General features: G+C 37.8%; 5 protein-coding genes across 6 annotated transcripts; 3 read left to right on the forward strand and 2 right to left on the reverse strand.

The window, feature by feature from the left end:
• Positions 1-9710: 9710 nt before the first annotated feature.
• Positions 9711-16803, reverse strand: LOC108607257 (transmembrane protein 120 homolog). Of its 2 annotated transcripts, XM_017997942.1 has the most exons (8): positions 16013-16803; positions 15797-15915; positions 11943-12054; positions 11728-11867; positions 11455-11672; positions 11011-11390; positions 9969-10154; positions 9711-9856 (listed from the first exon to the last, which is right to left on the reverse strand). In XM_017997942.1, the coding sequence occupies exons 1-7, from the start codon at positions 16073-16075 to the stop codon at positions 9981-9983; spliced, it is 1206 nt and encodes a 401-aa protein (XP_017853431.1). In that variant the 5' UTR covers positions 16076-16803; the 3' UTR covers positions 9711-9856; positions 9969-9980. The 2 variants fall into 2 exon arrangements, with proteins under 2 accessions (XP_017853431.1, XP_017853430.1); XM_017997941.1 differs by having other exon boundaries at positions 9711-10154; positions 16013-16754.
• A 541-nt stretch (positions 16804-17344) lies between these two features.
• LOC108605559 (protein white) lies at positions 17345-26376 on the reverse strand. The gene is made up of 6 exons (XM_017995324.1): positions 26188-26376; positions 20968-21232; positions 19340-19994; positions 18229-18544; positions 18029-18160; positions 17345-17965 (listed from the first exon to the last, which is right to left on the reverse strand). The coding sequence occupies exons 1-6, from the start codon at positions 26257-26259 to the stop codon at positions 17351-17353; spliced, it is 2055 nt and encodes a 684-aa protein (XP_017850813.1). The 5' UTR covers positions 26260-26376; the 3' UTR covers positions 17345-17350.
• A 21945-nt stretch (positions 26377-48321) lies between these two features.
• On the forward strand, positions 48322-49528 carry LOC108605962 (RNA polymerase-associated protein RTF1 homolog). Its single transcript, XM_017995781.1, has one exon. The coding sequence runs from the start codon at positions 48415-48417 to the stop codon at positions 49372-49374; it is 960 nt and encodes a 319-aa protein (XP_017851270.1). The 5' UTR covers positions 48322-48414; the 3' UTR covers positions 49375-49528.
• Positions 49529-50040: 512 nt separating this feature from the next.
• LOC108606005 (phosphorylated adapter RNA export protein) lies at positions 50041-51426 on the forward strand. Its single transcript, XM_017995828.2, is given in 3 exon segments — positions 50041-50138; positions 50210-51288; positions 51290-51426. Coding segments are annotated over 2 exon segments (1146 nt in total). The 5' UTR covers positions 50041-50138; positions 50210-50212; the 3' UTR covers positions 51360-51426.
• Positions 51427-52147: 721 nt separating this feature from the next.
• Positions 52148-56322, forward strand: LOC108607178 (maker265). The gene is made up of 2 exons (XM_017997834.1): positions 52148-53938; positions 54642-56322. Exons 1-2 carry the CDS (start codon positions 52241-52243, stop codon positions 56235-56237), a joined length of 3294 nt encoding a protein of 1097 aa, XP_017853323.1. The 5' UTR covers positions 52148-52240; the 3' UTR covers positions 56238-56322.
• Positions 56323-71703: the final 15381 nt, after the last annotated feature.

Genomic DNA, 71703 nt, shown 5'->3' on the forward strand with positions numbered 1-71703 from the left:
TCAGTTTCAGCACTTGATGGGATCTGTGTGCGCTTAAATAAATGTTGATATGCTCAATATCCTGTAAATTCGAATGCCGCAGCGCAGTCAATGCGGCGTATGCGTGATAAAGCTCAACAGTTTGCAATCAAAGCAAAATAAGTAATAATAAATATAAAACAGTAAGAAAATATGAATAATTAAAAAATAATAATACATTATAAAAACAGTAGCTAATAGTTAATAGAAATAAAACATAAATAATAGTAAATGAAATAAATTGAAAATAGTAACTAATAATAAGAAAATAAAATAAATTGTTTTTATGCATTTTAAACTTAAATAAATTATAAAAACATTAGCTAATAGTTAAATAAGTAATAATATCAATAGCTACATAGAAATAAAATATAAACATAATAGTAAATAAAATAAATTAAAAATAATGACTAATAATAAGAAAACAAAATAAATTGTTTTATGCATTTTAATGAAAATCAAAATAAACTTAAATAAATTATAAATAATAATATCAATAACTACATATAAATAAAATATAAAAATAAAAGTAAATAAAATAAATATAAAATAGTAACTCATAATGAGCAAACAAAATAAATAAATTAGAATATTTGCATTTAAGCGCAAGTTTGAATTTGCATGCAGTCTATGCGGCGTATGAGTGATATGAAATGTATTGCGTGAATTAAAATTTAATTGCATTGAAATGCATTATATTTGCTTATAATTTGATCATTTTAATTGCACTCACTTGTAATTTTTTTTATTTAATTACTTGCGCTTGAGCTGAATGCTGAAATTTAAATGCAAGTTGATCAAAATAATTATAGCTACAGTTAATGCCAATCAACAGCCGATGTGCGAAGCATATCTATAGCCATGGCGGCTTACTACAGCATATAAAGTCTCTTTGTCTCTGCCGCCGCCTGCGCTGCTTGTTTTTGTTTTTAATTAATTGACACATGTGCAGTGCGGACCGAGGCGCAGCCCTTGGAGCTTCCTCCCGCTCGTCGGCCATCAACACTTGGCGCATCGCATTAACTGTTATTATTATTTATTATTTTGCTACCTACCCCACCCCCCACCCAGTTGCTGTATATTTTTATTTTATTTTTGGAAAGCCTGCGCAAATAATTAAACTAAAGCGAGCGAGCGCGCACTACTGGGAATGGCCGCCAATTCATTTTGCCGCATTTTAAATGCTGAAAGTCATTTACAACAACAACGAGCGAGCGAGCGAGCGAACGAAAAGGGATCAAAAGGATATCAACAACGCTGGAACAAGGATGCATCAGCTGGCCACTGTGCGTGTGCGTGTGCGTTGACTGAAAATTTATTGTTTTTGCCATTAGCGTGGCAAATGCGTCGAGGATGCTACGCTCGCTGGTTAAGCTACAGGCGTCGTTAATGTGCGAATATTCATTAAGAGTATTGTGGGCATGGCCATGGACGAGGCTGAGGCTGCGGCTGCGGCTACAACTGGGACTTGGGGCGCTGGTAAACAAACGTCAAAGTGAAAACGACAGTTTAAGCAGCTTGAAATGAAAGTTTTTAAATAAATAATATTGTGAGCTGGCCGAATTAAAGCGACAGCGACAACATATACTATATAGAGTCTATATATATATATGCTGCTCTATTAATTATTTGCAAAATTTGCTGCTTAATTGAAAGAACAAGAGAGAGAGAGCGAAAACTCTTTAGCATCAATAAATAAAATGAAAATCGCACATGTGTAATTTACGTTTTAACCTTTAAGCTGCCCACTGAGCTGACTGCTCATTAGTCGCCGCCGGCGCCGCCGCCTGTCCAGCCTGACTCATTTGTCCAGCCATTAAACCGATGCAGTCTTCAGTTTTCCACTCTCTCAGCCTTGCCGCTTGACCCAAAACTTTTTGCCACTTGCTGGCGCATTGTTTGGCGTTTTTATCCAAAAGAAAAAGCAGCTCCAACTCCAACGCCAACGCCAACGCCAACGCGCGCTCCATGGCAATTAAACAATGGGCGGTCTGGGAGCGCGACAAAGTGACCGAGAGCAGCCATTGAAGTTCGTTTCGCTGGCGGTGGTGACAATCAATTTACCTGACGGCGTCGGTTCGGGGGGCTGCTCGCTGATAAATGAGAAAAGTTTTAATGCTAGGCGCTCAGGTTGGCTCATTGGCATTTTTACGATGCGCCCGCAGTCATGGGACAATGGAACAAAGGACTAACGGCTAGGCTCTAGGACAAATAGGCAACAAATGAGACGAGCTTGGGTTGCTTAATAGAAAAGCGCAGCGTATGCGTGATGAGTGTGGCTCGAGGGCAGCAGCAGCAGCAGCGACAGCAGCAGCAGCAGCAGCAGCAGCAGCAGCAGCAACAGCTTTGTTTGCCAACGTGTCCAGCCCACCCCCCGCTGCTGTTGGCCAACAAATGAGGCAAGCGTTTGGCTGGCTGGCCCCGAGTCGTGGGGCACTTAAAACTTTTAAGCATGCAACCGCGAACGTTGCAGCTGCAGCAAACTTTTTCGGTAGCCGCAAAACAGAACCTCGCAACAACAGCAAACCCCCAACCCTAAGCCCCTCGCTACACACAGTGCCACATGTAAGTACGTGCACAATATGAAAACGCAGCGACGCCAGCAATTAAATGCACATCCACATCAAACTAGAGCAACAAGCTGAAATTTTGTGGTGCAGCGAGCAAAACTGCAGCGATATGCCAGCTTTATATCGATACTATCGATAGGCATGCAGCAGCAATTACAAGCGTAATACAATTAATATATTTAATTATTTTCAATATTTAGTAAAACAAAATTATAAAAAGTTTCAAACGAATTTGAACTTAAATTATAAATTATGCAGCAGTTTTTTATGCTAAGTCTTAAGTATTTTGAAATACTTTAAATTAAAATTAGTTTACATTTAAATTTGCTTGTAAAATTGTAGTTTATTTTAATTATTAGCTTACAAATGCATAATATTATTAATTTATAATATGCAATTATATATTTTTTGTATAATTATTATACAAATTTGCTTACAAGCAATTAAGTCATAATTTATATTTAAAAATTTGTTGTATAAAATTGAAGTCAGCAATTAATTGTCAATTTAAACTATAATAAAATATTTAAATAAATTATCTAATATCTAAAATACATTAACTAACTATCTAATGCTTAAACTAATTGAACTGCCGCTTTTTGTTTACCAATTCAAATTCAAATCGCAACTATTTGCAATGTGCTTAGGCTTAATAATAAAAAAAAAAATAATACTTATGTATAAATTTAAATATTATTATTGCAATAATTTCAACATCAATGGAAAGTTTTTTCAGCACTAATGCGGATGCTGATCCACTCCAAAATACGCACTAAACTTAATATTTGGTTCTGTGCTTCAATTTTGGCCATGGCCAGCCAAATGCAGCAAGCCCTTTTTCCGCTTGAGGACACGCAGCCCGCATGTGAGTCCAAAAAAAAAAAAAAAACAACAACAAAACAGATGAACAAACAAAAAAACTAAAACACTGACAATGGGGTTTGGCATCAAGCACCGCAGGCACCGCTGAGTGAGTGGCGCGTGCGGCGGCTAGAAGCTCTGACTATAAAAAAGGTCAAGGGAGCGTCAGAGAGGGAGAGAGAGAGAGAGAGCGGGAGAGGGAGATAGCGTCTGACTGTTGACCGCCGGTGCAATTTTTGGTGACCAGCAGCAAAAGCGTGACAAAAAACGTGACCAAAACTTTTTGTCGGTGAGTTTTTTGTGCTGCCGCCCCCAACGCCCCAGCGCCCACGCTTTGTGGTCGGCTTGTGTGTGTCTGTGTGTGTGTGTGTGTGTGTGCTGCTGGCGGCGGCGCTAACAAATTTCAATAAATTACAGTTACATTTGCCAAAGTCAGCAGGGCAGCAAGTCGAGCTGCAAGCTCCGCACTTGCCCCACACAGAGCTTCGTGTCTCTGTCTCTGTCTCTGTCTCTGTCTCTGTCTCTGTCTGGGTGCGAGTGCTTGCTTAATGGCTGCTCTGTCGCTCTCACTCTCTGTCTCTTTCGCTCACTCTTATGCCCATGTCGACTGCATAATTCAATTTGTGCTAAAGTTTTGCAAGTGCGTCGCCGTCGGCTCTGCTAATGCGGCACATAATTCAAATGAAATTCCAGCGCAGCTGCCCTGGTCCAGGCCCCCCCCCCACCACCCACCCCCTGCTGCTGCTTCAAAGCTGCTGGCTGGCTCTTTAGTGAGCAGGTCTAAGCTGTGATTACTCAATTATTTTTAGCTGCTACTCATTTCAAGCCATAAAGATCTTTAGCAATTTTTATAAAATTTTAGCTATTTTCTATTTTTAAAATCAAGCAGAACTGCAAGCTGCATGCAATTAAAAATACTAAAATATAAAGATTCATATTTATTTTCAATCAAGAGTTAGCTGTTTATATTTTAAGTTAAATTAGTAAACATTCAAAGCTCAAAATAATTATTGATCGCTGTTCATTTTTAATGATATGTTGCTATTATTTACTTTTTGTATCGATTGCTTTCGTTTCGATTTCGATATTTAGTTGCTGCTCGAAACTGCAAATTAAATTGCTTCAAAAATGTTAATTCCTTGCTAAGTGTCGCTTTATTTTGAAGCGCGTTTGGTCTGTCTGCAGTTTGAAGTTTGTAGCGAGTGCTTTTGGCCAAGTGAATAACTGTAACTGCGCCAGCGATACGCGTGTGTAGGCCATAAATCAGCTGGCCCAGCAGCCCAGTCCCAGCTCCAGCCAGGCATTGGACTATGGAGTCAATTGGATGTTTGGGCGCTTCTAATTCGATTATTTTTATGTTAAGCTACAATTACTTTTAGTTTTAATTACGAAGTGAAAATGATTAAAAATAAACTGAATTTAATTTAAAAAATTATGGCTACGCACTTCTTTATAAATAATAACTGAAGCAAGTCATAATTAATAATATATTATTATGCTCAATTGTTAAAAATAAAATAAAAACAAAAATTGTATAATTTTGAATTATTATTCGGTGTTTGTGTTTACTAAAAATTCAAAATATTTCATTGACGCATTTCAAATCAATGCGATAATTTAATTGATTATTAATTATAATTGATATATAGACAGATTTTTGTTTTTATTATACACTTAATGCTTAAACTGCTTGAACAGTTGGACATAAACATATATGAATTATATATGAACAATCGAGCAAACTTAGGCAAGGATTCTACAAAGCCCAAGGCCAATACGCAGAGCGATAAAAGTGCTAGCTAGGCCCATAGTGCGTTGGGCAACTGATTACGTTGCCAGGGCGGCAGCGAAAAGACAAAGCTAGACACACACACACACACACACATACACGATGAAGAAGCAGCAGCGGCGACGGCGGCAGCAACTAACAATTTTGTGGGCTGACTGTGACGATGTTGCCGATTTTCCGCTACATTTGCCGCACGATTGTCGCTGCTGCTGCTGCTGCTGGTGCTGGTTAAAAAAGGGACTTGAGTGTGGAATTCTGGGCAGGAATGGGTGGTAGTGTCTATGTCTATCTCTAACGCTAGCAGTGTAAAGTGAAAAACTGAAGCTGCAGATATTGTCTGACCAGGGTCCGTTGGCTGTTGCCCATATTACATACTTGAGTGCACTTATTTATTTGCTACCACGAGTGTGTCAACCTGCAACACACACACACGCAAATATATGTGTGTGCATGTGTGTGTGCCATTTTTCTATTTGGCGATTTCAATTTGTCTATTGTGCAGCCCCCGAAAGGCGAACAAATGACTAAAGTTGAAGTAAGTGACACAGACACAGACAAAGCGCAAAAGAGAGTGTATGTGTGTGTGTGTGTGTGTGTGTGTGTGTGTGTGAGGGCAATGGCTGTCGGCTATAACGACGCCCAGTTCCTGTTCTTGATTAACCTATTATGATCATTTGATTGCTCGATTTAATTTGCCATCGTTCTTCTTCTTCTTGTTTTTTTCTTGCTTTACTTTTGCCTTCACTACTTTGTTGCTTTCTTTGCTGCTGCTTTTGGCTTTACAACGCCCCAAGTAAGCCAAAAGCCAGCAAAAGTTTGATTTTTTCTTTACCAAATTGAATTTCTTTGATGACTTTTTGCCCACCCCCTTCCCCATTCAGTTGACAAGCAACAATCGTAATAATAATAACAATAATAATAGCAACAACAACAACAACAGCAACAGCATTGTTAATAACTGGGCTATAATTGACCCTAAATTCATTTCGAATTTGCGTGCCCTTGGGCCCTTTTCGGTTAACCAATTTACTGTGGATTTGCATTTGTGGCGCAGCTTGATTTATTTTAATTTATGAATTAATATCTTCATCTATTTTTTTTGCCACTTGCATTTTAGTAATTGTTGTTGCCATTTCGAACTAACAAATTGGGTTGTATGAAATATTAAAAATTAAAAATGTTTATAGTAAAAATTAAAGTCAATTAAAATTGATTTGATTTGCATAAACTTTAGTTCAGCAAAAAATAATTAAAATATCAAATTATAAAATAATAAGCAAAAATCAAAACACAAATTAAAATACTTGAGCTTAGCTAATTTCAAATATTTGAAATAAATAAATAAAATATGTAGCGATATTTTTCGATATGTTACGAAAGCAATATATCGATAGTTTTAATACAAAAAATACAAAATAAAATAAATTAAAGAAATTGCATGCTTATAATAAATGAATTTCAAATAATTTGTACTATGTTCATATGTTTTATCGATACTATCGATATTTTACGCTCGAATCGCAAATGCCCTTTGTTGCTTTGAAAAGTAAAACACGCAGCATTAAATAAATCAAATGGAGATTAAGTGTTGCTTTTCACACATGCTCGTAAATTAAAATCGAATTATTGAACAGGCCACGTCAACAGCGCTCTGCCCTGTTGCCTGTTGGCCTGGCCCGCAGCAGCGCCACTGCATTTGGGCCATCTGGCAATCGATGACCACACAGTGGGTTAGACTAGGCCAAATTGGAATTTACATGAGCAGCCTGCTTAGTGGCTAAACACATTTTAATTGTGCGCAAAAAGCAGCAGCAGCGACAAAAAATTATATAGAACGATAAGATAAATACAAAATGCATATAATAATAGGCATAGATTAAATGCTTCGAGTGCTTATCGCACGGGGGCTGAAGTTGAAACGTGAAAACGTTTAGTGCATTTAGTTTATCTAATCGGGCGTTGGGGGTTATGCAATAGATAACTGTATTTAGTTTGTAATTATGGCTGCTAGGCGGTGGGCGGGGCACATTGTCAATTTGGTATTCAATTGGCAGGCGCCAGGCGTTTTAAATATTAAGCGCGCGTCCAACATGGCGTATGCTTATCAAATTAACGAATTACGCGCTGGCTGAAAACATTTTCCGTTCTGTGGTTGCAATAAATGATAATCGCAGAGACAGGCGGAGGCATGAGGCATAGCGTTGACCAAAAGTCGTAAATTCCATTGCTGCCGCAGGCAACATTGGCGGCTGCTGCTGCTGCTGCATGCAACACAACAATGCCACAAATGCACAAAATACTCATGCGACTCTGCCCCACCTGCCGTGGCAACAAACTCGCAGTAACTGTCGCCGTCGCCGTCGCTGCCCGTTCGACATAATTAAAAGCGCGCGCCGTTTACGCAATTAATGAACTCTCGCCAAATTAGGCTGCGGCAGCGCGACAAGCAAATGGCCAGGAACGAGCCCAAAGCACGAACGAGTGCCATGGAACGCGCTCCATGCTCTATATGTATGCAATGACCGCCTGCGTTGCGGTTGCGGTTAACCACTCGCTGCTGCTGCCCCCCACGAAAAAACAAAATAAAAAATCTGTAGCATGCCAATGGCAATGGCAATGGCGCGGGAGCATTACGCTGATGATGCTGCTGCTGCTGCTGCTGCTGCTGCCGCTGCTGCTGCTGATGATGGCAATGGCCATTGGCATGGCAATGCAGCCGCCAAAAACTGCCGCTTTTGCCGCATTGCAGTGCCTTTTGTTGTTGCCCCAGACACAAGCGTCGTCGCATTAATGGCTGCATGGGATGGGATGGACTGGGATGGAAGTGTGTGGCCCAAACAGTTGGCAAGCTTGGCAGACGCGTTTATATTGCGTCTAAGCTTTGATGCATTCAGGCTCAGGCTGCTGCAACTGCAGACGCAGCTTTGAACGCCAAGCAGCAACACGCGACACTTCGAACGCTTAAGCTGCCTCCAATTGCTGCACAGTAAATTGTCAGTGCTGCTCAATTATAACAAACAGACTCTAATTAAAATATAAAAGCTGTAAAATCTAATGCCGCAACACTAAAACGTTAAAGCGTCGTTTAATTTTTGGCCAAACAAAACAAAAAACTAACAGCTTGAGTTCTGTTGCATTTGACTTTGACTAACTGTAACTTAGCTAAAAATTTTTGTACAAAGCGCTGTTATACATTATACAGCTCACAATACGCTATATAAATAATGCATTTTTTATTTTGCAGCTAAATATTTTTTTACACAAAGTTATGCGCACAAAACCAAAGCAGCAAACTTAATATTTGCTTAGTACAGCACAAAAAAATGCAAATTAATTAATTAATAATTAATTAATTATTAAATAAGTGCGTGGTAAATACAATTCAAATGAGCATACACATATGCTTAAAAAAATTATTTGAGTAAAAGTTATAAACAAAAGCGTAAGCAAAGCAAAACATTTTTTTACACTTTACTAAAGGCTGTGCGATTTAATGTTATAACATTTTATGTGGGCGTGGCAAATATTATATAAATAAATGCAGAAATGTATTGTTTTAAAATGTATGTGGCAAAAGTTATAAACAAAAGCGTAAGCAAACCAATAATCAGTAATAAACTTTGATAAGCTCTAAGCTCCATTATAAAAGTTGAATGTAAAACAAAGATTTTGTATAATTTAAAAAAATTAAAATTTATAAAATGTAAATCATTCAAAAAAACATTTGAACAACAAAGTCAAATATTGAGATAACTTAACCAGCCGCATATAAAATATTTGCTCTATAACGCCAAATGCTAAAGTTTGGGGCGTTAAATTAAAAAACAATTGGCTTGGGCCAAGTTTTTGCTTGATGTTTGGCTTAAGCAAGACAAAGCCAAAGTGAAAGTTCACAAATAGTTGAGGACAAACAAACATCGACACGCTTAAAATTCTTTAAAAGCCAACAAATATTTTACAGCTACAGCAAACAAGAAAGAGAGAGAGAGAGCGAGCGAGAGAGCGATGGCAATCAGAATTCCTGTGCATATGCAAAAGCTTAAACCACAAAATGCCACCCACCCAGCCCCCCCCTCGTTGCTGACTCTTGACAATTGGTTAAACCATAATGGACAAGTTTAAATGTTTGTTGCCTTTACACGCAATTCAATAATTTGTGGTCAAACGGCATCAATGTAATTACACTGCCTGCAATTATAATACGCCCCACATTGTACACGCTGCTGTTGGTTTTTTTTTTTTTATTATTATTTATATATTTTATTGTTGCCTTTTTGCCTCTGTTTATTTGCTTACTGTTTCTTTTATTATTACAAAGTTTGCAATGTCTTTTCAATTTCATTCAATATCAATGCGCGCTTCTCTCTTTACAATTCACATTTTTCTTTTCTTTCACTTTTTTACTTACAAGCAAGTACAAAATTTATTTGTATATACTACAAAAAAAAAAAAAGAAATAAAATAAAATATATAAGTTGTATATAGATAATGAAAAAAATAAATGTACATAGTTGTTTTAAATGTAAACAGCTCTCTGTTCACTTTCGACTGTCCTGGCAGCAAAGAAAACATTTTAAAAAAAATCCTTGTGTGCTTGAAGTTGTCGCAACTTCTCCAACTTAAAACGTAGACAGAATTAATAAATAAGGGGAAAAGTAGTAGCCAGAAAGAAAGAAAAACCAGTTTAAATGTATAAGAAAATATATGACAATGCTTTTGGCCACATATACTTGGTTGGTTGCTTAGTTTGCCTTCTTCTCCGCTTCCGTTGCCGTTGGCACTTCGCTTGGCGTGGCATTGGGCATGGGATTGGGATTGGGATTGGGATTCGCAGTCGCATCCACGCGCGGGGAGTTGCTCAGACTTGGTGCGGCGGCCTGTGTGCTGCTCGATAGATCCAAGTCACTGGCACTGTTCTGTTGTTTGCCCCAAGAGCAAAAGAGAGACACAGAGAGATAGAGAGAGAAATAGATATTATAAATTATTCAAATTTAGAGTACGCTCAGGCTCAAATTAAGTTTGCCTTGAACTAAAAAGCAAATCGATGCTAAATAATAAATATATAAATATTCGTATAAGCAACTGAATCTCTTGCAATTGTTTTCCAAAATGCGTCTAAAAGTCATTTGTGAAATTTATGTTTATTAAATATATGAATAAAATATTAGAATATTATAGAATCTATAAATTGCTTCGCTTTAATCGAATATTACTTGTATATATTTATTAATTTTATTTATTTTTATTGTAACTTAGTATAAATTATATTAATTCTATATATAGAATTAATTTTATTCGGTTCTGTCTATTCTACTAGTTTTCTTATATTTAAAAATTCAGCCTAAAGGACTTAGAATTTAGTTCTGGGCTACAATTAAAAAATAAAATAAATAAATAAATTATATTTAATTTTGTGCTGAGCTCTTATATAGAAATAGTTTTCATAACTATATGAAAACGGACTGACTGATTGACTTTAGAACAAGTTTTTAGCTCAATGCTGAAATTTCAATTTCGATAAGAAGTGGCAACGCTTACGACTACATATATGAGCGCTAAAATTCTAAAGTTTGTAGTTCCAGCTAAGCAATTTAATTTTAGTATAATAGAGTTTACAATGAAAAATCCACTCTAAGCGCAAATCAATTAAAATCCCAAGTCTTCGATGTTTGCATTTCGAACTTGCAGCAATAAATAATTGATATTAATAATATCAAAACTGCAGCTAATTTGTTTACATTAACTTAACTAAAGTTTTTGTTGTTTGCTCACCTTCATTTCCTTGCGCAGCTTCATGGACTTGCCCATGCTCTGGAGGCGATAGCGCTCCTTGGCGCGCTCGCGAATCTTCTCGGGCACCACCCACAGAGTGGTGGCCATGTTGCCGCAGAAGAGCAGCAGGAAGAGCCCGCTCATCACAGAGACGTGCCAGGGCGCATCGGGCGGGGTGAAGGCGAGCTTGTAAAGCGTCCAGGCGTTGTAGGCCTGAAAGGCGTAGCCGATGAACAGAAATGGGAGCAGAAAGCTCAGGCCGCGCCACATCCACGAGTGAAAGCCCTCAATGGTGATGTCCATGTTGTGACGCTCGCCGAGCGCTTTGAGGCGATAGAGCAAACCCTTTTGATAGCCAAACTGCAAGTATTGAACGATGCCTGGAGCAGCCAAAAGCAATGAACTTGAGTATAGCAAAGTGTATGGTGCCCAACTAAAACTTACTAATGTAGACATTGAAGTACATGAACTGCATGCGAAAGAGCTGCCAATGCTCGCCCTGGGGCCAGACGAGCAGCACGCCAGCGGCGACGGTGGATATGAAATGATGGGCACGCCACCAGCCTTTGATTCTGGAGCCATTCACCTTGAGTATGGATTCGCGTATGGTCAGCGTGCAGTAGTACCAAACCAGCAGGAATATGAACGCCAGCTCCAGAGCTCTAATAAAAATGTGTTAGTGTGTGTGTGTGTGTGTGTGTCAGTGTGCATACTAACCTGTAGTTGAATATCAAATTGAAGAAAGCCATTATCAAGCCAATAACGTTGAGTATTAATTTAAACTTTTCATAGTCATCTTTATAGCGAACTTTGTCGTTTCTGTTTAAAATTGAAACATTCACATCGCCCAGTATTATCTAGAGAGGTAAAAGCGACGACAACAAGTTACTTTTAAATGCAATTTGCTTGCATATATATATTCCATTATATACCTGCAGATAGCGACCCGATTTTGCAGGCAGCGATTGTTCAATTTCATGCAACTGCGCCTTACGCTTCAGCAGCATCTTTTGCAAATCCTCCTTCTCCTCCGGCGACTTGCATCTGCGAAAATTCCAATAAAAATATTTAACAAGCTGCAACTTTAAACAGTTTTGTGTATTTAAGTTAAGCTAACATTACAACTTAAATTGTTTGCTCTATTCACTTTAAATTGCGCCCTATTTTGTTTTTTTTTTTCTATGTCATTGTTGATTTGCAATTAGCATGAGCAACTCATAGCCATAGCCATATCTATAGCCTCGCATATATAGCGTATGTCAGCATTTATATTGGCATTAAGCTGCAAAAATCAATTTGCCACACGGCACAAATTTTCAAATTGTATTTTTTTTTGTATTTGCTGCTGTCAAAGTTCAATTTTGTTATAATTGATAGTTGTCAGCACACACACACAAATATCACGTATACGCACATTTAAACATTGATATGTTTTGCTCTTTGTTTGTTCTATTTAGTGCTTTTATCAATTGCCAATGGCTCATGTTTTATTTTCGAGCAACTAATAAATGATAAGCTCGCCAACTTGAAAGTGAAAAAAAAACAAAACGAAAAGTATTAAGTTATACGACTGCGCATTATATCTAATAAATTTGCTAATGATGCCATAAATTTAATTTTTTTTTTTTCAATTATAGTGTCTAAAAATAACATTTCGTTTGCTTGTCTAAATTTTCGCTGTTGTTTTTGTGCATTTGCATGCGCGGCTGTTAAAAAGTCACGGAAAACGCAAAGTTCGCTTGGGAAGTCATTAAGCTCGCCACTTAGGGCCGAGAGTCGAGAGACTTTGGCAAATGCAAACCAAATGCGAACCGAACCCAACCGAACCCAACCGAACCGCATTGCATATTGTTGCTCCGCTGATTGTTTATTATGCACATTGTACACCTATCGAACAAACAAAAACAAATGCCGCACAGTGGTGCGCAGCTGTCAATAGAAATATTATATATAAAAAAATGTGAATAATTCCTTATATATGTATTCAATCATTAGCATCACTCTAGAACATGTTGTACTTGGGATTTTTTTTCAGAATTAATGTTTTTTTTTTTGCGATTTGGTTTAGAGACGTGCAGCAATTTGATTTGCATATAAATACAAAATTTGCTGGCTATAGCTTTTCTAGTTGCTGAGAAACTGTTGCTCATACATTCAGTCCTACGTCGTTTTGTCCTATTGCTATCTCACCAACTATGTATAAAACTCATCAGCAAATGTAGTTAATTACCATTAAAAATTAAGCAGAAATATCAAGGTTAATTACTTTTTTTATTTTAAAACCTTGTGTTCATATTATTTGCCATTTTTTATATTTATTTGCAATCAATCAATGTTTTGCTACCCTTTTTAGAGATCTGTCTAGGTTTTGCTGGACTTTTGGCTTAAATTTGTTTTGGGAGGGTTCATTCCTCGCAAAGCTGCTTAGGAAAATGTCTAGGTTATAGGTCATAGGGTCATTCGAGGTCGTCTAAGACCATAGGTTACTCCACTGTTAAGCTGCTGAGGAAGTTTAAGAATAAATCAATCATATTAGATTTGAATTAGATTTAAAGAATGAATTCATTTACACAGCTCAGAATTAAAATATTACGTTCTGATATTTTTCTGATAAGTTTAGTTCTGATTTGAATATAAATGCATTTGCGAAAAATCTGTAAGTTCAAGAATTGAATTCATTCTTTTATAACTCTAAATAATACAAAGTTTGAAAAATTGGTGCATAGCTAAAAGGTTTACTTTAATATAATTAGTATAAATATTTATTGAAAATAGTTTTTTAGCCAAATGTAGGGAATATTAATAACTTTTGGTTTTAAAGAATTCAGATTTCTTTTTTAGCACAAAGCTTGTAAATTTAACATATTTAATTAATAAATTTGCTTGGCCAATTTTTTCAATATTTTGCTGCTAATTTTTAAATCTACTGCCAGTAGTTACGCGTAGTTAGTTAGTCCCACTGCACTTTTGATTAATGCGAACCACTGTGTGGCGTTTTCAACAGCGTCAATAAACGGTTTCTCTCTATTTCTCTCTCTCTAACTTGCTATTTGCATAGCTCAATTAAAATTCATTTGCGAAAAAACCTAAAGCGTTTTGGGGGCCGGCCAGCAAGCTCATTTCATATTTTCAACTTGCTTTGGTGTGTGTGTGTGTGTGTGCGTGTGTGTGTGTGAGAACGTGTGTTTGTTTATGTTTTGAGCGCACATTAGTCGCGTAGAGTAAATCTGACAGACAGACAGCTGAGCGCAAGGCCACTAAATAAATCAAGATGTAGCGTCGATTTACAGAGAGAGAGAGAGAGGCAAGCGCAAGCGGAGAGAGGCAGAGCGGCCAAAGCCGCGCAGTCAGCCAAAGCAGCGCAAAAAACGTTTTCACAACAACAGCAGCCGCAGAAAAAACTCCATAAAGACAACAACAACAACAAGAACAACTGTAATCTGTGTCTGCTTGGCCTTGCCTTCGCTGACTGGCACACTGGTTCAAGGTGGCGCAAAAAGTTTGCATAAATAATTTCGAGGTAATTGAACTCGGCTTACAGTTTATTGTGAATGCCAATAATAAAAAAGTCAAAGTTCACACATATGTAACTAAAACATAAAAACTGTTAAGCTTTAATTACGGCTAATAAATAAAGTTGTTAAAAATAATAGAAAAGTTTACAGTTAAACTGATTTGCATTTAAAGTTTTTCAATTAGACTTTGCATTTTTAATTAACGAACGCACGTAGCAGCAGCCAGCTGCTCATTTAGCAAATATTATTTTCATTTATTTATATAAATATATTTTAGCAACAAACGCGACAACAAGCTATGGTATATATATATATATATATATAGCATGACGTAGTTTTAGCTTGTAGAAAATATAAATAAATGTTTTGCATATTAAATATTTTCCAAACATATGTTTGCTTGTTTTTGCACCACGGTGTGTGGGCTGGGCAGCGGCGGCGGCGGCGCCGCTATCATAAGGTCAAGGGCGGCTAGTTGAAAATTATTGTGGACACAGGTTTAATCAAGTGCCGCTCGCTGCGCTTGTGGATCAAAGGTGTGTACATGTTTTTTAATGACAGCAAAATATATAATTATAAACTATTTATGGCGATATAAAAACCAAACGCGTACAAAGTCTAACTGTGAATGGTAAATGCGTTTATCTTTTATCAGAAGTAAATACAGTTGTAAAATCAAATGGGAAAACAGTTGTAGCAACTAAGCAGCAAAAGATAAAAGACACAGGCAAGTGTGTGTGTGTGTGTGTGTGTGGTCAAGTATCCAGCTAAAGATAACAGTGGCTCAATAATTGCCGCAAGACATGTGTTCCGTAGTCTACTGATAACAATATTTTGTGTGTGTGTGTGTGTGTGTGTGTGTGTGTGAAACGCGTTGCTGATTAGAATTGCTATACAAATCGGTAATTGATTGCGTTCAAATTCCAATTGAAGCAATTGCAAGCAAAAAGACTGAGCAGCGGGCTGGGTGGTGGGTAGTGGGTTGTTTACAACAGCGCTGGGAAGCGTTTCGCGTGTGTGGGAATTCATTGGAAGCTAAACGGAGCGGAGCGAGCGTACAGCGGTATTATGATATATGTTCGATTAGCAAAGTAATGGGAAAAAACAATAAACAAAACGTATCTCTTTGATTGATTTCAATGCAGTTGCAGCGCTGCCCCCAATCCCCTAACTGACTGCAGCTAAGCAAATTATAGGGGTTGATTTTATGCACATGTCTGTGTCTGTGTCTGTGTGTGTGTGTTTGAACTTTTTGTAGGTAGTGTACTTACTGGCGTAACGAGGCCGTTATTTGATTCATGCGATAACGCTGATGCTTGATCTCGTTGAAGCATTTCTGTTGATGACTGTACAGCTGTTCCAGCAGCTCAATGTAGCGTCTGTTGCATGTCTGCAAAACAAAAACGAGCAAACAATCGAGCGAGAGGTCAATAACTTGCTGTAACAAGCAGCGCACAAACATAAACAACAAACAAATCTATGCTCACCTCCAGTTCGTTATATTCACGATTCAGCTCATCCCATTCATTGTGCAGCGTTGAAATATCCATTGCAGCTATTTTGATTTGATTGTTATTGTTTATTGCTTATTGCTTATCGCTTAACGTCTTGTTCAATTAACGCTTAACACGTTGTCGTTGTCGTTGTCTCTTTTGTATTGCAGCAACAGCTGTTTTGAGGTTATGGCGCAGCCGAACCCGCGCTGTTGTATATGGAAGCGGGCGGCGGCAAGGGGCGGGGAGGGTTTGCCGGTTGTGTGTTGTACGCAGCTTATTGTAATATTCTTATTCGTTGAAAAATCAATGTGCCGCTTGCTTTTTGAGCCTACGCTTCTCTTCTTCGCCTGCGCTTTACCTCTCGCACTTCACCTAGACTCTTTACACACACAAACACACGATTGCATATGTATGTATGTTTGGCTGGCTGGCTGGCTGTCTGTCTGACTGCTCTCTTTGTTTTGGAAACGACGTCAAGCCGCCCTCAGCTGCAGCAGCACTTTACTTCACCAAACCGAAACAAAAAAAAAAAGAAGGCACTGCGAATTGCAAAATTATTTTGTTGCTCCGCACACACAATTTTGTTTAGTTTTAGGTTTTAAAAATAAATTGCTGGCGGACGCGAAAAACGACGCATATGTTTGTACGACGCTACGTTAACTAAAACTAAAACTGAGCGCGCTGCAAATTGCCGGCAGCGGCGGCGGCGGCGCGAAAGAGAGTGTTGGAGCGGCGACGGCGACGCCGGCAGCGGGCAACAGTTAAACTTAAAGCACTTAAGACTAACTTTTGCAGAGGACAAGCAGCGATTAGATTAAATTTAAACAGTCAATGCACACACAAAACACAAAGAGCATAAGAACTTGCACGCGCTCTCGCTCGCAGCTCACAAGCAAACAATTTGTATGTGTGCATGTGTGTTCACATGTAGCGTATATACTTTTTTTTTTTGTTGTTGTTACACACAGAGAACGAAAAGAAAAGAAAAAAACAAAAACAATGCTGCTGCTGGCCGCTTGTTGCGTTGTCAGTTTCTCGTTACTGTTGTTGCGCTACTCTCGCTCACATGCAGGCATTTGCAAGCGTATGTTATCGTTGCTGTCTCGCTTGCGCATTGACGACTGTGGTGAACTTGACACGTTGCGGTGAGTTTGCTTAGCGCGCGCAATTCAAATCAAATTCGTTGTGTTGTGTATTTATTTTCAGCTGCCAAGCTATGTAACATTTATTTTTTTTTTAGCTTTGTGGGCTACATACTAAACAGTTAACACATTAAAAAAAAAAAAAATATATATATATATAATAATAATAAGCAAAACAAATCTTTAGTTATTCCTTGCGTCTGGCACGCAGTCGTAGCGCCAGGTAAGCAAAACTACGAAAACCCACAATAAGCAGGGCCAGGCCTATGTAGTCCAGCGGCAAATCTGCAGCCGAAAAGTTAAGCGTTTCGAGTATAACTTTGCCGGAACTGGGGCAAGTGGTGTTGGAGCTGGTGCAGCTGATTTCACCAGCCTCCACATCCGCCCACTGATTGATGAGCAGACCCTCGTTGGCGTAACGGAACCAGGATAAATACGATAACCACTTCAAGTAAATGGGCACCGAGCCCGAGTTCAAAAAGAAGCCGCCAAAGAGCAAGAATGGAATAATAACCGGCGGACCCACCGACAAGGCCATGGAGGTAGACGAGCTGGCGCAGGATATTAAATAGCCAAACGAGGTGGACACATTGGCCACCAGTGTAACCAAAGCGAGGCAATTGAAGAAATGCAAAAAGCCCGCACGCAGTCCAATCATCGGATAAGCGATTGCCGTAAAAACAAAGGGCACGGTGAGGAAGAGCGGCAGCTCCGCTATAGTCTTGCCCAGAAAGTAAGTGTCACAGCGATAGAGTCGACTGCGCGCCTCTCGCATAAACACCGGCAGCTCCGAGGTGAAGACCTAGAGAGGCAGAACAGATTGCTGTACAGCTTGGAGGATGCAGTGGAGCGAGGTGCAACTCACATTGATGGTGGCGAACACATTCTGGAACGTCATGTTGGTCAGAAACAAAAAGATGGCGCCATTGATGTTCATCACGCCCACTTGCGTCAACTGCTGGCCCAGAAAGATGAGCCCAATGAGCACGGCCACCATCTGCAAGAGAATGAAGCTTGGGAGGATGAAATTGCCGCTCGAGCTTTTTGCTGGCATCGTTGGCCTACCGTTGTCTGTATGAGTCGCACTTTCACCAGCAGCGGCTCCTTCAGCACCGACAACCAGGAGCGCCAGAGCACAGCTCGGAATTGCATAAACCAGGTCGCCTTGTAGGTATAACCGTTCTCCGGCTGCTCCAGCGGCTGTGTCTGTGTCTTTTGCGCCAGCAGCTGCTCCATGTCGTGCGCCACTTTGCTGATCGCAAAATTGTCACAGATCTTGGCAATGCGATCCCGCGACTCCACCTCGCGGCCCGGCACAATCGCCAGCACCTGCACATAAAAGTCCGCCGGATTGTAATTGGTCGGACACTGGGCGCCCACGCTGTTCAAAATTTAAAGTAAAGCAATTAATTATTAGAAATTGAAATTCTTTAATTTTAGTAAAAATTTCAAAGCCTCTATATTAATATTAAATCTTGTGTGCAAGCATTTAATTTGAAAAAATATATTTTGAAATAAATAAAAATAATTACAGCCTCAAAAATATAAAATTTTAAAACAATTTGCTAAATATTAGTAAAAGTTTTTGTTTTAAATGCAGTAAAAAAGAACTAAATAATATGAGTATGAGCACAAAAATTATGAAAAAGATATATATATATATATAGCTTGTTTATTTATAGTTCGATTTATGCTCAAATAAACTCAAATTTTAATATTCTATCATAGGAATTAGTCTAAGAAATGAGTTTTCAAATTTTATTTTCGCGCTTAGGACGCCAAAAACTTAAGGAAACGCAGACAAAAAAAAAATTTGTAAGCTATAAAGTGTTACTAATAAAAATAAGTTTGATCCGATTAATAAAAATGAAATTTGTTTTCAGTCTTAATTATTGATTTTTAGTACTTTTTTTAAAACTAAATTTTGTATAAGAAATATAAAAAATAAAATGAATAAAACTTAGCAGTAAATTAATATTATTTTATAAAATTTTATATTTAATAAAAAAAAATATTTATTCTAAGCAGATCAAACTTTGAAGCCCAAAATATTTGCAGTCAGCTTAAATTTTCAATTTAATTCAAAATAAATTTGGAAAAATAATTTAATTTGCATTAATTTAATTGACTTAATTATAGTTTATGCTTTAAATTATTTAGTTAGTTTACGACTTACTAGGAGAAAAAGTCAACCGCCTCGCTGGGCGTGCCCAGGAAGGCGACACGCCCCTGGGCCATCAGCAGAATCTTGTCGAAGAGCTCGAACAGCTCCGAGGAGGGCTGATGTATGGTCAGGATGACGGTCTTGCCCTTCTGGGAGAGTTTCTTCAGCACCTGGACAACGCTGTGGGCGGTGAACGAGTCGAGGCCAGATGTGGGCTCATCGCAGATGAGCAGCGGCGGATCCGTCAGAGCCTCAGAGGCGAAAGCCAAACGCTTGCGCTCACCGCCGGACAAGCCCTTAACGCGTCCCGGCACACCAATGATCGTATGCTGGCACTTGGTCAAGCTCAGCTCCTGAATCACCTGATCCACGCGCGCCACTCGCTGCCGATAGCTCAGCTGCCTGGGCATGCGCACCATCGCCTGGAAGATCAGATGCTCCCGCGCCGTCAGCGAGCCAATGAACAGATCGTCCTGCTGCACATACGCGCATCGGGCCTGCATCTCCTTCGCGTCCACGGGCTGCCCGTTGAGCAGCCGCATGCTCGAGGGCGACACCTGCACGCCCTGGGGCGAGCGAAAGGCCAAAGCATTGAGCAGCGTCGTCTTGCCCGCTCCCGAGCTGCCCATCACGGCAAGCAGCTCACCCGGATACGCCACGCCACACACTGGAGGAGTAGAGAGAAGAGAGAGAGAGTGTGAGAGAGAGAGAGAGAGAGAGAGAGAGAGAGAGAGAGATGTCATTAATCAATCAATCAAATCAACTTAAATTACGATTAAAATTAGCAATTCAATTAATTTTGGAAAATAAGCAAAAAATAAATAAAAATAATAAAAATGATCTGACGACTTACAGTTTATTTCTAATTACTACAGATAATGATTTAGATAATTATGTAGTTATAGTTTAATCGTTGTAATCGTAATCGATAAATAATTAAACATAAGCGAAAATAAACGATAATAAACTAATTAATAATTACTATGATTATTAAGCATAACTCCATCATAACAAAAGTTGATAATTATAAATAAATATATATAAGAAGCTACTAATTATGAATGATTTAATTTGAATGAAAAACAATTAAGCTTATTATAATAATAATTTGTAAAAAATATTAGAATTTTACAAGTGCTGCAATTAAACAATGTTAAGTATTGAAATACATTCATTTGATTTAGGTTCAGATTTTGAGCGAGATCTAGTTTTTGCTAAAGAAATACTTTAAAAATATATGAAAAATATTAAATATTTAAATTGAATTAAATCATAACAAATGCTGTAAGATAGTTATAAAAAATAAACTAAATTAATTAAATGGAAATAAATAAAACAGTAAAGCTAAGTAAATAAAAAAAATATACTATAATAATAAAATATTTAAAGATAAGCTATATAGCTGTCAATGAAGATATAACAAGATTTTGAAGATATAAAATAAAAAAAAATAATGAATTAAATTTATAAATTAAATAAAAAAATTACTATTAAAATATAAACATATGTATTAAACATGTTTTGTTGATTTTTCAACATTAATCAAGAGTTGATAATTTGAATTTTATGCTCAAATAAACTCAAAAAAACTTAAAATTTGTAATTTGTAAATTGTTTTATTTTTTAATTTTTTTGTTTACCGTTCTTGAGCAAATGCTTGCGTGGCGCTGGAATATGCCGCTCATTGCAGAAGAGTCCGCGCGTGCGATTGACCAGCTGGCGCCAGTTGGAGCCCGGCTGATGCACTGCACCAAAGACGTCGACGTTGTGCCAGGCGTAGGTCAAAGTCTCGGGCAGCTGGGCACCCGGCTCGAGATCCGGTTTGCTCAAAGTGCCGTAATTCTTGCGCTGCTGCTGCCCAAAGCTGTCCGTGGTGGTGGCAGTGGCGCCCGCATCGCCGCCACTCTGTGGATTAGATATGCGAGTTGAGATTGAGTATTTTGGGTATGGAAAAAGGTTGAAAACTTTTCAATTTCACGCGAGCGAGCCGACGCCGCCGCCGCCGCCCCATAAAAAAGGGCGTTGGCGCGTAAATCTCTTTTGGGGGCGCTAATCCTGGACGCCTGCTTATGACTACTACGTCTACGCCTTGGCCGTAAACATAAAACCCGCGCGCGCGAGTCGAAAACTTGGCAAGAGTGTCGACAATTTAAAATGTGCAAATTAGGGCCAAGCATAAGCCGCAGCAGGCGTCAGGATTGGGATCGGGGTTGGGTTTGGGGTTGGAAATTGCTGTTGTTGTTGCCACTTCGTAAGACAATTGCACGCCGTAGTTTCAATTTTTCTTTTGTGCTACATTTTCGCTTCAAGTGCGGCTCAAAAATCCAAGCAAATGATTCACTAGTCTCGTCTCTTGGTCAAGTGTTTGGCGCAATTGCCCATTTGTTAATTTAGTTGCAAATTTTGCAAACTATTTGTGAAATTGTTGCTTTGTTTTTGAAATGAATTACAGTCTGTTAATGTCTGAGAATTGCACAAGTTTTTATATTTAGACGAATTCTAAACTGAACGCTGCTTGTTTTTGTTTTTAACAATTTAGCACAGTCAATAAATAAATCTATACAATTATATTTATTTTAATTAGACTTTAGCACTTTTTTGTTGAATGTTAATTTACGCTCGAGTCTGCATAGCTGACATTTAATAAATTTATGTCACTTTCAGTTGATTTACATTTCAATTTATTTGTTTTATTAAATTTAAATTTTAATTATTTTATTATATGCATATTTTGTTTAATTTTAAATTATATTTATTTTATTTAATTTAGCTAGAAGCAACTCTTGGAATTAAAATTACTAGAACGCATTTATAATTTATTAAACAATAAATTGTAGCTTGCTTACAATTAGTTATTATGCCAATATATTAAAATAGAAATTATTATTAGTAGCACTATATTGCTACTAAAATTAGTTTTTAATATTTAAATAAATATAAATATATTGAATTTTTAAACATTTGCATATTTGAAACATTTAAAAAAAATATATGCAACTTGTTTTTAACTCTGTGCAATGAAATGAATTCTGTTGTTATTGGAATTCAAATATCTTAAGTCTTATATAATTGATAAAAACTATGCAGCCAAAAATTCTGAATCGATGCCGAACTTTTCGATCTTTAAATAATAATTATGCAAATTAATTAAAAGTTTTGCTCCAAAAGTTTAGCTGGCTACATTTTTATATAAAAATTTTAGCATGTGAGTATAGCAATATTTGAGTTAATATATCTCAGTGTAGTTGGCTATATAAAATGTTTATTTTATTGCTGCTAGACTTTCGACTTTCTCTTGCTAGCCAATTGCCAATTGCGGCGGATTGTCTTTTGACCCTAACGTGGGGCTTCCGAGTGAGTGAAACCAAGCTGCGTTTATTGCGGTCGAACCCGGAGCCCGCCCACCACTTGCAATTTCAATCTTCAGCTCCAACTTCGAGGCAGCCACAGCCGCCAGCTCAGCTCAGCTCAGCTCAGCTGCTGTAGCTTGTGGGGTTTCCAAGCGCCTTAAATTGTTGGTGGGTCGCTAATTGGCGCCATGATGGCCGCACCACCCACCCCCAGCAGTTATAATTTGTATAAATAATCATAAAAATTAAGCAAAACTCTGCCGCAGGCAAAGCGCAAAAAAATATTAAAATGAAATGAAAAGCGCCGCAGTCAATGCAGAAAACGTCGCCCTGGCTATTAATAATCCGGCGTCCAAGCTCAGTCGCAGTCTCAGTCGCTGCTTCTTCTTCTTCTGCTTCTTATACTTGGCTGATGTTGCATTTCAATTTGGCTTGAGAAATTGAAGAGCAGTCCAAGCAGCCGTCGTCGAGGTGAACGCGAAAAAATTTAATATCCGTTACATGTGCCAGAACCTGGGGAGCCATTCAAGTTCGCCCAACCACCCACTGCCACCCACTCGCAAGTTGAGGCCGTTGTAGGTGAGCGAGCCGCAGCTCAAAAATTGTTTCCACAACAAATGAGGCCGAAAAATGTTATTAAAAAGTTTTTCCTGTATTTATTTGTTGTTGTTGTTGCAGCTTCTTCTGTTGTTTTCTTTAGCGTTTCTTTAAAAGTGTACGCCGGTGTATTATCTGCCTGCCTGCCTGCCCACCACCCACCCCCCCTTGACCTTGTAGGTAAATTTTTCGCTGCCGGCTTATATTTTACATTTCATATTTATTTAATTTTTCATTCTTTTTTATTTCGTGCGTTCTTACTTTGCTTTTACTTTTTCTCGGCTATTTTTGCATAATTTATAAAGTAATGTGTGCTGACCGGCAGATGTCGCTAGCAGCAAAAAAAAACAGAACACTGCGTACATAACAATAATTTCTAATACTCGAAATGTTATTGGCCAAGCAGAATAAGCTAAGTAAACAAATTAACAAGTTACAGCGAAAAATCAGAAAAGTTAATAGAATTTTAAGTTTATACAAAAAAAGAAAAAATATTGAAATTTAGTCTGTTTCAAATATTCGCTTAGACTTTGCAGCGTTGAGTTTGGCAAATATTATTAATATTATGTATTAATAAATATCTAAAATATTAGAAAATTAAAATGAAACGCTACGAATTTTTTTTAGTTTTTTTTTAGTATATTTACATTTAGACAACAAAAGTTTGTGCAAAGAATTATAAAAAATTAGAGCAGCATATTTCACTTAATTATTTATAATAATAACAAAAACTTTTTCGACTAAACTGTAATGCAGAATTCAAGTTAAAGTTTCAAACTAAATAATAAAAATAAAGATTTATTTTAAAAAAATTGCTAAGCAGCAAATTGTGCTCAAAAACAAAAACTCTAATGCAGCATTCAAGTTAAAGCTTCAAACTAAATAATAAAAATAAAAAATTTATTTTAAAAAAATTGCTAAAAACAAAAAACTGCTAACATGTTTTTTAAAAATTCAACTTGTAAATTTTACATACTTAGAGATTCACAATTTTCAAAACTTGCACATCTCAAAAGTATTTTGTTAACTCGGAATTGTTGAAATTCCGTTTTTTGGTTGCGTAGCTTGTAAAGATAAAAATCTTGACGAATGCTGTGGATTTACTTAAAGCTTAACGCAGGCAGCCATCCACCAACTGAATAATCAGCCAGCAATATAGAATTTTAATTGCATTTATCTCGTAGAAACGATGAACGATAGCGCAAAGTGTTAGAGACTAAAGTAAACACAGACTAGGGTCGAGTTACTTGCCACGCTGCCAACGACATTGCAAGGTGGCAAGTTTTATGTGGGTCTTAAGCCAAGAGCAAATACAGTTACAAAAAACGGCTACAGATAGAGCAGAGCAGAGCAGAGATCTAGATTATGTACAATATCAATGTGGAGTGAGTCGAGCAGGCCCAGAGACAATGACAAGGCGAGTAAACAAGCATAAAACATGCGTTAAGCACTACAAGATACATTTGTGTATCTCTCAGATACTCGCCAGGTTAACAGCAACAAGAGCAAGCAAGATTTGCTACGCGACAAAAGTTCGCTCCCAGCTGCACTTGTTGTTGCTATTGATAAAATTCCCTTAGCTAGAGCCTAACCCCACGCACCCCCCACCACCTCCCATGACAACAATCCTCGCAACATGCTCGAGTGAGCTCAACTGAACTCATTTGTTGCTGAGCTAGAAGTCGACAAAGTTTACACAAATACAGTCAACTAGAGTTTAAAGACAGTCACTTTGCAATAGCAACGCTGATTAAACTAAAAACTGCCTAATCTTGTTATATTCGCAATTAATATTTATTTATTTTAAATAATTATCCCTTGAATTTAAATATTTGTTCGAATTTGTTTGATTTCTTTTTTTTCATTTGCCACAAGACAAAGAATATTAATAATAAGCTTATTAAAAAAATTTAATTTAAATAACTTTTGCCTAAGTACTTCTAAATATTTGCAAACTCTTCAATTAATTAAATAATATTGTAACGACAAAGAGAAAAATCGAAAATCGCATGATTCTAAGCCATTTTTTAAATAATAAGCTATATATATATATTTTGTTTTTTTAAACCTATGCCTAATGTATTTTAAATAAATAAATTCTGGTACCAAGAAAAAATAAATAAATTTAAAAATTGAAATTATAACTTTCAAACTTTTTCTTTATGAAAAACAAGCAAAATACTTCAGCTGCATGAATTTGAAATACTTTTCAGTTCAAATAAATGTAGAAAAAATATAGTTAGCATTAAATAAATAAATAAATTACAAAATTAAAATTTAAGTTATTTTTTAAGTTAGAATTTCAATTATGCACAATCCAAACATTTTCTGCACAAAAAGCACAAAAATTTTTAATTTATTTGGTATCAAATAAATAAGCTCTAAAATTTATATTTTAATTTACGCCAAATTCAGAGCCATGTCCACATGCTAAGCATAGAACTTGTAGCTGGTCATGGCCCATTGGGTGGGTTGTCTATATGTGCAAGTGAATGAGCTATGAGCTCGCTGCTCAGTGGCATCCATTTCAAGAAAACAAGACGTTAACACTGTTCTTGAGACGCGTCGCATTAATGTCATAGAACATCGGATCGGTTGTTAGTTATAGTCGTTGAGGCTTGTTGCATATTTTCTTGGTTCCAATTACAAATTGCATTGCAACATTTATTTTTTATAATGCATTGCTCTGTGTGTGAAATACTCGTTTTGATTTGGGGTGGGGTGGGGTGTGCTGGGGGTTATTATTGTTGTAGCTTGTGGGTCTCTGGGTCGAGATTTCAATTCAATTTGCTTTTGGGACTGATGCAATGCGGTTGCGGTTTGAATTTTTGGGGCAGGCGGGGTGCAATTTGTTCTCACGCTGCCAGCGCCGTGCAGTTTATGTTTTTATTTTTTTGATATTTTAGAACTCACAGTATGCAAGTGCTCGGCTGATGTATGTTTGCTGCTGCCGCGCAGCAATAGCTCCTGATCCTCCTGTCCCATTTCTTTCGACGCACACGAAACGGCAAAACACACGCACACACACTCAAAAAAGCAATGAAAAAAAAAATGAAATCAACTGCTGCACTGAACTGACTGCCAGAGCTTCGTGTCAAACGCGCTGACAAAACGCAACTGACTTAAAGCCGCCAGCTTGGGCCCTTGGACGTCAACGGCGACGGCGACGCCGGCATCGCTTACGGTGTGCGTTGAGTGAAATTTGATGAGTGCAAAAGATAAAAACGAAAACAAGAGCAAAGCCCAACTACTAATGCTTTGCTACTATTTGCATGCCCAGGCAGTCTAACTAACTGTACTACTCTTGTATTTGACTTTAGGTTTGCGCTCGCAGCGCCTCTCAGTGCGTGCGCACAGTGGGCCTCGATCGAGCCACGCCGGCGGAATTTCAAGTTCAATAATAGCTAAGCGATTGTCATTTATTAAACATGTTTTTAAATCATTTAAAAATATTTTCTTTTACTTAAGTTTGCAAATTATTGTTAATATTTTAAATTAAAAAATATATATACACTTTGAAGATATCTGTAACCTACTTGGGAAGCTTTTAATTTTATTTCGCTAGAAATGCCCACTGTGCTGCACTGTGCTCTTGATCGCGCGCTCTTTGTGTGAATACTCGCTCTGCTTTTAGTATTACTGTTATGGACAGCACTGTTGTTATTGTTAATGCAGCTGTAGGGCTTCTTGGTTTGATCGGCTTAGCGCTGTGCACTGAGCTCAAACTCAAACTCGAACTCGCAGCAAGTCTGCCTCCCTCGCACTCTCTCTCTCATTATTTGTGTGTGTGTGTGTGTGTCACCTTTAAAGTGTCACAAATTTCTCGCAGTTGCAGTTGCTGCTTTTGGGCTGCAGCTAAGCCAACCCAACACTAAATCCGTCTTGAACTTTTGCCTCGCATCTCTCTCCCACTCCCACTCTCTTCTGTTCTCTTTAACTCGCTTGCGTTGGCCTCCAGCCGGATGCCATCATTTACTCACTCAAATGCTATAAACTTTTTACACTTAACAATTTATTGTCACTCTGCTGGCGTCGACGTCGACGTTGGCGCAAGCGTTAGCGCTAGCGAGTGCGTCCTAAGCTGTTGTTGTTATTTGTGCTTTGCAACTTGCACTGTGGACGGACGAACGCACAAAAAAGAAGCAGCAAAAAAAAAAAAGCACTGCATAACTGTTAAAGCTTATCAACGCATTTGTGCGCTTTATGAAAGTGTAGCAAATAAAATAACTGAATGCTAAAATCAATTTTATTTTAAAGCTGATTGTGTGTATTACATAAAAAAATATAAAATAAACAGCTGTTAGTACAAGTGGCTTATAAATAAAATATTTTATAACATTCAAACAAATTTAAGTGAATTGAAATGCTTTGACACCCTGCGGGTAGGGTGTGCTTGCTATAAAAAAAAGTGTAAAGAAGTAACTCGAGCAAAAACGTAGAAAGTTTCGCTAACACGCTTTTACACTCGCTCCCACACACACACACAAAGAGAGAGAATGAAAGAGAGAGGGAGAGCGAGAGGCAGGTACAGCTTTAGCCAAACGGCCATTGACACTTGAAATCAAGTTGTGAGAGTTGTTTGCAGTTGAAGTTTGTCCTTAGCTGATGATGACTATGCCGAGCCGCGCTCCAAGGACATGAAGAGGATGTGCATGCGAATAAGCGTATAAGGATGCCGCTGATGCTGACGCTGACGCTGCCGCTGACTTAACCCCATGTCCAATAGCATATCAACTCTCGCTCGCTCGCTCGCTCTCTTTGCCTGCCGCACGCGTTAGTCCATGCAAATTATTGACGCGGACTCTAACGTACATAAATCCATCTGTCTGTCTGTCTGTCTGTCTGTCTGTGTGTGTGTGTGTGTGTGTGTGTGTGTGTGTGCAACTTTGACTATGCCTGCTTGCTTGGTGCTAACTTTGTGGCAGGCGCCACGCTAATCAGACAGCTTTCTAGTTCATTGCATTGAACGAAATGCCACGCCCACACAGCTCAGCCCTTTAACTATGACGGTAACGGTAACTACAAGCAACCCCCCCATTTGCCAGCACCCATCCCAGCGCCCGCCTTGGCGCTCGTCCGTCAAGCAGCCACTCAACTGGCTGTAATTGCCAAGTAAATCAGCGCTGCTGCCACTTGCCATACCCAAAAACTCAGCTCTTGGCTTTGCTTGGCTTGACTTGGTTTGGCTGCTGCTGCTGCTCTGGGGGGTGGCATTGGGCTTGGGCGTATGTGTGTTCAACTTTTGAGCAACTTTAAAGAGGAATGCGTCATGGGCTAGATTCATAGTTAGTTAGTTAGCTGCAAGTCAGCAAAATAAAAATTTGCAAAAAAAAAAACAAACAACTTTACATTAAGGTGGGCTGGGCTGGGTTGTTAGCCCAAAAAATCTTTAAGCATGGGTATTTTAAACTTGGCTTAGTTGCAAATATGTTAACTTAATTTTAGTTTACAGCAATTTTAACTTACTTACTTTAGTTTTCAAACAACAAATTGTTGCATTTACTTTCATTATTTTTTATGAGCTGATATCAAAAAAAAAATATTTTGTATATTTATTATTTAATATATGTATTAGAAATATTAATTGCAACTGTTAAACATAACTGGAAGAACGTTTAAATTAAAAGTCTCATATAAAACTTAAAAATATTTTAATAATAAACATATTATTATTGTTAAAATATACAGCTACGTTTTGCTATAGTGACTAGTGCTTTGAATTATAGTAAAATAAATAAATATATGCAATAAAAGTAAACAGCATATCTTATTTAATTCTATATATAACATTAATTTCTATATGGCCAAATGCTGTCAGAATTGGGTTTGTATGCAATTAGTAATGCTAACAATAACTTACTAATTTTTATTTAACACGCATGATCTTGGCTCGGCTGCTGCTGCTTCAATTGATTTTGAACTCTGCACTGCTTGTTCACTCCTCAACAGGTTAACAGAACAGCTGGGCCTTCGTTTGCTGGCTTACCCGTTAGCCTCACACACGCACCCACACATTGATCCTAGTGCAAGAACAGAAGCTAAGAGCGTAAGGCACTCAAAGAGCGTGAGCGACATATGCTTAGTACTTATACTTATACACTTTGAACTCAGTGCAAGAACGAAAGGTGAGAGCGCAAGTGCCTTAGAGAGCGAGAGTCAATGCGTGGGCTAAGCCTTATACCAAAGACTTATACTTATACTTACAGCGAAAGGTAAGAGCGCAAGGCACTCAGAGAGCGAGAGCGAGGCGTATACCAAAGACTTATACTTATACTTATACTCATTGGTCTACGTTCTTGCTGGCGAGAGAAGCAGCGCTGCTTTCGTATGCGCTCGATCGCTCTTCGCTGCTGCAAATGAGCGAGAGCTTCGTTTTTTTTTTTGTTGAGTGGGTGGTTTGAGTGATCTTTTGCTTTAACTGCGCGTCGAAACTGAGCGTGGGAACTAGACTGCCCTAACTAAGCTAAACAAACTGATTTAAGCACAATTGCTTGCAATATTTAAAGTATTAAATGCCAAAAAGAATAAAGCTACATAGCTTTCTTAGCAATTTGCTTTATTGTAGAAGAAACAAAAAATATTTAAAAAAAAAAGAAGAAATTTATGCGCCGAACAATTTTACATATCATATGTATTATAAGTATTTGATTTTTTTTTTTTTTATTTTATTAAAATTTCAATAAATGCAGCGAATATTTTTAATGCTGACTCAGCTGCTTTGTAATAAACGCAGCATAAAAATTTGTCATCAATGCTCGTTTATGAAATTTACTTATGCAAACGCAAGCGCAACGATTGTTTAGATAAGAACGAGTTGCCGTCGTGGGCTGTGGGCTGTGTGTGGGCGTGGCAATAAAACCAAATGGCCAGCGGCATATTTTTCTATTAAACCGCCAAAGCAGACGAGGCAGCGAATGCGATAAGGACTTGAGCTATGCCCAGGACGTCAGCAGACGTGACAAGTGCGGGATGCTGCGCTGCTGCTGCTGCTGGCTGGAAGATTCGCGCTGCTTGGAGCTGGTTACAGCACACGCGCGCGTCTCATAAAAACGTATCAAAGCATCCATTGGGAGTCGTAAAAATTTTGCACTCTTGCCTCGCAGTTAGGCAGGACCAAGTTTTTGCGGCAGACAAACGGACGGACGGACAGACGCGCTCTAGACTGTAGACTGCAGACAACGCGGCGTATGTGTAATCTAATAAAATGTGCTGTTTATGTGGCCTCGCTGGCTCGTTCAAGGCTTCAATGCTACTTCCCAGCTAGTTAGCTACATAGTTGGCCAACACACACACATACACACACACACACACTGAGCAACAGTTGCGCGTACTTTATGGCCAACTAGTTAGTGCAGACGCCAACGGCCACGCCTACTGCCGCCTAACTGCAACTTATGTGCGTCCCGTTTTATGTGCTGCTGCCTCTGCTGTTGCTGCTGCTGTTGCAAGCTAATTTCAATATATATAGTATGTCTGGGCTGCTCTATTGAAATAAAGCAGATCGCAGTTTCGTCTGCTTTGTGAACAAAACTTTTAACTTTGTGCTAAATCTTCGAAAACTGCTTTAAATTTTGTTAGCTTAGTTCCCAAGCCTATTCAACACATATATTATTAATTTAATTAGTATTAATATTATTTAATAATAAAAATGTAATAGTAGTAATAATTTATTAGCAAAAATATCTTTATTAAATAGAATTGTTTCATAATCTTGAGTTTCTATCTTGGCTATAAATTCAAAATACGTTTTCATTTTCACATAGACATGTTTAATTTAAATTATGATTGCCCATTAATAAAATTGTTTGTAATAAAAATATAAAGCTCAGTTGAAATATTCAATATTGAAATTAAAAAATTGAAATTCAAAGTACTTAAGCTTTAATAATTTATTTTAAATTTTATTCTATTATTTTTTTCAATTCTGTAAAGTAAATAAAATATGCTGCAAAAATTATTTTATATTATTTTTATCAATTTTTTTTTTAAGCTTTGCTGTTTTTATTGATCTTTTCTTAAATTGAGACTAACAATAAGTATACAAATCTTATAACTAATTTTTATTAATCTCAACAAAAATTGCGCTGGTTTTCAATCAATAAGTTTTCTTCTAAAATTCTTAATTCTTTCAATTTATTTATATTATTCTCAAACAAAAAATTTATGCTAATTTCCAGCCAATATTTTTCCTTTTAAAGTTTTTTTTTAACCTGTCCACTTGTTTCAACTCATTTTGTTTTATACATAAATAAATAAATAGTAAATAAATGATTTTATTAATTAATCGGAAGAAAAAAAATTCGCTAATCAATAATCAAATAAGCAAATTGGACTTACTATAATTAATAACATATCTATATCTATTATGTGCTATAAGCTTGGCTAGTAACAAAAGATGTATCTACAATTGAAACGCATCACTGAACTTGTAACTAGTTTGAAATGGGATGTAATGTCAGTTAAATGTTAATTAAACGTTAATAATCGCATTACTTTAGGCTATTGCATTTGATAAGTTTAATTTGTTATATTTAACAAGAGTAATGACATTTTATTTTATAACAAATTAAATTTGAATGATTAAATTTTGAAAGTAAATAAGTTAGTTCCACGTTTTAAATTCCACATGCATAGTTTACAATATAAAATCAGCATACAGTGTATTTAGTGGAAACTGTTGAGAGCCTGGAAAGTTGGGAAATTAATATGATGTGTGTGCTGTGCTGTCTGTTTGAAGCTTAATTAGATTACAAACTGCATTTCATTTATTAAAATGCGCTGTGACATGTCAGAAGAAATAAGCCAAAGAGAGAAAAGACAAAGCTGCTGTCATCTTTTTTTTTTTTTTTTTTTATTATTATTTCTATGTTATATGCGTGGGCATGTGTGCGATGCTGCTGCTCCTAATTGGGGTTGGAAATAAAATAATTAAATTGCATTAAAAAAATAAGTAAATCTGCATATGAAAGGCGAGTTTTTCTGTAAGCCAACGAGCCAGCCAACCAGCCAGCCGGCAATGAAAATGCGCTGCTAATTAGCAAACTGACAGCGAGCACAAAGCGGTGGCGGCAGCAGCGAGGGGTGGTGGTGGGGGGGGGGGCATATGTGAGTGGGTAAATGAATAAAATATAAAGCATACGCACCGTTAGACAAGCCAATGAATTATGCAAAATGGCAAGCAACAATAAGATGAAGAGTAGAGCGCGGGGCGGAGTGAGAGCAAACTGTGGACTTTTCTCGTTTGCTTTTGTTATAACATTTTTATTTTTTTTTTTTTCAACATTTGACATTTTTTTGTTTTTTTTTGTTGCACACGCGTGTCAGTTGCTTGCCACGCCCACATTTAGGGTTAGTAATACAGCAACTAATTTGTTATTCATGTGATTTAAACGCGTCAAAGAAGATTAATGAGCAGCGCCAACTAAAGCGTACGAACCACCCACCACCCACCATCCACCACCCACGCCCAGCAAATGGCAATAAATGTTCCCATGACAGCTAAAGCTTTCAGTCCAGCGTTAATTTTTTTGTTTAACAACAATAACAACAACAACATTAGCATTGACTCAAGCTCGCAAGCAAAAAAAAAAAAAATAAGCAAATAAGTTAAAAATGAAGACAAGACGAGCAACTACAAAGGCGACAACAATAATTTGTAGTTAAGTGAGGTTTTAGCTTTTCTTTTCTTCTCTCTTTTTTTTTAATAATAAATAAAAAAATAAGCTGCTGTAACTAAATTTGTTGTCAAGACTATTAAATGACTTTGTATACATTAGCGCTAACTTTTGCATTGAAGCTTAAGCTAAGCTGCTTGGTTATATTACTAAATATTTTTATTTTATATCATTATATCATATATTTATATCGATAGTATCGATAACATTTGCGACAAGCATAGCGTTTGCATTTAAATTTGAATAAATAATTCATTCAATTATTTTTGAATAATAATTTAAATGCTTAAAGCAAATTGCTAATAATCGAAAATAATTCGGTATTTATAGATAATTATTTAAGCTAGTTGAGCTTTGAGTCTATTTAATTTGTATTGCTTGTAACTTTTATTAAAGTTTGAATAACATGAATGATGTTCAAAATGATGTTCGCTTGTAAGTAATTAAAAAAAAAATTTCGACAGTTTATTTGAGTATTTTTATTTAGTTTAAATAGTTTTAAATAATATTTCAATTGAGGCATCAATCTTTAAAATGATTTCAGTGCATAAATTGGCTTATACAAATGATCGATAGTATCGATAACGCATGACGAACTAAGCGATTGTTTCGTTGACTCAATTTAAAGCGCTCAGTGTCTTAATTACACTCATGTCTGCCTAATTTCTAGTTGCCATGCTTAACGCTCTACGGCATTTGCATAACTTGACGTCTGTGTTGCCATTTGGCGGCAGCGTGGGCGTGGCTGCCAGCTTGCGGTCATTTGTTGCAGCCCCCCAAGTTATTATCTTTCGTTTAGCGAACAATTTTTAATTGAGTTTATAGCTGCTTATTAGCGTGACAGTTGTATCTTAAGTTGGGAGAGAGAGAGAGGGAGAGACAGAGAGAGAGTCTGAGATCAACAGCAAGCAAAATGCAACAATGTGGTGTGGCCATGCCTTAAGCTGCCTACAAATTGCCCTAAAGACACGACCCCTTCCACTCTGGGCACCGCACAATGAGTTGGTCCGCTCGCTTTGATGCGGTTGGGCGGCAAAAGTTGTGCCCCTGGCCGCAAATTAAAGTGCACAAATGGAAAGTTATACGAAAATATTTGAGAGAGACAACGAGGCAGAGGCGAACGTTGCGTATACGTAATGCGAAATGCTCATACACACCGTTGAGAAATAGCCCGCACAACTTTCCAATAAGAAAATAGCCGGGCAGCCCGGCACTCTCTCTCTTTCTCTCTCTCTTGCTTTGTCTGTGGTGTGGTTTGTATGTTAAGCTCAGAAATTGCAACGCAACGCAACGCAACGCTCGCTCTCTCTCTCTCTCTCTCTCTCTAGCAAAACATTCTTGGCTGGCTCGCTGGCTGTGCTGCTCGTCTTCTTAGCAAGACTTGCCGCCTTGAGAAAATGTGCGGTTTTTGTGGTTTTCTTGAGAAATCTAATTAAACGAATAACAAAAGCCAGCCCAACCAGCTCGTAGCAACTTTCAGACCAACCCAACCGACCAAACAGGCAACAGGACACCGCACACCTCAGCCTTATCCTCATCCTCATCCCCATCCTTGGAGCTCTCTGTGTGTGTTCACCTTGCCTAAGTAGCCGAAAGTCAAAGCCATTGAGGCTCACTCTGGCAATTATTGCTATTAATGCGATTATTAATAAATTGCAACCTGGCATGTTGCACGTTGCACATTGTAAGCTCCAAGCTGTAGGCACTGCCAACAACATTCCATGAAGGCTTAGGCCCAACTCAATTGAAGCACAAAATTTCAAAATTTCAATGATTTATCTTCATTCGAATTCGACTCACATGCTCTGCTAATTCAATTAAAGAGGCTGCCACATTGGGCGTTGAAGCTCTAAAATGCTCAGCAAATCGGACAATTGATTTCAAATTCATACAAACTGTTGACTTAACGTCGTAACGGCCGCTAAGCCAAATTCGCACTTTCATCTGAATTCACTTCAACAAAATTTGTATATAGCAAGCTAAAGAGTTAAGGCTTAAATAAGTTAATGCTTAGTCTCAATGTATTGATTTTGCTAAATTAGCCTATTCATTCATCTGCATTCATCTATCTTACTCACTCTTAACATTATCATAACTCCAAAAATATCATACATTTCACTCAATTGATTTACTGTAGCGAATAAGAAATAAGAAGGTAGTAGAAACGAGAATTCTGCTTCAGCGTTTGAGAATTAAAGAAGTAAAAGTGATAACTGCTCATTTTTAGGCTATCGCGCACTCACTCTCACACTTTAAGCAGTGGCGGGCATTTAAAGGCTGCGCTGTCGCCAATGCTTGCTTCACTTTTTGCGCTCTCGCTTTATTGACTGTCGTGGCTTTGTATTTACCGTTGATCTTATTGCACTCAACACTATTGCCGTTTTACTTAGTCTCCTACTCATTGCTCATTGGCTAGTTTGAACGCTTACTCTCACTCTCTAAGCAGTGGCGGGTATTCGAAGACAGCGCTTCCCCCAACCTTTTGCCTACGCTCATGTCACCTTTGGCGCTCTCACTCTCTAAGCAATGGTGGGCATTTGAAGGCAGAGCTGCCGCCGAAGCTCTCTTCGCCTTTGGCGCTCTCACTCTCTAAGCAAACGTGGGCTTGCATTTAGCGTAGATCAATACTATTGCAGTTTTTACTTAGACTCCTGCTCATTTTTAGGCAAGCGCGCGCTTACTCTCACTCTCTAAGCAGTGGCGGGCATTTGAAGGCAGCGCTGCTGCCAATGCTTTGTTTACTTTTTGCGCTCTCGCTCTCTAGGCTGTCGTGGCTTTGCATTTACCGTTGATCTTATTGCACCTTACTCATTGCTCATTGGCTAGCTTGAACGCGTACTCTCACTCTCCAAGCAGTGGCGGGTATTCGACAGACAGCGCTTTCCCCCAGCCTTTTGCCTACGCTCCATGTCACGCTCATGTCAGTGGGCGCAATGTTTGCTGTGAAGTGTAGTGACTGTTGTTATGCCCCCGGTGTTTGTTTGTTGCACTTGAGCTTACGCTAATTTATAAAATAATTAATTTTATGCATAATTGCAATTTGTTTAAATATTAAATAATTGCTTTTTATTATAGCAAAATGCTTTAAAGCATTTAATGCAAGGCCAAACATTTATTTTTATATTTTGCATTTTTATATGCTACAAAAAGTGTTTAAAATATTTTAAATTGAAGCAAATATGATATTAAATATCTTAAATTTTATGCATGCAGAAACAAGAAAAACCTAGTGTGCTCTTACTCTATCAATTTTTCCAAGAAATCAGAGAGAAATTGTTACACTAATAGATGCCAGCTTAATCCAAATCCAGAATAGCTTATTGTTGTTTTTAGCTTGTTGCAACTTGCTGTAAAATCTGTAACGCATTTGCTTTGAGTTGTATCGAATGGACAGCCTAAACTACTTGGAAATATATACTGAAAGGATTTCCTTTTCTTTCTGCGTATTCATTATAATCTTTTAGTGACTTGCTGTTGACCAGAAGTATTCAAGGAATTTGTTGTGGCATCAATATGTTGCAAGCTAATTAAAAACAAAACTGAGACTACAAAATGGGGACAACTTTGTTTGAAATGAAAAGGCAAAGATTGAAAAGCAACATTAAGCTCAAAATTGATTGTGGGAAAACTTGTAGCAAATTGATGAGTACGTGTGTGTGTGTGTGTGTGTGTGAGTTGGGTTAACATTTATTTAAAGCATGGATTGCAGCTTCGACATTGTTACACTCACTTAAAATTTATACGAACTTGCAATATCATTTGCACTAACTGAGGCGCTGAGTATGGCAGTTAAGAAGTTGAAATTTGTTGTGGGAGGAGGGAGAAGAAAGTTGCATGCAACACTCGTTAAGCTTCAGCACACGGCCGTTAGGTGTCGCTTTATGACGCATGCAATAGTATTTTTTTCGACTTGGAATTTCATTGTGTGTGTGTGTGTGTGTGTGTGTGTGTGTGGGTGCTGAGGCTGTAAAAATGAAAATGGCGTAACAAAAATGAGAAATGAAGAATGACAACATCAAATTAGCTTCATAAAAATGTCGCTTCGTTGAGCGTGTGCCTGTCATTCGTCTGTGTGTGCGTGTGTGTGTGTGTATCTGTATCTGTTGCGGGTGTGAAACAAAACAGTTTATAAAAATGCGAGTACAAAATATTTTTATGATAAATGACTGTAAACGAGCAGACGAGAGTGAAGCCAACAGCAGCAGCCATAGACATAAACGTGCTGCTGGCAACCACACACACACACACACATGCAGAGGCATAAGGACATGTGTCTGGCAGCTATTTTGGCGCCGACGTTGACATTGATGCCATTTCCGGCCGCCACAACCAAGACACGAACCCAGCAATGCCAACAGCAACAGTTGTCCCCTGTCCTTGCCACCAACATGGCGACATGTGTCAAATGCGCGTACCCACACACCTCCCCCCCAGCCCACCTACGCACACACACACATTTACATACATGTGTATGTAAGTTGACAAGTTACTCAAGCTCTGGGCGCCCAACGACTTTGACTACGTTTAGCTCTTGGATCTCTTCTTCAGCTTTATCTAATAGGGAGGGGGGGTGCGTTGGGGGGTTGCAGCTGCCTAATCTGCTAACGAGCCATTGTCATAATTACCTCGCACAAAATACATAAATAATTAAATAAATAAAAAAAAGCAATCAAATCAGTGAGCAACTATTAAGAATTTATATATTCAATTTATATGGCAGGCTTCTTTACAGTTACAAATTGCTTGCTAAATAATTAATTAATAATCAAAATTGTAACACTCTTTTCGTTGCGATTTACTTTAATTTGAAGAATTGTAATTTAGTAGAAATAGAAAATCAATTATGTAACATTATGTTATTATGTTTGTATTAAATTTTAATTTTAAATTAAATAATTAATTTCAAGCAATCAATTTAAACGCAATAATTGCAAATTAAACTTAAAATAAATTAAGTAATTATAAAAAATAGATATAGAAATAAATTTATATGAATTATTATTATTATTATTACTAACGAATACTATTTATTATATGTATTGCAATGAAACTTACTTTTAATTATAAAATTAATTTTTAGCAATCAATTTAAACTTAATACTTATAATTTTAATATAAAATAAAGTTAATTAATTATGAAAAGAAATAAGCAATATTAAATATTATTATTATTACTAACCAATGCTTTTGTAATTAAAAGTAATTTCAACAATAACAATAGATATCAAATATTCATTAATTCTATAATTAATTTTTTGCAGTCAATTTAATTTTAATAATTACAAACTAAATTGATTTAAAGATTTACGCTTCATGCTAAATGCACAGCCTCAAAAAATGTACTAATATTTTTAGTAAATATTTATTGAATTTTCATTTATATTCAAAATAAGTTGATAAAAAATTAAATGTAACTTTGTTGGGCCTTAAATTTTTTAATAAAATATATGAAAAGCACACACTTAAATATAAATAAAATATAACAGTAAAATATAATACTTTATGCATTACTTAAGCTTACTTTAAATATTTGAATAATTCAGCTGGAGCTGCAGTTTAAAGAGAAGAATCAAGAAGTAGCTCTAGCGAAATGGTGCGAAAGAGACAGAGCGAGACAAACAATGGCGATTAAGCTATCGGGTCACCTTTGCAAATGCATAACAAAGTCATGATATCCCCTTAAACGAAGCGCTAGCAAATCCTCTAGGAAGCCAAAGCCAACAAATTAAGGAGCGCGCGAGTTGCGCCCTGCGGCTTCAAGTGGCGATGGGCGGTGGTATGGGGGGCATGGCCGTGGCAGTGGCCTGGGCGCTGTTATGTTGCGCACTTGTGCATCTCATTTTTATAAGAGAATGTCACACACACACAGGCACACAGAGCAGCATACAAAGGAATATAAAAAGGACTTCCTCTTAGACGACGCTTTTAGCTAAATTGCGACAAAAGTGAGCAGCGGATGTTGCGGCGGTCGTGTGTGGGCGTGTGGGCGTGCCACGGCGACTAAAATAATAAAAGAACCTCAGAGCGTCTCGTATGTGTGTCTGTGTGTGTGTGTGTGTGATTAGGATAAATGTGCACGCGTCCAAATTGATGTGGTCTGCTTCTTTTGTTCTGGGCGCTTACAAAAATAATAAGAAGCACACAAAATCGCAGAGAGAGGCTGAACCCAAACCCGGAAGCGGATATGCGCTGCAATTGTCATTCACCGTTGCTTTGCTGGCTTTTCGGAAAGCACAAAAAATATTACATACATATATAAATGTAATATGGGCAATGTGCGTGCAGCTTCTTCCACTTGACTCTGGCATCTTCATTCGGTGCGGTGCGTCTGTCCTTTTGTCCGCTTTGTCCGTTTTGTGTGCGTGTGTTTGTCATTTGCGTCATTTACTTGAACATATTTCTTCAAGCCACTCAAAGGCAAGCGCATGAGAGTGAGAGTGAGAGTGAGAGTGAGACAGAGTATGTGCAAGCGAGACAGCTACAGTGTTGCCTGGCAGCATATGTCGCACTTGATGTTTGTCTAATTTAACGCACTGTTATTATTAAGTGGAACTTCAAGCTCCTTGCGGCATACGCTGCGTATGCGTATCAATCATTTTGCCTCAGATTTATTTACATGCATATAACAATAAATGTACGCCTAGGCATTGAGCTTGTTGTTTTTATTAGCCGCAGCAGCAAGTGTGAGCATAAACTATTTATATTTAAGTTCTATAATATTTTGCTGCATGTGTAATATTAAATACAAAAATAGCAGCAGCTCCTTGCTTCATATGCATGAGTTGAGCATTGAAATTGTTATGAACTTACCACAAGTGCAGCTATTGAACTAGCGAGAGAGGGAAGAGAGAGAGAGAGGGAGAGAACATGAGTTAGATTGCTTGATTTATAATTTAATTTAATATAATTTTCATTAATTCATTCATTTCATTACATTACATTATTTGCATTCATTTTCATAAGCTCATATATTGTTATAAAAAATATTTTTTAATCCGCTTTGTAATTAAAATAAATAAGCAAACAAATATTTAATATTATTTACTGTAATTATATTAGCATGTAATTAAAAATTACATTTCATCTTTTTATTTGACTTTAATACGCTTCATAAAATATAAATAAATATACTTAAATAAAAATATAAATATTAATAAATGATTATTAATGTATGTATTTTCAAAAATAATTTATTTAATTTGCAAATCGATGGCCTTGGCAGCTAGACCTGCCTATCTTAGTTATTATATTATTTTTGTATAATAAATAAATGTATATTAAATTTATAGCATTTATTTTTTTATTTTACTTTAATAAGCTTAGTTACTTGAAGTGAATTTTAATAGCACAACTATTTGAATTCAATGCTTAAAATTTCAACTTTTCTTGTACAAAATTTCGTTCAGTTTAGATGCTCATATGGAATGCTTACTGTATTTCAATACGAACAACAAATGTTAAGAATTCAAAAAAAAGAAGAATCGAATTTTGTTGCTACTTTTTAAATTTCAAATTGTAAATATTGCATTATTTTTTTAAAGCTAAACTAATTTCGGTTTTGCTCAATTAACTTAATAACTGGGCTTATTAATAATTGCCAAATATTTAGGAATTATTAGTGACTACTCCAAGCTTTTGTAAATTAGTGAATATATTTTTTAGATTCTCACTGCTTAACGATTTTAGTTGAAGCAATTTTTGTTGAAAGTTCGAAGTTTTATTTTTGTTATGTTAAACAAATGAAAATTAATTCAACTATCATTATCATTTATTAAAATATAATAAGCTTAAAGCAGAAAGTTTAATACAAATAATGCCGAATCTAATAACTAATGCCGAATTATTTGTCAGGCATAAATCATAGCGCGTTTGTTAATGAATTTGATTTGGCAAACTAATGTCGCTCTCTCAATTTAGCTCATTTGCATTGTTGCAATAAGCGGAACATGCAGCAGCAGCAGCTTGTGGCAGCGCATTCAATTTGATGAGCTTACCACACAATGTGGAAAGGCAATGGCAAAAGCGTAGGCGAAGGCTGCTGGAATTTTGAGATACGTATGAGAGAGAGAGAGAGAGAGCTGCCCCCAAGCAGCATAGCCAACGTACCTGCAGCTGTGTGTGAGAGTGGGTGGGTGGGGGGCAGCTTTTCTGCAAATGCGTATTTCCGTCTGTTTACAGTTAATTGCGCCTCAAGAGCAGTTAATCGCATATTACGCATGCAGAGATTGAAAGACAGACAGACACAGGAGTGATGGGGTAGCTAGTGGGCGTGGCATATCAGTTACAAACAGGAGCTGCTGCTGCTGCTACGTATACGTAATCTGCTATTCCCTTTGTCTTTTGCTGTTTGCGGTTTCAATTGTCACTTGATGTGTTGTGATTATGATACGTATACATGTCGCTGTGTGTGTGTGTGTGTGTAGCCTATTTGCACGTAATTTGTGCTTTACGTTAAAAAATTGCGTATACGTCGCCTTGCAGCAATTACAATAACTTGCTTTAATGTGCGCAATTTATGCGCTCACCTGCTGCCACAGCTGCAAAAACAACAGTTATTTTTGTTACACACACACACACACGCCTGCGTTTGAAAAGTTTTTCAACAAAAGTCAAACGAGTTTAGTAGTCGCTGCTGAACCTTTGGGGCAGCAGCATCAGCAGCAGCTGCGTTCGATGCTCAGCAACGACAATTTTAACACTTGCCACGCCCCCAGCCTTTACTCTCTATTTCACTCTAACTCCTAAAACTTCAAAAGCTTTGGCAAGCGACATTGCGTAAAAATTTATGGCGCTGCTAAGTAATTGAGCAGCACTTTTTTTTCCATATTTCTTTGCTCGATTGAACTGCACCCACACCCCCCACCGCCATGCTCTGTCTGTGTGGCATGCAGCCGTGTGTGGCATGTGCATATTTGAATCGCAACATGGCTCATATTCAGCTAATTAGTTGAGTTCTGCAAATACATTTTCATTCTTGTAATTTTACACTACAACGAGCAAAAAATCTACAGCACACACACACACAGTGAAAAAAACTGCAAAATCTAAAAGAGAGCTGCATATATGAAACAAGTGCATGCATTAAAGTTGGGCGTAATCAACTATTATATACACTTTGCATACATACAACTTGCTTGCTGTCTATATTGAAAATTGAGTAGTAAATAATTGCTAAGTTACTTGCCCGATCGTTCTGAAATTTTAAGCATTGCTTAATGCAAAGCGTATTTGTGTTTTATTTTAGATTTTTGCATATTTTTTAATTGCTTAATATTGTGTGTGTACTCCATATTTTTCGATTTGCGAGGCAGGGGGAAGGAAATAAATATATATAAAATAAAAGCGTTTGGGTTCGGGTATAGCAGCAGCTACATATAAAATTTGGTTGCTCTAGCTCTTACAGTTGCTGAGAAACTTGCGCTCATACAGACGGACGGACTTTGTTTGTCTTGCTAATCAAGCATATAAGTATATACAATGTGGGCTGTGCCACGCCTTCTACTTTCTGTCACATACATGTGCACAACTTCATGATACCCTTTTGCATTTTTTAACATAAATATCAAAGTGTATAAAAAGCGTAGCCATAGTCAACATGCAGGCAAAAAACTTTCCATACAAGTCCAAGCCCAGTCTCTCTTATTTTTTCTTCTTTTTTTTAGCTGTGCAGCTCTGCTCTGGCTCTGACACAGTTATGGCAAGCGGAGTGTGTGGTTGGGGGTGTGTGTGTGTGTGTGCAAAATAGACACTGACACATGTAGGCCGTGGCATTTGCATATGCATACGCCGGGGCGAAAAACTGTAGGTAACATACCAACGCTACTAAAGCAAATGCTTTGCCAACAAAAAAAACATTCGTTCCTCTAAACTGTGCGCTCAGAGGGTGGGTGGTTGGGTGGTGCTAGCAAGTTAGCTTTAGAGTGCATTGTGGGCTTGTGGGTTTTGGCATTCGAGCAGCTGCAAATCCGAAAGATTGAAGCGCGCATAAAATTTCATTAGCTAAAATGATTGTAAATAAATATAGAAAGCAAGTTTACTATAAATTGCATTTAGTAAGCTCTATCTATCACTCTACTAACTTCACTAACTTTAATTACAAGACAAGACGCTAATGAAATTAATTCCAATCATCAATTTATATTAATGATGAAATTCACACCAATCACTTGATTGTGTTGAATTGTTGGTGAACTTCACCAGCTATTTTAAAATAAAATTAACACCAATCATCAATTTATACCAATCACTTGTTAAAATTGTGTTGAATTGTTGTTGAACTTAGCGTTGGTGAATGCAATTTCACCAATTTAATCTAAATTCAACAATATTCGTCTACTTTTACTTCTTATTCTAATACAATGAACTATATAACTTAAAATTTTGAAATGAAATGAAGCAATTCCTAGCATTGGTGAATTTTAAAAGCAATATTCAATTGGAAATCTGAGATAAGTTAAAGTCAAATTAAATAGTGACTTAAGCCTGGGTTTAAGCTGTTGAATTGATGCTGTTTCAAGATCAAATAACTTTCTTAAATAAGTTCGTTAGATCATTATCCTTTCTCAGTTAAAAAGCAGTGAGAGTCATGAGCTTATTCCAATTAGTAAAAAAATATTCTAGTTACTTCAGATCTGTATACAAAATGCTACAACTTGCAATAATTTCAGGAAAGATCAATAAAATTAAAGACAGTTTTATTTTAATATTGAACTGAAATGTCTACAGATGTAAAAGTAATTGAATTCATTGTACATATTCTAAATTATTATGCTAAACATAAAGCAACGCGTATTTGTCTATGGAATCTTAAGATTTGAAGATCTCTATATTTATATTTTTTAGTGCTAATTCTCAAGTGTTCAATATCTTTTATTCTATAATTCAATCGCAACTCTAATTAACGATCAGTTTGTTCTCAACTGTGAATATCTTCGCTATGGTTAAGCAGCTACTCCCATTCCCAGCTCAATTCTCTATGCTTTTGCCTATTCCTATGCCTATATCGCTGTCTTTGTCTTTCGGCTGGGGCTGTCTGTTTGGCATTCTGTTAGCCTAAGCCCAAAACCATTAACACTTGTTTCTGTCAGTTTACATGAAAAGCGGAAGCGCTTTTGTTTCTGTGCAACAAACAAGTTTCCTAGCGCCCATGCGACTACCCAAACCCACTCCACCCCACCCCCGCTCGCTGGCTGTCAGTGGCATTGGGCAAAAGCGCGCTGCCTCTGGGCCTATGTATGAGCGAGCAGTGGCGTGGGCAGGGGGTGTGTGGGGCTGCTTTAGCGTATGCAGCAAAAATATTCTTTTCGTTTTTGCGTTGCGCCTTTTTCTTTTTTTTTTATTATAATTTTTATTCTTTTTTTTTTTTGTTTTTTGCTCTGCATGTTGTTGCTTTTTATTATATTTTTTGACATGGGTAGCCGTACTCTAGATTCATTTGTAGCAGCAGGCGCTGCGTTTATTTGCTTGTTTTTCACTTAGAGCAAAACCATAGGCGAAACCAAAAAGCAGTAGCCCCCGATCTCGAATCCGACGTTCCTGTTAAATACTCGTACCCTTACTATACATATATATATATATATATATTCATATAACTCGAGCATGCTGCCATGTCAGGCAAGCTGGATGAGGGTGGTCTTGTTCTCGTTGCTCGTTTCTCCTTCCTCGTTGTTTTGCTTGCATGTTGGCCGGAAAACTTTTCTATTCTCTGTGTGTGTGTGTGCGACTGTCAGCGTCAAGTCGTAGCTGCAATTGTGGAAGGTGAAAAAGCGCTGACTGCTCTTTTACCCATTCCCATTCCACTCCAACTCTCATCCTAAGCTTCAAGCTCCGAAACGTGACAGCAGAAAATTTTTGAAATCATTTCTCGCTTTTCCAGTTGCCTAATCTGTTCTCATTTAACTCAATGCAAAATTACGAACTTGAAGCAGTGCTACGACTTAAAGATCTCAAGTTAAGAAGCAAAATTAAGCGAGCTCAACTTTTTAATACACTTTGATTGCATATTTACGAATGAAAACTTGAAATGCTGCAAATGCTCAGCGTCAAATTAGCAGTTGGAATCGCAGTAAGTCTCTATATTAACTAATTATGTAATCAAAGCAATAATCAACATTTTTTCTACGCCATGGAATTGCCGACAAGACGCTTTGAAGGATGCCAGGAGTACTTTACTGGATTTTCTGCTGCGATTCTCAAAAACTCAATCGTCGTCGTTTGACGCTGAAATAGAAATCCCGCTGCCTTGACTAGTAATAAGTGAAAATAAAGTCTACAAATATTATTTATAAAATGTAATTGTAATTCCAAAATATTGTATATCATAGAACATAATATCGTTTATTTTAGTATTGTATAGGGCTTAGAACTTATCATTATTGAAATATTATTCGATAAGCTTTAGCTGCAGACTCAACATTTACTGTTAAAACATCTTGAATATAATTTAAATAATCGAAATATATATAAACGTTAAAAGCAACTCATTTTTAAACCGCAACAACGTAACTTTTATTTATATTACTTTAGCATAAATGTTTAAAAATGATTTATATTAATTTATTGTTGATTTCTTAAATGAAATTAATTCATGGCAGAAATTCAAAATTTTTTATAATTTGTACAGCCGTAGATCAGCTCATTGATTGACTGCTAGAATATGCGGGTCAACTGACAAACAGAGAGAAATATCACGCAACAATGTAAGCGATATAAAAAAGAAAATCATCTGGCCATCAAGTATACGTAGTGGTTGCCCATGGAGCTGAGCAGGTGGGATATGCGCAAGGGATTGCTTGGATTTGGTTTATGATTGATTTGAATGCTTCATCATGCGTGCACGATTGCATATATGCCACGCCCACACACAGACACACACACACACACACACACACATACACATGCAGACGAAAGAAAGATGTAAGCTGAAATGAGCATTCATGGCTGCTACGTGATGTTGAGAAGAAAATTTGTATGGCAAGCGGCAGTTTTGGCAAAAGGCTTTGGCGCTCTTCCTCTTTTTCTTTTTTTTTTGTAAGGTGTTTTGCAAGTGCGGCGAGAGAATTAATTTATAAATTTATTATAAAGCAAAAACTACGTGCGTGCAACAGACACGAGTCGAATCAATGGGGTCATCAATGAAGTTCGGAGCTGAAGGCTGAAGCTTTATGATGATGATGATGATGATGACTGCGCTTGCATAAACGACTTTTGTTCTTAGTCCAACCAACCACCACCCAGAACAGCCCACATATGTGTGTGTGTGTGTGTGAGTCTGTTTCGTATCGATGCGTGAGCAGCATTTCGATTTGAGGCTTCCTCTCAAGCTTTGGGCACACATCCAAGTTATTTATGTCGGCTCGCTAGAGCAAGAGCAGCTTTTCCGTCCAGACGATTTGGGCTCATGGCCAGACACACACACACACACACATAAGCTGTGGAACGTTGAGCAGCTGCCTTCGGCCGCATACAATTAGCTGCAACTGTAATTAAAGCAATTGTGCCATAAATCTCTTAGCAATTTAATGGCAAATGCTGCACCAAAAATTCGTTCGTCCTATGCGCCCACGCGTATGTGCCAAGTAATTGTAGCCAAGCAAAAGAACAAAAAAAAAAAGCAGTAATAATAATAATAAAAAATAAAAAATGGCGCATAAAATGCCAAATTAATATAAATTTAATAGTTGGCTGGCATTTATGGTCGCCGGCACAGTTAAAGGAATGCAAGTAGAAGTAGAAGAAGAAGAAGCAGGATCTGCTAGGCTGTGGCAGTGGCTTAGTTGTTAAATTTAAAAATTTAAAAATACATTGAAAGAAATTTTACACAAAACTCAATAAAATAAACTCATTAAGAATTCAAAAGTATACAAATTAAGCGCATAAATTAAATTAATGTTAAGTTAAGCAAACATTAATTATAAAATTTAATATTCATTTAACATATTAGAGACCGTAGTTATTGATTTCTTTTTTCTAATAAGACCAACTAAACGCTCTTATTGATTTTTGAAACTTAAAAACAAAAGTTAAATTAAATAATTATAGTACTTAGCTTTATTATTTTTTTCATAAGAATATGCAATAAAAATATTTTAAAAAATTAAAGCTCAAATTTAGTTTATTAATTAAATAATTTTGCATAGTAGTTAAAAACCTCAATTTTTTATTTATTTATTTATAAAGAGCTAACTAATAATTAAAATTATGAGCTGGTGTTGAGCGATGGAAAATTATTTTATTTTATGGAAAATTAAATTATACATATTGCATTTTTCTATTGCCATATCCAATATTCAATACAAACTTGCCCATTGTCAATTGGCCTCAGTGCTGTGAACATAACTGTAACATCAGCAGTCAAAACTAAACACAGCCTCAATTCCAACGATAAACGCTCTCTGAGCAGCGGCGCTGTCGATCGAGCGCTTACGAACGAAAGCAGCGCTGCTCTCGCTCTCTGCGCTAGCACAAGCTTCGACTTGTCGCATACGCTCTTTGAGTTTGACTTGCGCTCTCTAAGCAACGGCGGCGAATCGAACGAAAGCAGCGCTGCTCTCGCTCTCTCTTTCTCTTTGCGCTCGCTCTCAGCTCAGCTTCTGTTCTTGCACTTGGATCAATGTTTGTATTGCATGCATTTCAATGTATTAGAAATAATATTGTACTGTTGAATTTTATTTTGAGTAAAAAAATAAACATCATTGATTACCTTTGCATTGAATAGCTCAAAGTTAATAATTTGCATTGAGCAAATATTATAAAAATGAAGCAATTTTATCATTAGTACTTAAGCTTGTAATAAAACTAATAAATATAATTACGTTATAATAATTACGCTTGCTACTCGAAATTAATGCTAAATTCTTTAAAGTGAATTTTAAAAAACTGAAAGGCTGCATTTACAATAAATATAAAAGTTAGAACTCGAAATATTTCGACTACTTGAATTGAATTCAAAACAATTATTTAATGCCCACAAATAATGGTGAATCTGATTTTAAAATTAATAATTTAAACGTAACGTAAACAAGAATGTAATTTAAATAAAAAAATAACTATTTTAAGCTCTTAGCTTGAAATTTCTTAAACCAACATCAAAAGTTTACAACGTTTGGCAAATTTAGTTGCCGCTTATGCTAGTGCTGCCTATAAAAGAGGCAACTTTATATTCAAAAATTATTTTTTGACTTGGCTCGAGGTTGAATTTGAAGTTCATACATACACTAAAAATTCAATAAGCATGACTGCAGCCCTGGTTGCTGCTGTCAAGTGTTTTTTGGCTGCTTGCCGCATTTGGTTGGCAACAAGTCAAAAGCAATTTTCAAATTGTTAGCAGTGGAAACTAAAAATAATATTAGTAGTAGGCTATGCACACACACATACATATAATTGCTTTAACTGAAAGGTACTATATGCCCTAAAAAATTTAGTTGCTGAGCAGTTGGCACTTGAGCTTCTGGAACTGAACTGAGCCATGGCCGAGAGCAAACCAAAGTCGAAGCGCGCTACGCGACGCTATCAGCTAATCGATTTGCCCAAATATGTGCAGCAGCCCTTGAAGCTCCAGCCCTTGAAGCTGCTCCAGCCGCAGCAGCAGCAGCAACAGTCGCAGCAGCCGCTGCGTCGACCCAAGTCCGAAATTGTGCGCGAGCTGCGACGTTTGCGCTCGACGCCAATACGTTTGGACGATGAGGAGCCAGCGGCGACGACGCTGTTGGCGCCAGCAGCAGCAGCAGCAGCAGCGCGTCCGCTGCGCAGCCTGGAGCAGCTGCAGGCGCTGCACCTGACGCGTCATCGCCTGGAGCAGCTGCTGGGCTCCAGTGCATTCGAGCAGACGGCGCTCAACTGTTTCGTTCGCCTCAACATAAATCCGGGCGATGTGCCCGCCGAGCATCGCATAGCCGAAATCGTTGGCATTGTTCACCTGCCCGAGGGCTACTATGTGGGCAAGCTGCCCACCAATATTGCGCTCCAGCTGCGCTACGAGGACGTTGTGCTCCAGCACGAGTTCAATGTCATCTCGAACATGGCCTTTACTCCCGATGAGTTTGCCTATTGGCGCGACAATTGCGTTTGCCAGGCCATCGAGCTGCCCACCACGGAGCTGCTCGCACGCAAGAAGCTCGAGCTGTATAATGCGCTCAATGGCGAATTGCGCGCCGCCTCGATTCTGCTCAAGACCAATAGCCGCATACCCACGGCTCTGCCCATGCGCCCAGTGCCGCGTGTTAGTTTACTCGAGCGTTTTGGCGGCGTCTATCCCTGGAAATTACAACGTCCGCCGCCCATTGTGCAGTCAGATGATGCAGCGCCGTCCAGCGAGCCAGCAGCTGCTGCTGCTGCTGCTGCTGCTGAGCTGGAGGCCATCAATGAGCAGCTGGAGGCGCAACGCTCAGAGACTGCACTGCCGCCGCCTGCAAATAGCGCAGAATGAAGAAGCAGAGCTAGAATTTTTAGTTTATTTTCATTTGCTGGCTAAATTCTGAAACATGTCCGTACCCAGTTCCAGTTCCGGTTGCTATTTTAATGTAAATTAAGCGAGCAAATGCATTAAAGTTCGAAATAATTATGCGTTATTTCAATTTCCAATTCGATCACAAGTTGAATTTAATTTTTTATAAAAAAGAGTAGGCAACACTGTTATGGAATTGAAAATGAGCAGCGGTGTTGATATTTTGTAGCAATCACTTGAAGCTTATTCGTTACTATTTGAACGCATTCTGAATGAGTTAGCAGCTTCAGCTCAAAATATTATCGTGTTGATTTTTAATCATTTATTTAATTTTAATATAATTAAAATTTTAACTAAACAAACTGCCAATTGCTGTGCGTAAAGTTTGTTTGCTGCAAGTTAGCAGCGCTGCTTAAAATGCTATCGAACTTAACTATCGATCTGAGTAACGATTTGTTTTAAATTGAGTTGGCTCAGCCTAACTACTTGCTATTCGATATAATTTATTTCTGCTAAAGATTAATTCTTTCAAAAAAGTTGCTTGCATTAAAGCGATTATTAGTAGATATTATTTAAGTCTGCTTGAAATTTTATATTAAAACGAGTTGGCAGAGCTAACAGAACTGTAATCGAAGCTTAACTATTGACAGACGTGCAAATTTAGGCAAACGTTTTGCTTGCGAAGGCTAAATTTGTTTTTGAACAACGCATCGAATATATATATATAGCTTGGTTAATAGAAATTGGTAAGTTATAGAACGCTTGACATATATTTTGCTATATGCCTTTACTTTAAACTCTTTTTGTCGCTGGCAAGCTAATGGATTTGCAGACTAACAACGATAGCGCTTTGGAAGATGGAGAGCTCTCCTCCAGCGACGATATTTATACGCCGCTGCAGCGACCAGTGCGTTTAGTGAAGACTTTTGCGAATCCATTAGCCAGAAAGGATGACGAGTCCGAGTTCAATACGCTGTCATCGTCGGGTGAATCTTCGGAGGAGGACTGCATTAAAAAGCAACGAACAGAGACTGCGCCGGCCGAAGCCAAAAAGACGCGTAAGATAATGGTGCGTGTATCGTCGGATACAGATGCACATGGAGCACGCTTTAGGAACTACAACGTTTGGACTGCGGCGCTGCAGGAGGAGTCGCTAAGCGAGAACATGCGCAGCTGCAATCTCACGCGACAAGTTGGTAATGATCGCAGTGTGGAAAACTATGCATTTCCACAAAAGCATAAGAAATCGCTTAAGCGTCGTCTATTCGACTCGCCGAATGAGTCGTCAGCACTAAAGCGCGGACGTCAATTCAGCTGCAGCAACGAGTCCGCCGCACAGCAAGCTAAAACCTCAGTCAAGCAACGGCTGGGCCAGCGCGTACGACGTGGTAATAACTTCGGCAAGCCTAGACATATACTCGACTTGAATGATTTAAACGCTCGCGATGCTTGCGATGTCGCTAGCGAAATGGCCAGCAAACTATATGAGCTTAAGGATGAGCTTATCGTGCGTGTGGTTCAAGTGCTTGGCATTGATTTGCCATTGCAGCTTTACAAGCAGACGCAGCGCATCGAAGCAGATGGTGGCATAATGATTAAGAATGGAAATCGTCGACGTACACCGGGCGGTGTTTTTTTGTTTCTGCTAAAGCAACATGAGCAAATAACGCCAGCGCAACTAAAGTCCATTTTCAGTGAGGATAAGACAAAATCTCGCAAGCAACAAGTCGCAGCATTTATGCGTGAACGTAAAATGGAAGAGCTAAAGATTTGTCTCCACGAACAAATGTCCCTTGGCTCTGGCAAGCAACGCATATCGAATCCTACGCCTTCGCCTGAGCATGAACCGCAAGAGAAAACTCATGAAATAAACATGAGACTAGTGGGAAACGCTGATGAGAAACGATTTGATTAGCTACGACGATGATATTTTGGATGTCAATTGTGCTGAAATGGATTTTTTTTAAACGAACGCTAAGCGCAACTATGTCGCAAGGTTTTTTTTGTTGTTTTTTCTTTCAAAATCTGTTTATACACTGCAATTTTTCTCATATATACACATATTTATAAATTTCAATAAAAAGAAAATGTACAAACGCTTGAAATTAATGAGTAGGAGAGATTTCAGAAAGTATTTCATGAAATGGAGTTTCCAAAGCTCGAGACCTGGTTTTTTTTTGACATGAGAACCGCAGGTTGGAAAAAGCTGCTTTCATGAAACTTCCGCTGTTTTCATATTTTTCCCGCATTCACAATTCGAAAAATACCAGATCTGTGGAAATGGCAGCCCTGGCTGCCTATAACTTGAAATTGGAATTTAGATAGCCTCAAATATCTTTTTATTCCACAGCCAAGTTTAAATATAATTAAAAAAAAAATACCAGATCTGTGGAAATGGCAGCCCTGGCTGCCTATAACTTGAAATTGGAATTTAGATAGTCTCAAATATCTTTTTATTCCCCAGCCAAGTTTAAATATAATTAAACATTTTATGAGTTGGACACCGTTCACTGATTTATATACCAAAATCTGTTTAAAAATATTAGAACATGTCAAAAGATAAAATCGCTATATAGATATGTGAGTAAAGTTTAAATTACGCAATAAATAAATTATTTTTGTCGGTAAAACTATCGATATATATCGAAATAATCTTTTTTGACAACACTCTTTACAAGCTTGTTTACAAAATAAGATTTTTTCTCAAGCAAAAGTTAAAATTTCATCAAAAAAAAAAAATTGGAGTATTATTTTATGCTTAGCTTTCATTTTAGTTTCGACATAAAACAAACGAAATTTAATAAATTCTTAGAGTGAAAATCGAAAATACGCAATAAAAAAGAAGCCAATGGACGAATTAAAGGAGCAGAATGAGGAGCAGCTGTTGGGACTGCTGAAGGATGCGATTTCGCCCATAGCTGAGCGAGCGCGCGCGTCTAGCGAGCAGCTGAGAACGCAGTGCGTCGATGCTGAGTCAATGCTGCGGCTCTGCGATGTGTTGGGCGACATTAAGTATACGCCAGGGCTGCGCAAGTGTGCGGGCAATACGCTGAGGCAGCGTCTAATGCAGCAGCAGGCGTGGCAAGAGCTGCAGCCGCAGCTGCCAGCAGCGCAGTCGCGACTAATGACGGCGCTCAAATCGCTGCGCAGCGACGACGACGAAGCGCTGCAACTGGCGGTGGTGCAAAATGTGGCGCAGTTGATGCAACTGCAGCTGGACAACGATGTGCGCGAATGGAATGAGCAGCTGTTTGAGCTGCTGGCGGCGCATTGCAAGCTCGCCGAGCAACAGCTGCTGAGCTTGAGCCTACTGAAGCTGCTGCTAAGCAGCGCCCCCAAGTTATGCGAGCAGTACTTGCCACAAATGCAGCGCATATTGCTGCAAGGCGTGCAGCAGAGTTGCAACGAGGCAACGCCGCTGAGCGAACTGCTGCTCAGCGCCTGGTCGCTGGCCATACCGCTCTACAGCAAGCAGTGCGCGCATTGCCTGGAGCAGCTAAGCGCAAGCGTCTGCCCCATTGTGCAGCTAACGCGCGTCTTTGCACGCGAGCCGCATCCGCGACGCAGCTGCCGCGGCCTGCAGACGCTGCAGAAACTGCTGAAGCATGCGCCGGAGCAAGTTTGGCCACAGCTGCCGCTGCTGCTCAACGAGCTTTGCCAGCTGTCCGGCGACGTTTATCTGAGCGACGAGCTGCGCACGCAGGCGCTGCTAACGCTCAAGAGCTGCGTGCAGTCGCGTCGGCGTCAAATTATACGCCTCAAGTTGATGGATCGACTGCTCATGACGCTGCATCAGCTGCTGGCAGTGCCGCCGGCGCTGAGCTCCGCTGGCGAGGAGCTTTACTTTGGCTCAACGCGCAGCGCTTTGGCCGAAGCTACGCAAATTTTAATACACATTGCCAGCGAGTCGAACACGGCGCGCGTGGCGGAGCGTGCGCTGCGCCTAATGCAGCCGCAGCTGGCGTCGCAGCGTACAGCGCTGCAGCGTTTGGCAGCGCTGCTGTTTCTAGCGCTCATGACTCAGGGATTTTCGGATATGCTGCCGGCCAAGCCGCTGCAGGGCTTCATTGCCACCTTGGCCACGGGCTTTGCGGACGAGGAGCGCGTGGTGCGGCGCGCTGCGCACTTTGCGCTCTCCATCATGGCCGAGTGCCTGCAGCCGGAGATCACCAAGCAGGCCGCGCAGCTTATGCCTCTCTTCACCCAGTACATTGATCAGCTAAGCGACGAGCAGCGTCGCTCAGACATTGAGCCCAGCACGCAGACGCGCATGTTCTGCACCCTCGAGATTTACTGCGAGAGTCTCCAGCCGCATCTGCTGCAGCCCTACGCTGCGGATCTTATGCAGCGTCTGCTGAAGCTTTGCCAGCCCGGCGACAATTCGCCCTCGTTGCGCCAAATGGCGTTCAGCGCCATCGAGTGTGTGGCCAAGATACTCAAGAGCGACTTTGTCGCTTACTTTGATCGCACGTTGGAGCTGGCGCTGCTCTTGATCAAAGACTCAAGCGATGATGATTATCTCCTGCTGCGCTCCAATGCAGTTCAGGTGAGTTAGAGCCAATAGCTTTAAGAGACTGAGAATTATCGTTAGAGTTAGCAAAACATCGATAAATTGTTGCTTAAACATTTTGCGCTTAGCGATGTGTCGATAACATCGACAAATCGCAAATATCGTCGATTTTCCATCGCTATCTTCAGTGCTATGTGCTATAAGAAAAGCTAGCTATTGATATTATTTATAAAAAGTTTAAGTAAATTGGCGAGCCTTAAGGTAGACGCATCAACACAAAATTCCACATGTAATATTTTCTTCCAAAAAGACTCGTCGCTTAAATTTGAAATTAAAAGTTAACACGTGTTGCTTAGTTCATATTAAAGTGTTTTCAACATATAAAATCAATTCAATAAAGTAATCGATTTAGTTATATTTTCTTCCAAAAAGACTCAGCTTCAAATTTCATACTTGCATCATTTGGAATAGTTCGAATTAGTATTCTAATGTCTTATGTCTGATTAAGCAGAAATTCTTAAAGAACGAGAACTTTATTATAAATTAAATCAGTAGCGCAGTTAAAAAACTAAGAAAACTACGCAAAGGTTAAAACAAAATTCGAGCCTAAGCTAATTGCATAGATTCGATTCGATTTGAAACATTCTGCTGAAAACATAAAACTCTAATTCGAGTCGTTAATAGATATATTTGGAATATCCATTGAAACATCCATTTGTTAATAAATCTCCTCCAACAGATCATCAATGCGTTGAGTGCTGTGGATGGCGACAAGTTTAAGCAGCAGGCACCGCAGCTCCTGGCGCATTGCATGGAGCTGCGCCAGCATGAGGAGGGTCAGCTGCTGACCTACAAGACAATGGGCTTGATTTGCGAGCAAATACCAGAGCAACTGACGCCACATTTTGCGGTGTTGGTGAAGGAGGCATGCGGCACTATAAAGGAGCTGCTGGCGATGCCAAAGAAAGCGGACAGCGATGCGGATGAGGATGCAGCTGAGCAGACAGAAAGCGCTGCAGATGACGACGACGACGACGATGATGACGATGAAGAGGATGAAGCTGAAGAGTTGACGGAGGAGCGACATGGCGATCAGACGGACAACGAAACTGAAGGCAGCAGCTTGTCGAGCATGGAGGGCAGCAGCGTTGACTATGCGGATGGAGCACGCGAGGCAATTCTTTGCTTGAAGCAGCTGGCGCAGCATATGCCAGACGCACTGCTGCCGCAGCTAATGGAGGCGGAGAGGCGTGTGACAAGCGCAGCAGCGCGACTGGAGGAGAGCGGCAAGTGTGCAGTGTTTGAAACGCTGACGCAGTTTGTTGTGCTCTATGCCAGGCAGCGGGACATGGCGCATGCCAAGCGCAAGTGCCAGGAAATGCTGCCGCAGCTGATAAACTTTATGCGCAATGCCAAGGACATGGAGCATGTTGTCGTCGGCTACGATTGTTTGAAGCAGCTGCTGCAGTTGCTCAAAGCGCAGGCGCTGGCGGGCGCAGGCGCGCGTCAGTTGCTCTTTGGGCTGCTGCGCCGCACACTGCGGCGCGGACTGCCCTGTCAGTTCAATGCCAGCGCCGAGCTGGACATGGAGGCGCTGCAGCATTGCAGTCAAGCGCTGCTGGAGGATCAGCTAGTGCTGCAGCGCTGCTGCGAGCTGCTGCCCATTTTTGGCGCCTGCATGAGCGCACATCAGTTTGCCGATCATTTGCAGCTGGTGCGCAATCGTGTGCTCAAATTTTTGCATCAATCGAAGAGCAGCAGCAGCAGCTCCAGTCTGCTCTACTATAATTTGCTCTGGCGCTGCATGCCCGCGCTGGGTGCATTGGCAGCAGAGTATCAGGAGCTGCTGGCTCAGCTGGTGGCTGCTTGCGCCACTGATGCGCAGCCGGCAGCGCGTGAATTTGCCTGGCAACTTGCCGATTGGTTGCTGCAACATTGGGCGTCCCAACATGCAGCTGCAACGCTGCCGCATCTCGAGCGCGCTTGCAGCTCAGCGCTGCTGCCTGCAGCGCCCTTGAGCGCAGCTGAACGCGCTTGCGTTTGCGGCCTGAGCGCGCGTTTAATGCTGCGCGATAATTTGTTGCAGCCAGCGCTGCATTTAGATAAATTGCTGGCGCTTTTATTTACGCAGCTGCCGCTTGCTGAGCAATGCGTGCACTATACGCCGCTGTTGCAAGCTTTGCTGCTGCTGCAGCAGCAACAGCCACAGCTGTTGCAACAATACGCGCAACGCTGCGCGCAGCTGTTTGCAGCTCCTGCGCATTTGCCGCCAGCTGAGGCAACACGCGCCGCTGCAGCGCAGCTGCTCATTCAACTCACAAGTGTTGCCACTTGAGCTTGCCACATTACATTTTCTCAATTTTGTAAATTCCAAGTTTGAATTTGTGCAATTTAATAAAACTAAAGTTCGCTTTCATTTACCAGCAGCTGCAACTCATTTGCTCATTTTGTCGCAGCTGTCAATTTGCTATATAGTCAATAAAACTATGCCTAATGTCACTGTGCCGTTAGAATTCTGATTGATTGGCCCTTGGGGGGGCTGACGATGAAAATGCGAAAATGTGAAAATGTTGCGACAAATCAAATTGTCAAGCGTTACGCTCGACGACAAAGTGAGAAAAACTCGGCAATGCAATTAGTGACAGAGGGCGAACCAACTGGCGAAAGGTGTGTGGGTGTGAGCGCAACGCAATTTAGCAACATTTTCAACACTTTGGGGCGGCCAACGGCAATGACTTGCACAACTTTTCTTTTCATTTTCATTTGCTTTCTTTTGCTTCAACAAAACGGCAACAAAATATTGCCAATAAGGCTAGAAAGTTAAATGAAATGCAATTAAAGCACTAAATAGCTTGGCTGGTCCCACAGTCTGAGGTCGTCGCTAAGCAATTTACTTTAATCAAAAGCAATTGGCAAATATGCAAAGTTTTTGCATTTCGATTGGCAAATTTGTCAACAATTCATTTTTGAATCATTTATGTAATTTATGTTTATATATATATACATTTTTTAGAATTTTTTTAGAATTAAGTAATTAAAATTACAAATTAAATGAAATAAATTTTACAATATTTTATATTTGCTAATTTATAACATTTATAAATTCTTTAAAATAATATAAAATTTTAGTTGTCTCCCATTGCTAGAAGATTTATAAAATGAATGGAATTAATATATTAAAATAATGATTAATGTTCAACTGAAGATTTGCTTAAGCAAAAAAATAAAATAATTCTTTAATATAAAATAAATTAAAATAATTTTATAAATAAAATTATTTTATTACATATATTAAATAAAAGCTATTTGTTCTCTACATTTATTTTTTTACACATAGCTCTCTAAATTCAAATAAATAAAAGGAAAAAATTTAAATTTGTATTTATATAATTTCCTAATTTGTATAGTCGATTTATCAAACGAAGTGAACATCGAGAGAATTTATAATATATATCGTTTATTATTTTCGAATACGAATTTTTTAAGAAGCTCAGCGACTCACATGTTTTACTGCTTCTTAATTTTGTTTTAAAAATAATTTTGATTAATCAAGCAGCCATCAAATTTGTACTTTCTTTCTAAAGCATACAAATAGTTTTCTAATTGATGAATTCTTGTTTAATTTTGAAAATATTTGTTTTGAATATTGTTGTATAATAGTTAGAAATAGTTTGAATTTAATGTATAAAGAAGATAATAAAAAAAAACATTGCAAATAGTTTTGATGCAAAAGCTTTGACCTTAAGTTAAAGTTTATCGACTGCTTATTATTTAGAAAATAGTTTCTTAGTAAAGAAATCAATTGCACGTGCAAAAAGTTTTATTTTAATTATTTAAGCTGCAATTTGCAAGGCTGCTCAGCATAGAGCGTGAATTATTTGCTCTGGACGCAGCACACACTTTTATTAAAAAACAAACAAACCAGCAGACAAACACACTTTTTTATTATGTTTATCAGCAAGCAGAGCAGAGAGCCAACAAAACAAAAAAAAAGTTAGTTTAACATAGAAGTTTTAGCGTTTTTTTTTGTTTGCGCGCGCGGGCGCTTCTAATTAACTTAAAATGAACCTTTTTTATTTGTTTATTTAGCACACACACACGCACACACACTTTGCTTTTGGTAGTATCTTTGGCTCACAGTTTGGGGCGTGCGTGTGTTTGTTGGACAAATGTTTTTATTTTTTTCGCGTTGGAAAAAACAAAAAAACAGAAAATGTCACTTAATAAATTTGACGACTGTTTTATGTTGTCGTTGTAAAAAACAAAAAAAAAAAAGATATATGAAATAAATATAAAAATTATATGTTTGTTTATTATGGATAAGGCGAACGAACGAGCGAGCGAGCGAACGTATCACGCCCATTACAACACGTAGTGCTCATAAATATAAAAGCAGGGCCACGCCCACAAGAAAAAGGCAGCGCAACATTAAGGCTTGGCCCCGCTAATGCTTAGCGCTGGACTTTGGCACTAGCCTTGACCCGCCTTGACCTCTGAACGAGCACGCAATATCAATAAGAGCTAAAGCTAAAGAAATAGTTGAGAGCTAAAATATTTGCAATTTTAAAATTGTTGCAAGTTTGTTGATTTTTCTATAAAAATAATAAAAAAAAAACATATAATAGAGTAGAGTGTTAAAATTTTTAGACGAGTTTATTAATTTTTTTGTTGCTTTTGACTTAAGAAGAAATTGTTAAGCTTGACAAAATTCCGAAAATTTGTGGTTGAAGCTTTGTTGGTTTTGCTGGCAACGAGTGCGTATGAGTAATATGGCTAAATCTATAATTTTAGAAATTATAATATGAAGTTAATGAAAATGCAAATGGCATGAGAATTGGCGCATTTGGGATTTTTTTTTGAGACAACGCTGCGTATAAGTAACATGAAAAATTGTCACACTTGAATTTTATAAATGTAAAGATACAAATCGAAGCATAGAAAAAGCCTGAACGCTGTTTTTGCTTTGAGGCCACGCGGCGTATGAGCAACATGACTTAGCTGAGCTCAAGTGAAAGGGTTAGAAAGAGAAACTGCTGCTGCTGCTGCTGCTGTAAGCTGGCTAAAGAGTCAAGTGGCAAGAGCTGTGTTTGTGGCATGTTGCGTGTGCTGCAAGCAGACGTTTGACTTTTCTAACTTGCGAGTCGAGTCGAGTTGAGACGAGTCTCCATGACCAACTGCGCGATTGTTTGATTGTCTGACGTTTGTCTGTTGATGTTGCGACTTTTGGTCGGATTAAATGAACAGCTACACCTGCTGACATGCATAAGTGTCTATGTGTGTGTGTGTGCAATCGACGAGCATTAAAACTCAGCATTCAACATTCAACTTTGGCAAACGGCAGCAGCAGCAGCAAGGACATCGCGGTAGCATCAGCATCAGTCAAAAGTTTTGCAAGCAACTGAATTATGTCATTCGTTTGACAGAGCGCGCAACTGTTGCTGCGGCGGGGGGCGGCGCTGGGCGTGGCAACAAGCGTTGCTGCTAGCCTTGGCTATAGATATGGGATATGGGATATGAATAGTTTTGCTTTTACTTCTAGTTATTGGTATCGGCACATGCCGCGCAGGTTGGACCAGGTCAACAAGCCAGTTTCAGTTGCTGCACAGTGGGGCAAGTATTGCATGTAGTTTAGAAATATAATAATGCGTACATTTGAAATGTATTTTGAGCTTAATTTAAATTCTTTTGAATTGTTGTTGTGCACAGTGTGGCAAGTATTATTATGCATTGATGAAATATAAAAATGTTGCATTTAATGCAAAACTATTTGCTAATATATTTTGAACTTAATTTTAATTATTATATTTGTATCGAATTTAATGCAATGCTATTTGAAATGTATTTTACTGCACAGTGGAGCAAGTATTGTGTTGTTATATTTTATTTTAATACAGCTTTATTTTCCTATTCCTCCTGAACCCAATTTTTTTGTTATTTTTAATTTCATTTATATTTTTTGAATTAATTTCATTTCATCGCCACTATTTAAAATATATTTATACTTTTTTGAGTTCATTTTATTAATTAATACATTTAATGCGCCACTATTTAAATAATATTATTGTAATAATTTATTTAATGCATTCATTTAATGCGCCACTAACTCAAATATATTTATACATTTTTGAATTAATTTTATTAATTATTTGAAATATATATTTAACTTAATATAAATGTTATATTTTAACTGTTTAAAAACCGCTCTACTTATTATTATTTCAATTTATATTTTCAGCTTTAAGTTATTTTCAATTTGATTTTTTGTTGCTCTTGCATTTGTTTACCACTGTGCAGCTGCGGCCGCATTTTTTGCGCTTTTTCATTTTCATTTATTTGTTGTTTTCGTTTTTCAGTTCGACTCGTGCATTGCCCCAGCGCCTCAAAATGCTCATGAATATATAAAAAGAGAAATTTCTTCAATTTTATTAATATTATGGAAATGAATGAAATACTTATCTACCGCGCTGGCTGCCACCCCCCCTCACGATAAAGAATTTAAAATTTTGCTGCATTCGCTTGGCACATGCAACTGTCCTGCGGGTTGAGTAATTTTTTTGTAATTCGTTTCGCTGATGCGATTTCAATCGATGCGCATCGACTGTTACCTGCAGCTGCAGCTTGCCACGCCCACACCCGCCTGCCGCCGCCCAACTCTGCTGCAGAGTCTTGTGTGTGAACTTAAAGCGCTGCCAGCTTACAAAACTTCATTTAGTTATTTTAATTGCATTCCATTTCATTTCACTTTTCGTTTTTCTTTTTCCCTTTTTTTCTGTTGGTTTGTGTGATTTTATTTCGACTTCAAAGTTGTTGCCCCAGCTCAAGCTCCAGCTCCACTGTTCATTAGCAAACTTGACACCAAGCTCGTCACCTGGCGGCGCATTTAGCTGCCACTCACTAATTGTTTTTTCCTTAGTTTGCCTTTTTTTGCAATAAAGTCGCTTCAAATTAGTTTTTAATTTGCATACTTTTCAAACTAAATGCACTCAGTTTTAATAACTAACTATTATTGCAATAAAAAAAAAAAAAAAAATAAATAAAAGAATAAAAATTATGCAATTGGCTTAGAACTTGAATGAACATCAATTTTTTTGGCTAGCAAATTATTCTATTCTAATTCTATTAATGAATTGCCAACAAGCAATTTATTTTATATTTCTTTTATCTTTTCAACAAATTTTTAATCTTAGCTTATTTATTTTTACAAGCAAAGTATAAAAATTTACTAAAATATTTGTTAATAAACTTCAAAAAAATCCATAATTATGCTGTTAAGTAAATTTGTTTAACAAATTGCATATTTTAGACTGCAATTATTAAAATTATTATTAAAACATTATTTTTGTATTACAAAAAGTGTTAAATAAATTTTAATTAAAAGCAAGTATTATATGCAATAATAAAATATAAAATGTTGCATTTAATGCAATACTATTAATTTAATTTTAATAAAAATTAAATAATTCAAAAATTATTTTTGTATTACAAAAAGTGTTAAATAAATTTTAAATAAAATTGTTTGGAGGCAAAGTTAGTTATGGCTGACAATTATTTCATTTTATTTGCTTGCCAATAATGATTTAGAATTTTTTTTTATACATATAATAAAACAAATGTTGCTTAAGTTGTTTAATACGCTTTATTGCTTAAAAAAAATGTGCATACTGCATTAACTTTTAAAGGCATTGGCATTAAGTTTAAGTTAGTTTTTCTACTATTTGAGGTTCGAATCGCTCGTAAGCTCCATTGAATTATTTATAAAGCCAAAAAGGGTATAAAGGGGCATTTGGAATACCCCGTATGCCTTAATAAAGTATTAAAAAAAAAAGAATTATTTCTAATTGTGCGCAACATTTTTTTAAATATTTATAATTTTATTTGCCAACAAATTTTTTAAATAAAAATGTTAATGTCAAGTTCAGATTATAAAACTCAATTCTTGCAGCAAACTTCTTATCGATACCAACAAGTGAAGTAAATAAATCGTTCAAATATACAGCAGTTAACTAAGCTGCATTGTTTATTAAGCTTTATAGGCTTTGTTAACTGTGAGGGCCAAATGAACTCGTTTCATATTTTTGCATATTTGAGTTGACAGCAGGTAAACTACTCATAACTTAATATGCATATATAGCTATATAAGATTCAAAGCTAAAATCTATGCTTGTATGACAGTCGAAAAATGTTGCGGCCAAGAGTTTTGTGGTGAGCAAAACTGAGAACTGAGAACTGAAAACTGAATTTTTGTGCTGCCGCCGTGTTGTCGACTCATCTATCATAGCCTCGTTGACTTGCTGTCACCTTTTGTGCGCTGTTTACATAAATATATATGTGTGTGTGTGTGTGTACATATTTCAACTCTGCACTCAATCTCAGTCCGCCTTTGTGACAGAATCAACAAGAACTTTAAAACACTTTGCATTTATGTGAACCCAAAAATCGCGCGCCCGTTCGCTCGCTCTCTCTCTCTCTCTCGCTCGCTCTCTACTTTGCCTTTAAGCTCACATTCTGGCAGCCTGACACGCTGTCTGCCCCTTTGCTTGCAACGCCCCACGCCCCTACGCGCCACTCTCTTTGCATTGCGTAGCTTTTGTCATAAATCATTTTCGTGCCGCGTTGCCGCAGAATGACACACGCTTGGACAGAAGGCCGAACGCCCGCCCGCCCGCCTATGCTGACCCCACACACCCCGCTCTACAATCTCTAGGCTGCTCATTTGGACAGCAGGTGGCGCTTCCTCTTCCATACCCCTCTAAGCACAGCTCTCTCTCTCTTTCTTTCTCGCGTTGTTTACACTCACTTTTGTGCCTCTCACTCTGCTTCTTCTTGCAGTTGTTGTTGTTGGCTCACAAATTGTTTTTGTTGCGTCGTGAGTTCAACAAATTGGAAAGTGTTTACAACGCTTTGGCGCACGTGCCGCCAACGCCGCCGCCAAAGCCCAAGCCCAAGCCCAAGCCCCACGTTTAATTTAAAAATCAAAAATACAAAATATGAACTCAAGTGTGGCAACGATATACAAAAAAAAAACATTTTGTACGCCAAACTTTTACGCGCGTCTTTCCCATTATTTATATACAAATTCAAATGAAATAAGATTAATCTGTGCGCGTGGCTGCTGCAGTTGCCACTTCCGAAGTGCCAAACTAGTTATGCTGATTGTTCTTGTTGTTGTTGGGCGCGTGATTTTGGTCACTTCCATGCCACGCCCACTTCAAGATGACTAATGATCAACAGGCCCAAACAGCGAGACAGCAATATGCCAACCAAATCCTGTCACATTTGTCTGCTTTGGCTTGGCCACTTCAAACTTCTGGCGCACGCATATTGGGCGATGATTTTTCTAAGCTGTCAGCTGCACTGGTCAAACGCTAATTGTCAGTTTGGTGCCACATGTGGCAGGCAACAAACAGCAAACAGCACACAGCGACATATGCATGCCCCAAGGCCAAGCAATTCAAAATAATTCAAATCTAAGCAATTTCTATACTAACCATTGCCTACTTATGAGCGCGCGCTTTTACTCCACATTTTTTGCTTAACAAATAATTTATGCATTTTAGGCTAAACTAGCGCAATATAAAAATTAAGCTACACTAGAAAATTCTTTAGTTTTTTTAATTTTATGTTTTTATAATTACCCAATTTTTGGTTTTTTTTTAGTAGCGAATTTTATGTAAATAAAAAAAATAAAATATACTAAATCTAATTTTAAATTTTTAATAAAAAAATTACTAAATTAAATATTTTTCTCTAGATTTTGCAGCAAAAAAAAAACAATTTTTAATTTAATTTAATTAATTTAATAAGTCAATAAAAAATTTAACCCAGCAAAAATCTAACTAATGTTTACTTATGTCTAGTGACTAACACTAAAGTTAAGCTATCAATTGGGCAAGAATTTTGCTGCTGCTTAAATAAAATCAATTGCTCCATTGAACTGTCGCACTTTAAATCGGCAAAGCGTTCAAATTGCCATTGCCTTGAGACTCTACAAGTGAAAATGCTATTCCCTGAAGCCTGTAGAAGAAGAAGCAGCAGCAGCAGAGAAAGTCATGAAGTAAAAGCATTTTTAATTTCGTTTGTGTCGCTTTTTGGTCCATCACCTGACAGTTTTGCACAAACGCAGAAGATTCATTGTCCCAGGCCGATGGCGTTGCTCGACTTTTTAATCGCATTAACACGCTAATGTAAATCGCATATCGCACTCTGTCGCTCGCTCGCTCAGTGTCGCTTATTATGGCGACCAGATATTTATGCTTAAGAGCGTTGAATAAATTTTAATTGTCTTTGCCATGTCAGCGCATGTTTTTGGCCCCCAAACAGTTTGGGGACATTAAAAAATATTGCACTGGCAGAGAAAACAAAAGCAACAAAGCAAAGTAGAAAACATATGACTCACCTTAGTGTGCGCGCGCGTTTGGCCCTTGGCGCAGTTTTTGGGTGGGCAATAGTAAAAGCGAAATTAGCCAAGCGCAAGAGGACAACAAATTTTCTACCTGTTGTCCATAAAATAAATTCCATTATATTGTGACAAAAAACGTAGAAGAAGAAGCAGCAGCAGCAAAAGAAACGTTAAAGCAGCAGCGACAAACGCGCGCGCGCTGCTCGTAAAAATAATAATAATAAAAGCCAAGCCAAATGACGCAGTGCTGAAGCTGAAACTGAAACTGAAGCTAAAGCGAAACCGAAAACAAAAGGCACAAGCTGTCGCTTCCAAAAAACGTACGCTAAGCAACAAGAGAATTGCTGGAGAAATTGCCTACAAATGATTGTGTTTATTATTAAACATTTTTTGTAAACTTTAGAAAAGTCAAAACATCAAATTAGCAGCAGCAAACAAAAAATCGTTGCCTACATTTGAGCGCGCAAAGTTGAAATTCTTGAGTATAAATTTCTTAAAGCGCAGACAAGCATCTGAAAGGTGCAAATCAGCCCAAGCACTATAAAAGCAGTGAACTGTGGGGGAGTTGGAGCAAGGGACATTGCTTGAAGTTTAAGTTGAAAACTGAAACAGAAACTGAAACTGATGCTGCCGCTGCTGCTGCTAAAAACAAAAACATATCTTAAACAAAATACAAACAGTGCCACGCCCCGCTTGTCTGCCATCGTCTGGCCAGCAAGGCACAATTTTTGAGCAGACAATGCCAGATGAAAAATTGTGAGGCCTAAGGGACGATAAAAGCAACAACAACAACAAAACAGGCAAAAGCAACAGTAACAAGAACCAACCATAAGGCCACGAATGCCGGCGACCTTTGTTTAAATATTAACAAAATTACATTCAGCATGTACCCGCACACACACACACACACACACACACGCATAGCGGGCAAAAGTTTTGGCAAAGGTAAAGTTGCTTTTTGCTTATTTTATTTTTTTCTTTTATTTTGTGTTACGTTTTTGTGATTTCAATTTTATCAGCGTCCAGGGCGTAACAAATATCGTCTCAAAGACACACACACACACACACCAACACACACATAAAGCGTGCGTAGAGTGACTCTACTGGACAATCATAAAGCCACACGTACGGACATGTCCTGCGTACAACGCAAAATTTATTTCAGCTTTTCTTTTTTTTTGTTTTTGTTTTGCAGAGTTACGAGCTTAAGTCAAAATGCAATTCAATTGCCAGCCACGTTTAAATTGAAATTATACATATATATTTAAAATAAAGATAGCACAGCTGACTATGGGTTAGAAAAAAAGTTGCTTCGATTGTCGCACAGTGGGTTTTTTGACTAAATTCAGTGAAAATTAATAAATTAATGCCAAAAATTTAAATGAGTTATGAATTTACTTATATTTCATTATATGAATATGAGCCAAAAACTGATAAATCTATTTAGCACTCATATAAATTATAAATCAATTTTATTTTTATTTTATATATTTTTTTTAAGGCAATATGGCAAAATTATATTTTATATATACATATATTTTTTTACAATTTTTTCTTAAATATTTTTCTGAATTTTTTTTCTTACTTAATATTACAAATTTTGATTTTTTTTTATTATTGCAATGAATTTCCAGGCTTTGACTTTTATTTAAAATATTTTTAATGTTGCAGTATACGAATTAAAGTGGGAAATATATATAAAATATTAAAGAAAAAAGTTTTAATTTTTTTTTTTAATTATAATAATATAATTTGCTGCAAATGCGCTTAAGCACTAGAGTTTAAATTTATTATTAATATTAAAAATATAAGTGAAAAGAGTAAAAAAAAGCAAACTAAATTAATAAGCCAACAAATATCGAATCAGCTTAAGAGCACAAAATGTTGAATATATTCAGATTCAGATATTAAATTGACTATATGTTAGTTCGATTGCAAATTATAGCAGCAAGCAGCGCAGTTTGAAATTTAAATTTTACACTGTTCGTTTCACATTTAAATTGTTTTACATATTTTTGTAACACACACACACACACACACATACATAGCTAGTTGACTTAGGTGTAGGTAGTTTTTGTCGTTTGGAGTCGAGTGCGCCGTACTTAGCATTTGTATTTAATTTTCATTTTGCATTTTGAACTTTTTGCTCTTGGCTCACGCACACACACACACAGAAAGACAGCGAAACGAGGGTTGGGGGCGCGTACTGAAGGCACGTAGCAGGCGCACAGTGGAATGGGTGACACCTAGTGGGTGGTTGGTAGTTCCAATTGTAGCAGTTGATGTGTCATAAAAACTCGTTTGCCATTGAATTTGTGTTGCAAACTAAACGTTCGAGGCTGAAGTATAATCATTTGAGCTTTTGGGGCAACTGTTCAGCAAATTGCAAACATATAGCGCTGTAAGTGTGTGTGTATGTGTGTGTGTGGGCGTGAGAAAAGTTACGCCAGACATGTCCAAGCGTACGCAGAGGCAAAAGCATTTCAAAATGTTAATTAAATTTTTCGTGCATTTCAAGACTAATTGGCCGCACCCATAGTGGCACGTGCTGAGGCTACAGGCCTCGTAGTCAGATATATATGCATATATATATATGCAAAAAAAAAAAATTGCTTCCAGCTTTGCAATTAATTTATTGACATCATTTCTGGCTGGGACATAAGTAATTATTGAAAATGTTGCGCTCTCGCTCTCTCTCTCTCTCTCTCGCTTGCTCTTTTCATCACTGCTGCTGCTGCTGCTGCATTATGGAAATTAACAACTGTTACAATCATTGCATTTATTGTTGCTATTGTTGTTGCTGTTGCTATTGTTGTTATTCAATTGCAATGCCGCTGGCCATGTTGCAATATTATTTGCTACAAGCACTATTATTATTATACACACACACACACACACACGCACACACACAGGCACATGCCGTTAGACAATATTATTGTGGCAGCCTTACAAATGCGCATAAATTAAATGGCAAAATTTATGCCAAAAGTTCAATGCAGTCAAGCAATGCACTCAATTTCTAAAGTCTCTAATGCAGTTCCATTTATTATAAGCCGCACACAGAGTTTGCAATTGCTTAGTTTATTAAAGACTACTTTGTTTAATACAAAGGCAAAATTAACTAGGCGCAAGCCAAAATTATGTAGCATACATTTTAGGGCGCAATCAAATCAAATTGCATTTATTTTAATATTTTTAAGTACATAAATTTACAACTAGTAGCGTGGCTAAGTAACTGCGTCTATCAAACTTGTGTAGCATACATTTTGGGGCACACAAGAAATCAAATCAATTTAAATTGCATTTCTTTTAATAATTTTAAGTCGCAGCGCGTAAATAAACTTACAACTAGTAGCGTGGCTAAGTAGCTGCGTCTAGCTAAATTATGTAGCATACATTTTGGGGCACAACAAAATCAAATTGCTCAATTTCTTTTAACATTTTGAAGTGCAGCGCGTAAATAAACCACAAATCTTGTGCTCAAGTTTTAAAGTTAAAGAAATATTTTGTTAATCTCAAACTTCTTAATAGGCAAAGTTTGCAGCTCACGCAACAAATCTCTCGCTCTCTCACTCTCGCTCTTTAAACATTGCGTAGGCGTTAACATTTCCATTTCTCTGCCTTTTTACAGCAAAAGCTAATTATTTTTATGATTGGAAGTTTCGTTGACTTCAATTAGTGACTCCTCTAGTGGCGAGCTGCAGCGTCATTAGGCCTGTCAGCTCGCTCGCTCACTCGCTCAGGTGTGTCTGACAATTTGTAAGCGTGGCAAGGGTGGGGGCTAGGGGGGGAGGGTGGTCATTACGCGCCAACTGCACATTTGCTGTTTGACTTGTTTGCTTCGCTTTTGTTGTTGTTGTAGTCACGTCTGTTGGTCAAAGGCTTTTTATTAGCTTTTCGTTTAGACCGCCAGCAGCTGCTTGGGCGCTTTTCCGGTATGTGGCATTGCCATTTTGCCGCTTGCCACTTGCCACACGCCTCTTTGCTCCTTTGCTTACACTTTGTGTAATTTCTTTATATTTGTGGCCTTTATTACAGCGAAATGCAAGCCCAAGTTCCACTTCTCCCATTCGCTTTCTTCGCTTTGCCATGTTATTTGCCTTGCCTCTTTGTTGGTTTTGCTAATTTTTATTTATGTTCTTAAATGTTCCCTTTCGTGCCAACAGGCCACGCATTTTTATTAATTTTATTTCTCTGCGATTATTGTGATTAGTTTGTTTGTTGGTCAACGCCCCCAGTTCTCACTACGAACACCTAGAGCCCGCCAGTTGCTCTCTCTCTCTCTCTCCATCTCGCTCTTGGTCGTTCTCTGTGTGGCTAGTACGCTGTGCTTTCTATTTTATTTATTTGCGCGACGACTTCGCCAGTCATTTTCATAAATTTTCGTAGCAACTTTTGTTGCTTCTTTTGTTCGGCGGAAATTGGCGACCATAAAACAGACGACGTTTAATTAAGAGAAATTCTGTTGTAAACCAGTCAAAGCAAACAAATAGAACAGAGACGACGACGAGCAGATGCCCTCGAGAGCTGTGTTGAGATAATGCTGAATATCGTAATAACGAATATCGAATAGCGAAAATATGAATATACTTGGTTAAATTTATATAAATTACAATTTTTACTTCAAATATGAATATCGTAAGCGCTACTTATCAATTGCTCGTATATCGTTTTAGTAATAATCATTATCTATTATCAAAATTGTAAGCAATATTTTTGTATGAATCGCATATCGTTTTATCTAAATATCGTTGTATTCAACTCAATACTATGCAAGATTTTTATAGCTTATCCAGTATTGAACTCTCTGAGCTTTAGTTGCTCTTTATTTCTAAATCTGCATTTGCTACAGAATTTCTACGTGTGGATGAAAAAGAAAATTGATGAATATATAATATCAGGCCCTGAATGGGCATTGAACGTTTTTCATTTGGCACATTTTCTGCCTTTTTATCAAAAACTCGAGTGTGATTGCGTTTTTATCAGTTTATATTATTCGTATTATATAATTATATAATTTAATATATAAAACATATCATAGGCATGCACTCTATAAGCTTTTATTATATAGTAAACTGATTCAACTTTCGATGCTGCTTTCCATATTTAATCTATATACCCTAAATCAACAGCCCCATAATAATATATTGCTATATTGATTGGCTGAAAATTGAGACATTTGTATTGCTTAGGCATAGAGTTTATAAAATAAATTTTTAAAATTGTCTTACCTTTAAAATTGGAATCCACTTTGAAGCTGCTGCTGCGTTGATTTGAAATATTGCTTTAAATAAATTTACATGCAATATTATTTAAAAGTTGTTTGATAAAAAAAGCGATTATAGTAAAAAATTCAATAGACATGCAACTCTGCAGTGTAAATTTTTATTTTGGCTCATTTTGAAATTCACTAAAATATTGTATTTTATATTTTATTTAATGCATACATAACTAACCCTCAAATTTGTGTTGATTTTGAATTTCAAAGTCTTTATCACATGAATTTCTTTTTCAAGGCTTGAATCCAATTAGTCTGCAGGTCTCAGTTTGCCAAAGAAATTGATTTAGGCCTTGGCATCAATATAAAGACCTCCATTTTTACTGTTACTGCATTTATGAATTCTCCTATAAAATTGCTCCACCCCCCCCAATACTTTCAAATTGCATAATTTACTTCTAGAATGTATTCATCAATAATCAAAATTTCCAGACCTATTCCATGGAATTGCAGACGAAATGAATGGGCAAGTACTTTGCAGGACTTTCTGCTGCACATTGCTCTGAAATAAAAATGCCTAGACAGCAAATCTTATTGTTGTCATTAGTGAGGACAATAGGGTTTTCAGTCTGTTTGCAAGTACAGGCAGCGCTAGCTAAGAAGTCTGAGACTTAAGCTGCAATTATTTTCTCGTTTTATTTGTTGAGTTATCTGCAGCAAGCCACAAATACAAACAACAATAAAAGCTATAAACTGCAAAAGACACACACACAGACACACAGACATAGACATGAACTGACAGACAGTTGCAACTTGTAATGTTTGCCTTGCTTGGCTCGAGGGCAATCGCAGTAAACTGTTGCTCTTGCTTTTGCTTAGGACAGTGGGGGGAAGGGAAGAGAGTAAGAGAGCGAGGCAAGTGGGCTCACATATGTTTGCAGCTATTTGGCCATTTACTTGGCAATTTTCCACTTGGTTAAATTGTTTTTAATCAATTTCAGTTTGCGCCCAAAACTCACAAAACCATTGCAAAATTTTCGTTAATAAACAAACAAACTGTTTGCCAATCTAACAATAATATTTAGTCACAGTCTTTTATCAAACTTTAGGTTTGCCCAATTTTTGTAGCAAGTAATTGCTAATAGATCTGAACTGCAAATTCGGCAGAGCTTTAATTTAAAAGTGATCAAGGAAATGAAATATCAAAAGAAAATATAAAAAATATGTTAGGCAGTTTATGGAGTTTTTAAGAACTAAGTTTAATATTTTATACGCTAAACTAGTTTTCAGAAATATTAAAAAAATACTAGAAATTTTAAATTTAAGGCTCTGGGGCATCAAATGTTTTTACTTTTTATCGAAACAAATTTCGCGACAGACAAAAATCAAAGAAGAAAAATTGTCATTTAGCAAATTAATATTATATTAATATATAAATATATTAGCAATTAATATTTTAATGTAGAAAAAATTCTAGAAATTTTAAATTTAAGGCTCTGGGGCATCAAATGTTTTTACTTTTTTCGCGACACACAAAAATCAAAGAAGGAAAATTCTCATTTAGCATTTGAGTAAAAACAATTTATAAGTTTCTTATATATAAGTTACTAATCATTATTTAAAACGTATAAAATCATATAATAATTTTCTAACAAATTCCATTGAATAATATGAAGATGAGTCTGATATGAGAAACTGTGGAACTTGAGCAGAATCTCAGTGAAGCTAAACGAAGCTCTGATGCTTGCTGGGGAGCTAGCAAGGCAAATTTTGAATTACAATTTGTACAGTTCTGAGCTGGAAATTAAAAGCAAATCATAAATTTCACTAAGCCAAATCGTTTAGCGCAATCTTTGCAGCCGTAGCCCAATTACAAATTCGAATAGTTTGCCAAACTATGAGCATTATGTGCGGACAATCCCAAGCCCAAGCCCAAGCTCCATAGGCACAATTTGAGGCCTCGAATCACAAGTTAAAGCAAATGATGTGCGCTTTGACATAATCGATTGTATTGAGCTCACCTGTAGGCTCAAACTTGAGCCCTCACTAAGCTTGGCTAATGCTCTATGTCAAAAAGTGTTGCCTACTTATATGCGCCAATCGAAATGTGTGTAGCTGTCGCCTTTGATTTGTTGCTTGAAGCGAATTAAATTTATTTTTGCATTGGCAATTAGATTGCTAACT

Source organism: Drosophila busckii, chromosome X (assembly GCF_011750605.1).
Source record: "Drosophila busckii strain San Diego stock center, stock number 13000-0081.31 chromosome X, ASM1175060v1, whole genome shotgun sequence".
In the NCBI taxonomy this organism is placed as follows: domain Eukaryota; kingdom Metazoa; phylum Arthropoda; class Insecta; order Diptera; family Drosophilidae; genus Drosophila; species Drosophila busckii.

Excerpts from the sequence above, each read along its gene's own strand:
- LOC108607257 (XM_017997942.1), bottom strand. The coding sequence starts at position 16,075 with ATGGATATTTCAACGCTGCACAATGAATGGGATGAGCTGAATCGTGAA. Across the intron at positions 12,055-15,796 it reads ATAACGGCCTCGTTACGCCA|ATGCAAGTCGCCGGAGGAGA; the intron begins GTAAGTACACTA and ends GAATTTTCGCAG. Across the intron at positions 11,673-11,727 it reads AATTTGATATTCAACTACAG|AGCTCTGGAGCTGGCGTTCA; the intron begins GTTAGTATGCAC and ends CATTTTTATTAG.
- LOC108607178 (XM_017997834.1), top strand. The coding sequence starts at position 52,241 with ATGGACGAATTAAAGGAGCAGAATGAGGAGCAGCTGTTGGGACTGCTG. Across the intron at positions 53,939-54,641 it reads TGCGCTCCAATGCAGTTCAG|ATCATCAATGCGTTGAGTGC; the intron begins GTGAGTTAGAGC and ends CTCCTCCAACAG.
- LOC108605559 (XM_017995324.1), bottom strand. The coding sequence starts at position 26,259 with ATGGGACAGGAGGATCAGGAGCTATTGCTGCGCGGCAGCAGCAAACAT. Across the intron at positions 19,995-20,967 it reads CAAGCATTTGCTCAAGAACG|TGTGTGGCGTGGCGTATCCG; the intron begins GTAAACAAAAAA and ends CTACTCCTCCAG. Across the intron at positions 17,966-18,028 it reads ATGTGTTCGCCACCATCAAT|GTCTTCACCTCGGAGCTGCC; the intron begins GTGAGTTGCACC and ends CTGCCTCTCTAG.
- LOC108605962 (XM_017995781.1), top strand. The coding sequence starts at position 48,415 with ATGGCCGAGAGCAAACCAAAGTCGAAGCGCGCTACGCGACGCTATCAG.